At 46.3% G+C, this 70,576-nt stretch overlaps 2 protein-coding genes and 1 long non-coding RNA gene across 3 annotated transcripts; all 3 read left to right on the top strand.

Moving 5' to 3' along the window:
* The first annotated feature begins 42,337 nt into the window (after positions 1-42,337).
* On the top strand, positions 42,338-53,474 carry LOC136300765 (transmembrane protein 45B-like). Its single transcript, XM_066203382.1, has 6 exons — positions 42,338-42,426; positions 48,518-48,719; positions 49,216-49,428; positions 50,464-50,648; positions 51,605-51,750; positions 52,408-53,474. The coding sequence occupies exons 2-6, from the start codon at positions 48,536-48,538 to the stop codon at positions 52,523-52,525; spliced, it is 846 nt and encodes a 281-aa protein (XP_066059479.1). The 5' UTR covers positions 42,338-42,426; positions 48,518-48,535; the 3' UTR covers positions 52,526-53,474.
* A 3,675-nt stretch (positions 53,475-57,149) lies between these two features.
* On the top strand, positions 57,150-64,044 carry LOC136300818 (transmembrane protein 45B-like). Its single transcript, XM_066203464.1, has 6 exons — positions 57,150-57,173; positions 61,397-61,592; positions 61,858-62,070; positions 62,709-62,893; positions 63,513-63,658; positions 63,915-64,044. Exons 1-6 carry the CDS (start codon positions 57,150-57,152, stop codon positions 64,042-64,044), a joined length of 894 nt encoding a protein of 297 aa, XP_066059561.1.
* A 1,931-nt stretch (positions 64,045-65,975) lies between these two features.
* On the top strand, positions 65,976-68,686 carry LOC136300879 (uncharacterized). The gene is made up of 3 exons (XR_010723755.1): positions 65,976-66,036; positions 66,694-66,737; positions 68,606-68,686. It is a non-coding gene; the product is annotated as an uncharacterized lncRNA (long non-coding RNA).
* The last annotated feature ends 1,890 nt before the right edge of the window (positions 68,687-70,576 follow it).

Here is a 70,576-nt window from a genome sequence, read left to right as displayed (position 1 = left end):
AGTCTTAACTGGTGAAGCCTGGCCTTGGCAGAAGAAGCTGTTCCCATCTATTATCTTTTGAGGCAGACAAAGGGTGAAAGAAAAAGGGAAGAGAAGATAGAAACCACATATAAACATTAATTAATGTTTTCCAGGCTTCTTCTGCTTGGTCATGTTAAACCTTTAATCTCTGGGATTTATATAGTACTGTGGCTTTTTATTCATCTCCAGATAATGAGTGTGTAAAGGGAGTGCTGGGGAAATCCTTTGCATCCAGCTCCTCCAGCATGACAGCCTCCATCCCACTGGAATGCCAGTGCCCCAGAGTCCCTCCACTTAAGCTCACCTTCCCTGTGCTTTAACCCCTTTCCTTTCCCATTTGCAGCAGGTTAAGGGAGTGTCCACAGTCCATCACATCACCTCTGTGAAAAGGTACTAATTTTGGGGAATGTATGATATCCCCTTCATCCACACATAGAAAATCAGGGAATCATTAAGGTTGGAAAAGCTCACAGAGACCAACCATCCTGACATTCTTCTGAAATCAGTAACACTCCAGAGGCAGCACAGCTTACCCTATGTAAGTAGCACAGGAGCCCCAGATGTGTCCCTGCCATGTGGGTGAAGCACTCAGTGGCTGCTGGCAGGGAGAGCTGGAATGGATTTCTTCTCCAGCTATTACTGCTGCTCCTTGGCAAAGGGAAATGCTCCCTCACTTGAACCCTTGAGGTTAAGCCACATCATTCCTGAGTGTCATCCAGCGCTTAAAGGTGCTGTCAAGAAGATGACACAAGAATTTGTTAAGAAACTAATGTTTCCCCTCATCCCCTGCTGTCCCTCAGGGCTCATAGGCACCGGGCTCAGGAAGTGGTAATGAGAGGGGAAGAATTAAAACACATTCCAGCTGCCCCAGAGCCAGCACTGGGGAGTGGCTCATGCCTCTACCTGGGCTGTGCCCTCCATGGGGCAGAGGGTGAAGGCAAAAGCTCTGGGCACTTTTCCAGACCATATCTATGTTTTTAACCCCAAATATTGTAATTTATGGGACCCTAACAATCTCTAATGTTTATTCCTTAACTCTGTTTTGCAGATGAGTGGCTCAGACTTGACCACACAGTGTTTCCCAACCTGACTCACTGTTGCAAGTGACAGATAATATCAAGATAATAACAGTTTTAAGAGATAGAAAGTAGCACATTTCCATGGATAATTCTAAGAGCTGAGCATGCAAGAAGTGTTCATCCCACCAACAAGTAGGAGAGACCCCAGGGAGGACACTCAGCCTGAAAGGGTCTCCTCTTTCAGAAGCTCTGCTCTTTTTTTTCATGTGCAGAGCAAGCCATTCATTTTCTCCAGCAAATAATGTTAGTTTGGGGTTAAGATTTATGGCACGGCTGTTAGTGTCTTGATGGTAGATATGCAAGGCTATTTAGCTGTTGTCAAAGGTGGAAATTCATAAAGATGATGGAAGAGTTTCTCCCCAGACAGCACAAAAGGTCATTTGTTTTTTTTTTACTGAAGATCTTGTCGAGCTGGGATGCTGTCAATTTTTCTCCCCTCCCCTTTTCCTTGGCACACGTGGTGTACATGACTCTTCTTCTCTGGTTTTATGGGTTAACAAGGGGGCAGGAAAAGTGCTTCTCAATTATTTTCTCTCCCTCCCTATTTGTATTTCTCCCCTGACATCTCTCACTCAAGGTCAAAGCCTCCAGCCTGAGCACCTTTGCACCACTTTGCTCCCAGCTCGTTCCCAGGCTCCTTCCCATTCATCTGCTTCACCCCACTCTGAAATTTTTAGGTGGTTTTTGCCCCATTGCTTGCTTAGTCCACTGGCTCCCCTCAAAAATAGACATAGTATTACCGTTGGGAAAAAATCCTAAAGTGGGTATTTCAGTACAAGAGAACAGCAGTACTAATAAAAGGAACATTAATACTAGTAGTAATGATAATAATGATAATAAAGGAACTTCACAGGAAATTGGGTGTCTTGGCTGAGTTTTTCCCACCATCTGTGGTCTCAGGTGGAGTCTCGACAGGCAGTGCCACATCCTGCCTGTCCAGAACTCCCCACTCACAGAGCCTGTCCCCAGATGCTTGGGAGCAGTTATAAACGTGGGAATGAGCAATAAACAGAGGCGACCCAGAGAAGCAAAATAAAGGAAGGAAAAGCCCTGATCATAATTTTTGTTTTGGAAAAAGCTATTTAAAAGCACTCACTGAAGAGCAAGAAAGCCAGATGGAGCTGATGCTCAGCAGCTCCTGGCATGGTGACAGGGGCGGACACGGCCTCAGGACTTCAGCAAGGACCCTGCATGTCAGGTGGAATTTTTCTGCTCATATCTTTCATCAATGAGGATTCACACAGGCTTCCCAAAAAAATGATCTCCTGAAAGATAGGTGGCCTCTAGGAAAGGGGCTTAGCCCCATGCCTCTACCAGACCCTGCATCCACTTTCAGGAAAAGTGAGACTCACAGCAGCAGAATCAAAAAATCAGAAGTTCCCCCCTTTCCAACCTTCTTCTGCTTCAGCAGAAGAGAAGTAGAGGGATGGCACAGCCAACTCTGGATGCTGGTGATGCCCCTCTGCCAAAACCTGACCCCCCAAACACTTCCAGCTCTGAAGCACTGTCTGCTCTCTTTTCACAGGGGCTCCTTTTGGCTTTCGTGTTCATTTAATCCAATAAATAATAGGAATTGCTTCATGACTAGGCAAAAGAGAGCGTATTAGGGGGTTTTTAACCTTTTCCCACAGCCATTGGGTATATATTGGCTTGTTTGGGCAGAAACCTCAGCAGTCTGGGAGGGCTGGAAAATGGGGCCATGACAAGAGTGTGCTCTGGCACAGAACAGTTGGCGTTGGGCATTTGATCACACCATCCCAAAACCCCTGGGCAAGGCAAGCTGGGAACAGTGGACGGATTCTTCTTGCACAGTTTCCTGGAAATTGCAGCCAGAATGTGCCATGGAAGATGGGGGAGGCTGGAGAAGACATGCAGCAACCCAACATACAGAAACCTCAAGTAAGACCTTTTTAAGCAGAATTATTTCAGGTTCTGGCCCCATTGCTTCAAGTCTCATGTTAGAATGATCTTTAAAGGAAAATGGAAGAATTATGCACTTAGTGAGGAGAAAAAAAAAAGGATCGATGGGTAAAACCTCATTTTTGCTTCAGATCCATGAACAACTGATTTGACCTCCCATGGAACATATTCCACAGGCTTTTCTGTGCAGTGTCTGTGCCAGAAGACGCCATAATGGCAATAACATAGGATCAGGAGTGATGGACCATTGCAAGTTTCTTATCCTAGGGAACTCATGGTCTCAGTGGATAAAGCAGGAGGAGAGAAGGAAGCATGGAAAAATGACTCCTGCAAAGCCATGTTCCCAAAGAAGGCTCCAAGACATGACCACCCCCAGGTTTGATCAGGTGCCTGGAGCATGGGATCAGGAGGAGAGGACACAGCTCTTTGCTGTGTGGGCGGTCACCACATGGACAAGGAATAAGGTGAATACAGCATCAGCTGCCCACACCATGTCCTTGATCACAGCTCTCTCACCAGGGAGAAGGGATGGGAAGAAGCTCTTGAAGGACCTCTCCTTTGCCTCACCACTTCCCTCTCTAGTGTGATGGACATTCATTTCCTTACCAAACTTTTGGGACAACCATGTCTTTCTGTCTCTTTCCCCAAACCCACACACCAAACCTCTGTTCTCCAGAGGCCAGGTGAGAGCCAGGAAGAGCTTCCCAGAGGCATGGAAACCTTGAGTGGAGCTCTAGCCCTGCCCGCTCCTGAATGCTTTCTGATAACAGTGTTTTAATAAAAGATTTGTCACTCAAATATTATCATCAAAGAAAAAAAGGAATAAAAAGTAATTAGAACCTGAGCCCAAAGGCTCAGGTGTTTTTGTTTTTTGTTTTTGTAAAAAAACCCCCAAACCTACAACCCAACAACAACACAGGGATTGAGAGACCCTAAGCTTGAAGCTGAGCTTCAGAATCCCTCTGGGAATTATTTTTTTGTTCAAAATCCAGAGGGGTCCATGATTCATAGCCTGATCCTGCTCTATAACAGCAGCTGGTAAGAGGTTGATACAGGTGTTAAATTCTTTCTCTGTCCTCTGCCATCAGGTTTGAGCTGGAAATGGAGCAGTGGGAGGAGCGCCAGGAATGAGTAAAGCATCCCCAGTTGGAGTTGATCATATCCCAGAGCTCCCGTTCCCACTCGGGCAGTGGTCCCATGACACAAGGCCTCTGCCAGCTCTGGGATTCTTTTTGTTGTATGTTGAGAATAGCTGTTTATCCAGAAATCCTTGGCTCTAAGAGTAATGGGATCTCCTGAGAGTCTTGTTTCCTGGGAGAAGTGAAGAAGCAAATAAATCAGAACGTTTCTACCTCTTGCAGTAGGTGGGAAAATCTGGAAAAGGTGCCATCTATGAATAAAGAACTTTGGAGACAACCTTTCTGTGTTGAAGTTCTGTTCGCTTTAAAGCTGATCTCATTCTCTGTAGCAATGAGTCACAGGGGGTTGAATTTGTGTGGGTGGCAATTTTTAAATTTCCTCTAACTCCTTACAGTGGGGTTTGGTAAGTGGGTTCTTGGTGCTTTCTCCTCTCCTCCCACACCAGGACAGCATTGCTCCCAGAGGTGGTGGAGTGAATCATTTCTCCTTTTAATGCCACTTCTGCATCTTCATAGCCCATCCCCACTTAATTATTGCTTAAAACCCATTTGGCAGATCCCTTCAAAAGTGATTTCTTGCAAAGTGTTTTCCAGTAGGAGAGGAGTTTGCAGGCTGGGGGGCGTAGGGGGATTCTTTCTCACCTTCCCTCTTGGCCAGGAGCATCTCCTCCATCCAGTGCATGCAGTTAATTCAATGGCAAGAGAAGGAAAATTCTGTTGGGGTAATTAATCAAAACTCAGAGCTCATGTGGGCTCTGTATCTGCCCCCACTGCACCCTGGGCAGTTCCACTGTCAGTTCATAATGTGCCTCATCCTGTTAAATACCAACTTGGGTGGAGCTTCCCTTTTCACCCCTTTGATTGTTCATCTGGAATCCCAGAGGACTGGAAATGAAATACATTGGCTTAAAGTGATGTTCCCCAGATCATCAACCGGATCCTGGGAGGATCCCCCAGGGCAGTTTTCCACCAGGTGGGAAGAGGGATGTGCCTCTTTGCTGTGCTGACCCCTGTGAAGGCAAGCACATGCTTGAATCATGCACTTACCTTTATTTGTGTGATTTAGTGCAATAAATCATGCTTGTCTTTCCCAGGCTCCCCCATGCAATCCTGACACTTTTCCATCCCATTTTAAAGCCTGGAGCTGAGCTCCCATCAGCCTGCACTATCTGGGGACTCATTTTACCTGTTGATAGACATCTGCATTGGCAGCACTCACCCCTGGCAGGTGAAGGTTCCACCTTCTGCCTCACTGAAAGTTGCAAAAGGGAAAGGACTTCTCCTCTGAGAAAAAAAATAGACTCTACTCAGCTTCTTGGAAAGTAATTTCCATTGACAAATAGAAACATTAAAGCAGGTAATTTATTCCTTGAAGAAATCAATGTATTGGGTAAAATTTCCACTGTTTTTGGGAAGGTGTTTATGGTTAAAATGTTTGGGCTTTATCCTTCCAGTCCGTTTTCTGCGAAAGGTAATTCAAATTAATCACTTCCATCTCATCCTCACAGATGTTATTTATGTTTCTGTCTGGCCCAGCTTGGTGGAAAACCACTATTTTAGGTGCTGTCTGGCAAACCAGCCAACAACGTGCCTGGAAATCCCCAAAAGTCATGAAATTCCATCCTTCCCGGACACAGAAGTTGTCTGGTTTTGGTTATTTATCAGATTAGCTATTCTGGAATAATCACTTTGGTAGCAACATTTGCATTCTAAAAGAAGTGTCTTTTTCTCCTTTATCTTACCACAACCTGAGAGCCAATTTCTCCATACCAGCATTGGGAAACTCCTCAACAAGGTCATTACACACCATCATGCAGAGTAAACATTTCCTTCTGGGGCTGGATCTTAACGCTCCAAGATTTCCAGGTCTTTGACAGCTCACAGCACCTTCAGTGACATGATTAAGTCTTATTTACTCTCCCTCATAGAGAGGGGGAAAGTGGTGCAGCAGCCCAGCAGTTTGCTACAAGAGGATCCAAAAGCATAGAATCATGGAATTATTTAGTTGGGAAAATCCCTGGGATCATCAAGCTCAACCAGCACTTCCAATTCCCCAGCACTGCCAATCCCACGACTAAATGATGCTCCCCAAGTGTTGCATCCACACAATTTAAATTCACTCCAAAGATGGTGAGTCCACCACTGTCCTGGGCAGCTGTGCCAGGGCTGGACAGCCCTTCTGGGGAAGAAATGTTTCCTAACATGTTACCTGAACCTCTCCTGGCACAACTTGAGGCCATTTCCTCTTGTCCTAAACCATCACGTTTGGTTTGTGTGACAGCCATGCCACTCCATCTGTTCCTGCAGATGTGTCCATGGACTGTTCAGCGTCTCAGGGTGGGGGGCTGAGTGAAGAGCAATGATTTCCCCACCCCTCTGACTTCCTCTGTGCTGTGCCAGGTGATGTTTTGCCCTGTGCCACGTGTAAATAGAGGCACAAAACAGATGGAGGAGGTTGCCTGTTCTGACTGAGCACAGAACTCTGTTGTGGCGCCTGTTGCTATAAACACGCTGGCGATTTGCACAAGTATGTGACATTGTAAAAGTTCCTGAAAGATTTTATCTGCTTGGTTTTGGCTTAAAGCCCTTTATTCACGTAGAAACGCCAGGTAGAAAGACAATACGTGTGTATCCATGTGTATATTTCAACTTCCTAAAGGCCATCAAATTGGAAAGGGAGTGGGTTTGCTTTACTCAAGAGTTGAAGACAAGGTAACCCAGGAAAAGCGTTTCTTCTTAAAAAGACACAAATTATAAAAGCTGTTTCTCCCTGTACAGTCTGAGCGATCTGTAACAATCTCTGGTACCTCTGAGTTATTTTGACTTTAAAATATTAGTTCATAACAAATCTTGAGTTGTCAGAATTAAAGGATTGTACAAAATAGCTTCAAGGTTACATAAACAGAGTAGCTGGGAAACTATTAGGTAACATGTATTCATCTGGACAGCAAAAAATGTTTATTTTTTAAAGAAATTTTCCACCTGAATACTGACCCTCTTTGTTTTAGGAAATGTTGATTAAATGGGATTGAAGTACCCTGTGTCGGGAAGAGGAGGGCAAATGGCAGCGGAGAGAAGAGAGGAGCTGGGGCAGCAATTGCCAAAGGTGTGTTCAAGGAGGTTTTTAATGAGAAGGAACTGGGGATGGGTGGGAGCTGGGAAGGACAAGGGATATAAATCAGGATGTGCTTGGACTAGGGGTAAATAATTGGGAAAAATCAAGCAGAGAAGGTAAGTCAGAGCCGCTGAAGGTAAAGGGAAGGTGAGGAGCTGGAAAGACAACCTAAAAGGAAAATCCAGGACAGATATGGGTCAAAAGAATGGAACATGAGAATAAATATGAGGGGGACTGGGAATGAGTTCTGGACTTCGTGTTGGAGGGGGGAATGGATTAGTTCACAGGGGTCCTTTGGAGACAGTGGGTGGAGGATTGACAAGGAAGAGAAGATTTATCTGCTGTGGTAAGGGGAGCCCATTCCTTCTGTCCTGGCTGGATTTAGGACCCAACACCTGTCTAAAAGAGAAGGATACAGGGTGTCCCTGCAGTTGGGTGTAGAGAGTTATGATACTGGTTGTGTCTGACAAGTACTCAGGGCTCCCAGGGAAGGAAAGTGGTGGGTGAAAACCAGAAGGAGTAAATTGTTATTTGCAATATCAGATGGAGGAGGCTACACTGGAAGGAGTAGTTGGAGTTTGGGGTGAGAGAGCTCTGCACTTAAAATTGCTGTGCTGGAAGGAGGGGGCTGGACTGGAGGTGGAAATAGGAGCAGGAGAGAATGTGAGTGTGAGAACACAGAGCCTGTGGTGGGGACAAGGGAAAGGGGAAGGAGAGGGACAAGGAGGAGGACTGTGGTGGGACAAAGCTGGTAAGAGGACACCTGGCAAAATACTCCATCCTTCGAGGCTCTCTGCAGTAACCTTCTCTTCCTGGAACAGGAAATCTTACTGAACCAGGGCATACGCCAGAGCGAGCTGCTCCTCTCCCTAAATGTAAATGTTATCCTGCTAAAGTGACTGGGATCAACAACAGGAGGTGCCTCTCACAGTGCCCCTTCTGAGCCAAGGCTCCAGCTGCTTTCTTTCTTCATTATTTTTCAGGACACTTTTTTTCCCCAGATGCAAATCTGCATCCATTAAATCAATGCCAGCACAGCTTCCTACATGCTTAGAGGAGTTGTGTATTCACACTGACCCTAATTCAGCAAAACACTTAAGCACATGTCTGACTTTGAGCAACTGAACAGGCCTACTGTGTAATTAAAGCTAAACATAACTTGCTGTCTCGTTTATTGAGGGCCTACTCAACTAATTAGTTAAACCTTCCATGAAAAGTCACCAAGATCCTTAATGAAGCAATGTTCCACAAACAGCTGCTCTGGGACTCTGCCCAGGTCACATTATCTTGTTTGCAGTTTAGATGCCTGAAATACTTTCTTGTTTTTCTTGTGTGTGGAGTTTAGTGTTCATGAGATACCCTCTCTCCTTCCCCAGCAAGGTACACTAAAGCCACCAAATATTAATTGATTTAAATCCACAAGGTACCTACCTGGTAGATGCGGTAAATCGCAGTTGTCAGGTAATTAAACACAATCCGCAAATCTCATTGGAGCATGTGAACCAAGCATTCAGTGTCAATGCTTTTTAATTAACGTTGTAAAACAGTCTTTTGGGCTTACATCAAGTGTACGGGGTGGGTAACATATCAAATTATGGCTAATAAAGCATGAGCAGGAGGAATGGCACTAAGAACCAGTAGCCTCCGTGATCTGAAATACCCCAGTTGCACCCTAACATGTGGCCCTGCCTTGGAAGGCAGAATGCAATGTTATTGCAGGGGGATTAAGCGTGAGCATTAGACTCTCATTGCTCTTGTAATGCTGGATTAATTAACCAGAAAGCAGAATTATCTGTCCTCGGATCCATCACCTGCTAAAATGTACCAGCAGGTCATGAAAGATTATTTTGGGGGAGAGGGAGAAAGGGAAGGAGGGAGGGCAGGAGAGAGAGAGGGAGAGAGGAAAGGAGGGAAAGGGATGCTGACTCTGTCTTTCCTCACAGTGTTGAGGTCTATGTTGGTGGTGGGTTCCCCAGTCCTAGCAGTGGCAGGAGGGACAGCCTGAAAGAAAAAATAGGTGATTTATAGCAAGTAAGGAAGGGGGAAACTTTGAAAGCAAGATGAAGAGGTGGGGTGTTGGTGAGTGAGAGACTTCATGTGACCCCAGAAATCTGACCATGACTTGAACTCATCCTACAGCATGGGTAGCACATGAGGGGGGATTCTGCCCATCTCCTCTGGGGAGACCCAATCCTGCGGAGATGAATGCAGCTCTGCAACCCCAAACAGCAGGGGGATGTGGAGCTGCTGGAGCAAGGATTGTCCAGCCTGGAGAAAAGAAAGCTCCACGGAAAACTTAGAGCCCCTTCCAGGGCCTGAAGGGGATCCAAGAGAGATGGAGACAGACTTTGGACAAGTGCCTGGAGGGACGGAACAAGGGGGAATGGCTTCACACTGACAGAGGGAAGGGTTAGATGGGATGTAGGGGAGAAATTCTTCCCTGTGAGGGTGCTGAGGCCCTGGCAAAGGGTGCCCAGAGAAGCTGTGGCTGCCCCATCCCTGGCAGCGTCCAACGCCAGGCTGGACGGGGCTTGGAGCAACCTGGGATAGTGCAAGGTGTCCCTGCCCATGGCAGGGGGATGGAACTGAATAAGATTTAAGATCCCTTTCAGCACAAACTATTCCAGTATTTTGAGTGTGATACTGTGTTCAGGAGACAAACTTTGATGCTTTTGAAAATCCTGTGCTAATTTTCCTGCCAGCCTCAGATGGGCCAGTGGCTCGGAACAATGTTCCTCCAGAAGGATGGGGTCACCAACCTGGTTCAGTGGCACTGGAGATACTCCAGGGCCCTGATGGGTGCCCTGGATGCCGAGGGTGAAAGTCAAATGGTGAGTGGTACATCCCAAATCCTGCAAACCCCTTTGTGATGTCCTCCCCAGGTTACAGTAAATCCCCCGCTGTGCACAGGGACTTTGGGGTGGATTAATGAGTGGAAAATCTTCCCTTAGTGGGTGTTTGCTGCAGCAAACAGCCTGTGACCATTTATGGTCTAGACATCCCACTTGGTACAGGAATGCTGGGAGTCTAGGATAATTGAATTTTGTTTAGCATTTGAGAATTAGTGAGCAATCAAGATGAAAAAAAATTGTAATATCGTTTTTTAAAATAAAATGAATGCTCAGTGTTAACAGCCCTGATTTTTCACCAAAATCTTCCTTTTCCAGTCAGAAATCCTTGTTGAAAAGTCAGTGTTTTGCTTATAAAGCCATTAGATATAACTTTGTTAAAAGCCACTGATGTAGAAAAAGCGTCAACTGTTGAGAAAGATCAATCTGAGCCCTTCAAAATGCTTAACTTTCATGTTATGATCTTCTTCTTTTTCCCCACAAAAGGAAATAACTTCATCTCTAAGCCAATTACTCATTTTCTTCTGTCCACCTCCAAACTCTCCCATGCTTGAAAAACCTGTTCTCTTCCCACATTTAATTCCATCAGGCCAGAATTTCCCAAAATAATGAGTATTTCTAGGGGCTGTTAAGCTGGTCTTCTACTTAAATTTACATCTAATTGATTTCCTCATCTCTTCTATCTTCTTCTCACTCAGCCATTTAGTTATTAAAAGTATCCAGATAGTCTTTATAACCCCTTACATACAAATGATCTGTAATTTATTAAGGATTAAGGTTTACCTAAACCCCACTACTTTAGTCATATATCCATTACATCACTCTGAATTTGTCTTAGAAGAGCTTTTTGGCTTGCTGAGCTCCCCGTGGGAGGAAGCTTAAGTTCAGACCAAATTTATCGTGTCCTAAATGCCTGGTGGGAAGGAACCAATGTCGTCACTCAAGATTTCCTGCAGATCCCTGTGATTTAACAGGGCTTAAAGTCCACCATTAAAAATTCCCAGGAATTTGTTGCGCAAGTGAAATCCTGACCCAATGATGTTTGTAGGTAAATTTCGGTCGGTGGCTCAGGAATGGGTTTTGAGGTAATGCAGGTCCTTTGGAGTCGGGAGGGATGTGATGCTGTTCCAAATTAGAGTGGACTGTTTTGGAAGTGACATGTCCAGGAATCCTGGCTCTGGAACTCTCCTCTTCCCTGCCTTGCAGACCTTTGGCCCTCCTGCCCTGCTCCTCACTCCTTTTCCTCTTCTCTTTTTAAATAGCAGCTCTGGGTCGTTGGTTTTCACCCTCATTCCTCAGAGCTGCTCGACCAGTCCTTCTACCTGGGAGGCAAGTGGGAACAAAAAGGCTTTGTGGTTTCCAGAGAACAGTCAAAGCCCCATGGCATAAGTATTATTTGCCTGGAAGGGAAAAGGACTCTAGAAAAAAAGGCAAATAAATATTTTCTCCTTCCTCTCTTACACCTTTGTTTTGTTCCTTAATGAGTTTGTTGTACAAGCCTGGTGCTCACTTACTGCTTTTCTTGCCAACGGGTCTTGAACCATTTTCGTCTTCCCTTGACTTTTTTGTTTGCTTATTCTTTCAGTGTCCTTGGGTGAGGAAAAGGTGAACAATTCTCTGGCTTTTGAAATGTTTCTGCAGGCCAGGTTGGACAGGTCTTGGAGCAACCTGGTCTAATAGAAGGTGTTCCTGCCCATGGCAGGGGGTGGAAGTGGATGGGCTTTAAGGCCCCTTTCAAGCCTAACAACTCTCAGGGATGCCTGGGGAGGCATCCAAGAGCCTCCATGTTGGAAGAGCTTTTCTCTCAGGTTCACTGCTCACCTTTATGATACTGCAGCTTGGTGTTGTAATTAGGAGCTGTTGATTGAGACACATCCTAATATTGGGGAAAAGACAATTCAGGGCTTGGAGAAATAAGTTTCAGGTTGTTTCCTGCATTTCCACTGTTCCTTGTTCTGTTCCGGGCACATTTTCTAATTTTTTTTTTTTCCATGGGCACAAAAGACTGGAAAATAATTGTGAGCAACAGCTGCTTTTCTCCTTTCATTTCTCTCTCCTTCTTGCACAAGGCTGTCTGCTCGTCTGCACTCCTCCTCTGAAGAGGAATTTGCTTTGTCTTGTGTTGTCTCAGTGCTTGGCACAGAGGGTCTCTAAGGCTTTACGGGTTCCACAAGAATACCATAACTCATCATGCTACTAATGCTCATGTAGCTACAAGAACTGGGGTATGAGGAGAACCCCTTTCTGCCACGAGTTGAGCAATGTCATCACAAGTTATGGCAGCACCACTGCAGAAATGTAGGTGATTCTGCAGCAGAAATGTCATGCTGGAACCTCTACTCTCATTTGAATTCTTCTCCATTTTCCTGCTCTTTTCCCATCTTTTTGTCTTGTTTGCTCCACATCCCCTGCCAGCAAAGCAAAAAAATATATCAGCCTTGGTGGCATTTCCTCTCTCCTCAAGAAGGGATGTTAAACCTCCTGCAACCTGCCAGTTCAACTCAAAGGCAGAAGGACTTGGGATGTTGCATTTAAACTGCCAGAGGACAGAGTTAGGTGGGATATAGGGGAGAAATTCTTCCCTGTGTGGGTGGGGAGGCCCTGACACAGGGCCAAAGAAGCTGTGGCTGCCCCATCCCTGGAAGTGTCCAAGGCCATGCTGGACAGGGCCTGGAGCAACCTGGGATAGTGCAAGGTGTCCCTGCCCAGGGGAAGGGATGAAGCTGGATGGGCCTTAATGTCTCTTCCAACCCAAACCATTCTATGATGCTATGTCACCACTTCTTAAAAGGGGTGAAATGCTCAATTACAGGTCAACACTGATCTCCTGTGCAAATCCTCAGGGTGGGTTCAATATCATGACAGACATTTTTTTGTCCCGTGAGTCAAAGCAGCAATTTGGGGTGCTGGAGGTTGGGCACGACTCGTCCCTTGTGTGTGTTACGTGTCACCTGCGCTTTCCAACTTCCATCTGCCATAGGGCCGGACTAAATACCTCAAAGAGCTTAATTGTACTTCCACAGCACTAAATAATTCACACCCCAGGGCTTCATTGTTCCTGTGCACCAATTTCCCTGTTGCACTCCAGGGCTTCCTGTGGATTTTGTGGGCATTGTTCATGGAAATGGAGGAGTGGGGACAGGCAGGGTAAGAGGGAGTGACTTTCCCCCTTTCCCTTCCCACTTTCCAAGTCTTTCTCTCTCCAGGCACACATGTTGGGGCAGTTCACAGTGATCTAGGTGAGGAGCTGGCAGAATAGAAGCCCAAATCTAAATTACTTTCCTCCTTGCCCGTTTGCACAGGATCCTTATCTCCCTCCATGTAACTCTCTGTATTTAATTATATGTAGCGATAATACTTCACACACTAAGTGTATTATTAAGCAATTCCTAAGATAAGTAGCTTTCTGGATCCCAAATTATGATTAGATATTAGCAATCAAGCTGTCTTCCACTCTTCCTCCTGGGGCTGACCTGCCAAAGACAGGCTTGTTTGGGTAGGTGAGACATGAGACCCATGTGAGAAGGAGAAATTTAGATAAGAGACTGTTCATGGGTAAAAGGTTTAGTTGGCCACACAGGGCTCCATGAAGCTTGTTCAGACATGGATTTGGGTGTTGCTTTGCTATTCCAGGCTGGCCAGGTGCAGCCAACTGTCCTCCACAAGTGTTACACCTCCTAATCCATTGTTTGAGTTGTGGTGGCTGCAAAGCTCTTGCAGCTCTTAGGTTTTGTGGTTTCCCTTTGCCATGGCAGGCAGGATGGGAGAGATTTCCTCCGGCAGCCAGGTTGTGGTGTTGGGTTTGTTGCAGCTTCACAGTCTGAAATTGAGGATCAGTAGAAATTAGTTTCTTCCATTTTTTTTGCATAGTTTATGTTCCCTGGTCTTCTGACCATGTCTGTTGAGCTCCTCTGCTCCCTCCCAGTACACAGAATCCTAGAACAAGCTGGGTTGGAAGTGACCCTAAAGACCACCCAGTTCCAACTCCCCTGTCATGGGCAGGGACTCCTTTCTCTAGAGCAGGTTGCTCCAAGCCTTGTCTTACCAGTGCTGGGAAGAGGAACTGAAGGTTTTACAACTTGGTAAAGGCTTTGGCAGCACAGAATGCTTTAGATTTGGTAGGTTTGGTGGGTTTTGTTTGGTTGTTTTGGTTTGGTTTGGTTGTGGTTCTTTTTTTTTGGGGGTGGGGGGGTGGGGGGGTGGTGCTTCTCCTTTCTTCCCTACTTTATCCCTCCCAAATACATCAGGGGAGTGATGAGGGCCAGCAGAGTGTGATCAGGCTGGCAGAGGAGCTCCCTGATATCCAGCAATGGGGTGTGACCAGGCTCCGTAGCCAGGACATCTCTTATGGCAGTCTTCCCTCTTTTGCCAACAGCATTTCTGGTGCCATTTGAGTAATGCGCCACCTTGAGTCTGTGCAGTTCCCTCATCCAAGTGATCCCCCACCCTGCATGCAGGCATGGGATCACTGTGCTGCAATGGCCAAGGGATTATGGAGACTGCTTCCAATTCTGTGAAGGAAAATGCTGTTTGTAAGTGTAATTGAAAGGGTGGCTTTAGAGTTGATGTCTCTAAGCTCATGTTTTAGATGTATCGTGTTTCACCTCTCTCAAAGCATTTAAGAGCTTACCAGAAAAACAAACGTCATTGCTCAATCTGTGAAGTGTCTATAATGCAATTTGCTGTGTCAGTTCTTTCCCTCCAAGATACAGTGGAAACAGATTTATTTTGCTTTCCAAGCCCTCCAGAGGTTACAGGTGCCCCCACCTTCAGTGTTAATGCATATATGTGTGTATTTGTGTATGTGTGTAAGGTACACATGTCCACATACCTGCCAACAGCACATTCACCAACTCTCCAGTTTTTCCTTGTGAGAAACAACACTCACTTTTAAAACTTCAAAGTTTTATTTAACCTATCAAAATACACCAAAAGACTGAATAAGGAGAAAGAACAGCACGGGGAGCATGAAACTAAACCGTCATGTGCTTGCCCACAACACGGCTGCTCCGCCTTTCGCACCTTTGGTGTTGCATCAGGTGACCCTGGCCCCTCCCAAAGTCTGTCAATCAACTCTTCTTCGCTGTCCATTGGTGGAGACTGCTTCCTTGCAACTTGATTGGAGGTCGGGTGTTGCCATGCCACGCCCCCGGTCACACGCCTTCCCTCCTCCCAACTGCCCCGTGCAAGGGCACAGGCACAGCCCTCCTTCCACAAGTCCTGGCTATCACGGCCATCCCTTGGCAACCATACAGGGGGGATGGGGGCTGTGGAGAGAACAGAGGACATCTGAACAACAAATCACAATAACAGAGCTATACATCAGTAAAACTTCTCTTAACATACACATAATATTCATCCCTTAATTGCGAGAGCCAATCATCCCATTACTCATCTATAACATTCCTGGTGAAGCAAATATTTAGTCTTGGCTGCTTGTAGGAAATCTTAAATCTTAACTTGTGCCCCTGTTATTTGCACAAGGACAGAGTGGCTCAGTGCAGCTGAACAGTTTGTAGAGCAAGCATATCCCCCCATCTTAATATTCAGTCATGATTAGCTCACTCCTGATATTTGCACTTGAATGTGTGGGAGCAGCTTAGATAACCCCCAGCATCTAGAGCTCTCTGCCCTCTATTGAAGCATGGTCACATCTGACTGTAAAAAAAAGGTAAGAGATACTGAAAAAGGGTGGGTCTAAGTTAGATATGGAGAAAAAAATTATTCCCTGTGAGAGGGGTGAGGCCCTGGCACAGAGAAGCTATGGCTGCCCCATCCCTGGAAGTGTCCAAGACCATGGTGGGCTTGGAGCAACCTGGTCTAGTGGAAGGCGTCTCTGCCCATGACAGGGGGTGGGACTGGATGAGCTTTAAGATCTCTTCCAGCCCATACCACTCTGGGATTCTGTTTACTGAGGCTGTCCAAATTTTAGGGACCTATGTAAATCACTCGCAATGCCTGCAGCTTGCAAGTATTAAACAGGGACAAAAGGTCCAAACCCCTAAAATTTGATGGTGAATTTGCTGCTTGAAAATGACTTACAGATTTGGAAGTGACGATATCTCTGGCAAAGACCAGTAGTGTCCCTGGTAAGGCATTTCTTACTCTTTTGAGGATTAATTTTGAAGTGGGAGAGCCCTGGTCTGGGCATGTGGTTATCCCACAGTCAAGACCAGGTCCTGCCATGCACCTGAGCTCTGTGCACCCAGGATTCTGTGCCCCAGCACTACTGTCTCTGCCCTGTATCTTCGCACAGCTCTATCATTACCTCCCTTAATGAAGGAGCAGTTTGCTGGCAAGCAGATCAACAGGTTTCACACCCCACTTCCCTTTGGGAGGATAAAATTTGTGAAACAACAGGGAAGGTGAGAAGATAGAGCTCAAAGAACTGTGCTAATGCTCCCTGGAGTGCCAACCATAATACACTTTCTACCTTAATACCTTGCATTTTGTGAGCGCGTTTCACTGTGCCTCTCACAGCATTCTGCAAACGTTAATTAATTACAGTCTCATTACATCTCTGTTAGATCCATTTATTTATAGATGAAGAACTTTCCATTCCCAAGCACTCTGAAATCTGTTAATCACCTGAAGGCAAACAGCAGGCCTGGAGAGACGAGTTTTGCCGTGAAAATGCTGGGAATAAACACAAAGATGTTTTTGTGAGCAAGGCTGTGGGTTAGGAACTCAGTTGGAATTTGATTCCTGCTTCTGCAAACCATGTCACTTGAATACTGCCGTGGTGTAAATGTACATGCTATTTTGGAGAGGATGATGGTGCTCTGTCCCATCCCTTGTCAAAAGTGCTGTGATGTGCTCTCCTAATGTGCTGTGGCACGAATTAAAAGAGATTCATTTAAACCACAGCTGGGACAGTAACTTCCCAGACCACTGGTTCATGCCTGGCATGATAGTCTGTGTGAAAACATCCTTTTAGTCTCCATCTCTTGTTTTGCTCTTTGCACTGAAAAGTCTTTGGGATGAGAAGAGACCATTCCTCATTCTGTGCTTGCACAACATGGAAAATAGTTTTGAGTTTGTTTCTCCATAGCACCATTTGCTGCTTCAATCTTCCAGCTTTGAGCACTGAAGGTGGGGAATGAGAAGGTTGGAGAAGTTTTGGTTGATGGTGAGCAGTAAGGCAGGCAAAGGTAACCAGCAGGATTATCTGGGTTGACTTTATGTCATCTCCTTGCCACATGAGTTTTAATTCCCATTTCAGAAGGGTTTGTTGAGCTGCACAGCACAGCTGCATCTGCAAAGTACCCCCCAACTGTCAGACTGGGCATCAATACTGAATTTAGGAGCAGGTTTAGCACCCTTGGCTTTCCCACAGTACTCAGGTTGTGCTGGAAGTTAGCTGACCCGGTATTACCCTGATCCCCTCACTGCTGCAGAGGTCGGATCATTACATGGACATAGTTCTCCAGGCTCTGGAGAAGTCCCGGGAGAGAAAGCGAGCTGGGAGATGCTGGGATAAAGCCAGCAGTACACCTGGGAGCAGGTTTCCAGCCAGGCAGGATGGTACCCAGGGTTGTCCCAAGGACTGGGCAGAGCTGAGGGTCTGGCCATGCCCTCACTGTTCTCACTTCCAGCCTGGTTCTCCTCCAGCACCAACAGGCCTCAATGCAGACACCCTGAGAGGCACCACAGAGGAGCAATTAGATCCTGTGAAATTTTCCACCATTAGGAACAATGGCTGGCTTAATTCTCATCTGATTGAATAATGATATTCTAACAAGTGACTTTTTTCCTTTTAAATTCTCTCATTTGGAAGGAATTGCTTGTCGTAAATTACACTTATAAAAATTAGGCGGCCGTCTTGTATTGTTTACAACAAGCACTTCAGGGTTATGGATGTTACTCATTGATTTATAATGTTTAATTCTTCTCCCTTTCTTTCCCCCTCCTTTGCGCTGTTCATAAATCAAGCAGCCCTGTCAAACCTGTGTCAACATTTCACTCAGCCTACAAGTTGGAGGCATGTTGGGACAGTGGATCTTACAGAGAAGGTTGACTCTTCTCATTCACTGTCTCTCCCATTTTGATGAAACAATAAAAAGGTGAGGCTGGCACTTGTCAGTTATTTCTGAGTCACTTTTCATTAGGCCTTTTTCAAACACTCCAGAGAACAATGTTGGAGGCAAACGATCCAAACAACTCATGTTCCCGCTTGTGCACTTGTGGGTTAGGGCAGCAGCTGCCGTGGAATTATACTGGGAGGCTCAACAGGTGTCTGATGGTCCTGGACCAGATCCTGATGATGTCAGGCAGCCTTATCCTGGCAGTCTCCCCTTCTCCACCAACCTGGAGTCATCATTTCAAAAGCCTGGGGAGGTGATTGGGTTTTTTTTTTTTAAAGGGTTCTCCAAGAACTGATGGGACTTCCAGGAGGGTCCAAAGCTGGGTAGAGTTCCTGGGGATTTGTAGGTGATCCAGAGCTGGTGCCTGGGTAAACTCCGAGAGAAGGAGAATTTAAGGAGTTTTAGTGACCAACACAGAATCCTAGATTGCAGTAAGTGGGAAGGGACCTCAAAGAACATCTAATTCTAGCCCCAGCACAGTGGTTCCAACATGAGGGTTTCAACACTGTGCAAGTGGTCTGTGGTGGAAGGGACTGACATTTGAGGGAAATTAATGAGAATTAGGGACTGAAGGTCTTCTGAGAGCCCCTGGCAGCAACTTGCTTAGTCATAGGATAAATTAGCTCCTTTAGAAAACTGGGAAGAAAATGTTCCTTTCCCCAAACATGCTCCTAAGAAACAGCAGAAGTCTGGCAAAGAATATCCAGAGATGTGGGTGTGTTGTAAAATTCCCCGCATCAGGTCAAAACTGAGCATTTTCAGCTCTTTCCTCAGGTCAAATATCAGGGACCTGCCGCACCCTCAACACTGAACTGTCATTGTGAAAATTCCCAGTGTCTGACCTCCAAAAGTCAAAAGGGTGGTAGTGACGCTCCACAAGGTCCGTCCTACAGGATGAACATGGAAGTTTCTACTGGGATTGAATGTAAAATGAACAACTACATGAGCAGGGATGGTTGTCCCCCATTTCTGCCGCCCATATGCTCTGTACTCACATCATCATCATCTGTGCTTTGGGAGGAGCAAGGCATTACATCAAGCCCAACGTGCCTGCTGAATGCTGGTGTATGTGTGTGTGTGGACATCTGGGATAATTCCTGCCCACACCATGCCTACACCAGGTGATTTTACCAGCCGGCCCCTTTGCTAAGCAGTAGGACTCACCCAGTTGTAATAACAAAAGTAAATAAAGACATTTCAATGATCCAATGGTGGTAATTAACAATGCTGAAATACAGATGTCTCCCCAAAGAGCTCACGAGGTGACAGATTGCATAAACTGCCCCATTATGTGGATATGAGTTGATTATTAAAAGAAAACATTTAGCTAATGCAGAACAGGATATTCATCTGCTATTACATAATGGTAATAAGCAACTGGATCCAGGCAGAAATAGTCTTCCAGCCCTTACCAAATGCCGAGTGAAGTGCATTTATGGCATCCACTGTGAAACAGTCCTCCTTGTTTTTCCAAGAAGAGGAGAGATCTTTCAAGAGATAATAAATAAAATAGACTCTAGTTGCTTTAACATGAAGCAAGATGAGTCCTCAGGATTAGTTTGGATTAGTCTATTGCCAGTGGCATGGAGCTTTGGCACTTGGCCATTTATTCACCTAGAAGACGTACAGCTAATTGGAAAAGCACCTGTGAGGAGATGTAGCTCACCACCTGCACTTTGCTGAAATAAAATAAGCCTACATAATTGACTACATTACCTATTAATGTTATGAAATCACCCCGAGGCATTTTCAATATTATTATTATTATTATTATCACCTCTCCCCACTCGTTTTCCTGAAGCTTTTATGAATCAAACTTTGGTCTCTTGCTCTTTTCTTGGAAGCCCCAGGATTGTGCCCCAGGACTGTGTATCAAGACCAGGACTGTTCTGACTGACATGCTTCTCCCTGCATGGGAATCCTAGGAAATTAATCCTTCTTGATAGGGAGATGAATAGTCTGACATTTAATTCCTTTTTCTCATGGAATACAGCTTCTTCCCAGTCTCTACCTTTTACGCCCAAAAAAAAGTTTGGTGTGAGTCTTTTGACTGCCCTGCTGGTTGTTGGGATAACCCAGAGCCTCATGATGTTAAAATATCATTTTGTTGGCTTTTTTGTTGACCCTGTCCAACAGCAGAGGGTGGACTTTGTCCAGACACAATTGGCAAAAGCTGTTGGGAGCTTGGTGTGGTTGGCTAGCTGGGGGGTGGGCAGGTTCTCTGCCTTACAGTGAGCACTCTGGAAAACAGATTGGTCACATGTAGGAGTTGCTGGTGCTATAAACTGCAAAATCTGAACGTAACAGTGGGTGACAGGAAGCAGTCACAGGGACTCCCATACTTAGGACAGCCCTGCTTCTGTCAGTGCATTAAAAAAAAAAAAACACAAAGGAAAAATCTCTGTTGCTGCGTAACTGCAGGGGAAGAGAAGACAGCTGGGAAGACTCATGGAGAAGAGCCATCAGAAGTTCCTCCTGCCACCTCCTGGCAACTTTGCCACAAAGCTGAACCAGGCTCAGGCTCAAATCAAATCATCTCAGTGTGTCTGCAAAAAAAAAACCAAAAAAACCCCCCAAACCAAACCAAACAAACAAAAACCAAAACAAACAAACAAACAAACAAAACCACAAAAAAACCCCACCACTCAAAACAGATGAAGAGTTTCAGGGCATTTCCTTGGCTTTTGCGTATCTTGATTGGAGAGGAAGGAAACCTGAAGTTCCTGGGGTCAGAGACACCATGCCAAAATGTAGGCCTGGTTTCCAAAAATTCAGAAGCCATGTTTGTTCCCAAGTTAGCCAAAATGTATAGCTTTGTTCCCTCTTGAAACCTTCATCTTCATGGGCTTCAACTTGACTGAGCAAACCCAGCTGTTCTTTGTCATTTCACATCAGAGGGAGGAAAGTGCCTAATTATCATCCCTGGTTGTTAATTACTGCAGCTCTGTATTGATAATTACTGATGTTACTGCACAAATTATTGTGTTACTTTTGGCCAAAAATAATCAGTGTCAGTGGGAGGATTGGTTTAAGCCCTTTTAGGCGGTGATAGAAAGACAGAGAAGTCTCCTGCTCATGGCATGGAGCATATAGGCAGGCCTGAGGATGGTGAGTTTGGCATGTGAGAGAGGATGCAGACTGGAATTTTGGGCTGAAAACACAGCAAACAGGTCTCTGCAGACACCTGAGCTCTCTGAAGCACTGAACTTGTTGAAGCGGCTACAGTGGGTGCCTGGAGAATGAAATCTGATTTTTTTTTCTCTCTTGCAATAGGAAAAAAAAAAAAAAAAGGTTTTCTGCAAATAAATTATTGATCCGTGAACAGGTCAGGCCTGGCTGTGGAACCCAGTTGATATACTCTTGACCCATTGGAAGGGATCAAAGTCCCACCTGTTGACTCACTGGTTGGACCAAGACGAGACCTTAGCGCAGGTCTTTGAAGCTCAGAGAAGACCTCCAGTGGGAAGAGCCTCCAAATCCACTAGGCACCTGAATAACAGGGTTATTGCCACATAGCCTGAGAAGTCCTAATGCATGAGGGGTCCTCTGAGATGAATGCTGCTTGGGTGTGCTTGCTGGGGGTCTGTAGGGGATTGCTGTTCACCTCAGTCTTGTGCCCAGCTCTGGCTTGGCTCTGCTGCTTACTCTCCTCTGGACAGGGCCATTCCTGGCAAATGCTTGGAGGTGCCCCTCTCCCCAGGCATGTGTACACATGGCAAACTGGACCTGGATTAAAACATGTGCTGCTTCTCATGTCCCTCTGAGTTTGCATTTTGTGGATTGGACCTAGATACAGTACACAAGGACACCAACAGGATCCCCAGGGGATCTGCCTTGCACAGCTAATCTTATCCCAGATACGTGGGCAGGACTCAGAATCACAGAACGGTTTGGGTTGGAAGGACCTTAAAGCCCATCCAGTTCCAACCTCTGCCCTGGGCAGGAACACCTTCCACTATCCCAGTCCAATTCCCATCCAACCTGGCTTTGGACACTTCCAAGGATGGGGCAGCCACAGCTTCCCTGGGCAACCTGTGAACCCGAATCACAGCACGAGGTGCTCAGCATAGGTCTGTGGAAGGCACCAGTGGCATCTCAAGGTACATACAGGCAGGAAATCAGAGGTGATTAAGCTTTAGCAGTGCTGAATTACCAGGGTTCAGTTTCAAGAAGACTGCAGGGAGATCTTAGAGCCCTTTCCAGTACCTGAAGGGGATCAAAAACAGATGGAGAGAGTATTGAGATAAGGGCCTGGAGTGCCAGGACAAAGGGGAATGGCTTCTCACTGCCAGAGGGCAGAGATAGATGGGATACTGGGCAGGAATTCCTCCCTGTGAGGGTGGTGAGGCCCTGGCACAGGGTGCCCAGAGAAGCTGTGGCTGCTCCATCCCTGGAAGTGTCTAAGGCCAGGTTGGATGGGTCTGGGAGTAACCTGGTCTAGTGGAAGGAGTCCCTGACCATGACAGTGAGCTGAAACAAGACAATCTTTAAGGTTCCTTCCAACCCAAAACATTCTGGGATTCCAGGATTACCAGCAGGAAGGTGGCTGCAGCACATCCATTTCATCCAATGTTTGCATTCCATCTCTGGGACAGTGAGGTGTGCATGGCCAGTGTCCACCTTGCAGCTGACCTGTTAAGTTGCCGTGGCTTTTCTCCATCTCTGATACTTGGATCTCACCCACATCTTGGGGCAGGCAGATCCACAGTTACCAGGAACTGACTTAGACATGCACAGAAGTTCAGCACTTCATACCAGGGGGACTAGAACCAAGCACCATGGGCTAAATATTCCATAACTCAGCCATTATTGTGCTAGGATTTTTCTTCCTGAGGCTCCTAAGTATTTTTGCTCTCATTATTTTAATTGACCTCTGAAAAAAAGAACAGTCTCAGGAGCTCAAATTACTGAAGTTATTACCTTGTTATGTGCAATGAGTGATTATTTTATATGTAGAGAGATATACGTATGTATAAACTCTTTTTTTTTTTCTGCAAAGGGAGCAGTTCAATAAATAATTAATGTTTCCCAATCCTGTAGCTGTTTTTCTTGCTGTAAAAATTAATTGGTTTTCCATCATCTGTTTCCCTCTGACCTGAAGGTATCTGGCACAGCAGCAATGCCCCTGCTTAAACATGCTCCTTGTAATCTTTGTCATGCCCATAGTGCAGAATCTGGGGGATAAACAAACTAATCAGAGATATTAGAGGCACCTCCAGGAAGATTTAGTCATTGTAACACTTTGCGCTTATGCAGCATCCATCTGTCTGGGAATAATTAGGCCTCTCAACCCCTGATGAGGTAAATGCTGTGCTCACTGCTGTGGCGGCTGGTAAACAGAGTCACAGAGAGGTTACATGGTTTGCCCCAGACCACACAGAAAAGCAAAATGGTTCTGAGGTAGAAAATGCTTTTGAGCCACCAGTTTACAAAAAGTAACTGAAATACGGAGGTGGATGAGGTGAAATGATTAAGAGATCCCAGGCAAGCCTGCAATGAATTAAGGACTAGCTGTCTTGGCTGGTCCTGCCATGACCTGGCCCACTGCCTCCTCTCCTTCAGTGGGAAACAGCCAGGAGGATAGGTAGGCTCTGGGGGAGTGCACGCCCTGACCCCCCTCCCAGGGGTTATCAGGGTCAGCATGCTCATGACACACAACAAATCCCCCTCACAACCCCTTGCTTGAACCTGGGGCCTATTTGAGCTTCACATTTGGAGGCCATTCCTGCTGAATTCTCTTAGCTCCAGTCCTGCACCACAGCAACTCGTGCCAGACACAGCAGCAGGAGGAGCTCTGTCATGAAGGTGGCATTTACTTATCAATAAGCACATTTCATTTAATTTTTTAAAGAAAAAGGTATTTGGGGAGGAAAAAGTTCTCTCTGCCTATCAGATTTTTTTCAATGCTTCAGGCTGCTCTGGTCCCAGCCTGCTCCCCAAAGCATCTCTGGTCCCTGTTCTTCCTTTGTAAACACTGTCATCCTTCTGATCTTCTGTATCCTTCAACCCTTTTTTTGACCCAAACTTTGCAGGCTGGTGAGGGAAATGGGAAGCCCTTAAGGTCTCTCAGTGTTGTCTCTGACAGCCCTCAGGTGTTTGCTGCAGGGTGATTTTTCTCCCAACTTACTTTTCCTCTCGGCCGTGGGCAGATGCTGAGCACCCCCTTCACCAGGTGGCATCATAAATCATACCCAAGCACTCCTGCCCCTCTCCCAACAGCAATGCTTTGCCTGAAGCCTTTTCCTTCCCCTGAAGCATCCCCTGGATGCATGTCCTGAGAAGGAGGAGGAGGGCAGCTTGCTATGAGATATTGTTCTCATTTAACAGGGAAAACCGTGGAACAGCAGGGAGAAACTAAGTGCTGGAAAGCTGGGAAATAAGACATTTGCACCTAATAATCCATGTCCTGGCTGCTTTCCATCAGCTGCAGAGTGTTAGTCTTGGGGTCCAGTGTCTCTGATGTCATAGCCATCTCCATCTCCTGTGTCTTTAAGTGGTGGCTGAAACTGCCATCATTACTGTTGCTTTATCCGTGTCATGGAACTTAAAAATAGGATGAAAGGTGCTATTTCAGGCTCCCGTGGTCTTGCATTAGCTGGTGCTGTCACTCCCATTTCTTATGGGAGACCGGAGGGCTGAGCTTGCTGCAGTGCCTGGGCTGAGGAAAGCAGCTCACTGTGCTTTGCCAGGGGCTTCACTGGTTATTTGCGCATGGATTGAGCCCGAAAGAGTTAATTGATGGGGAAACAAGAGCCAGTTCAGCCTAGGGGAGCCAGCAAGAACAAGCATTTTCCTAATATGAACCTTTGTTTAATTACATCTGATGAAGATTTCAGTGGGAGCCATTGCATTTTCTGGAGCAAATTCCTTCCCTTTGGTTTGTAATCTGCTCACATCCCTACCAGCCAATCTTGTACACACAGCCCCATGGGCTGTAAAATCAAATGGAAAATGTGGGCTCACACGGTACAGCTCAAGTCTGAGCTGAAAGGGCAATACAAGGAGGGTAGGGAGATTACAAGGTACAAAGATTCGTGCTCCAAGTTGTCTCTTTATGTGTCCAGAGTGAACCATCACAGATGTCTGGAGATCAGGTCCAAAGCCCAGCACCCCTGAGACCCACAAATTCACTCAGATGGTCCCAGCGTCCCCCAGCCCCACAGGAATCACAGAGTGGCCCAGTGTGGGCACTAGGCACTGAAGATGCTTTGTGTCACCTCACACAGCAAACTTTCATCAACCTCATCCCTAAAGCAGACCTTCAGCCTGAAACATCTCTGCAAAGCTGAATCAGGAGAGGCTGAGACTGATTCAGAGCACAGATACGGTGGCAGAAACACAAACTGGTTTGGGTTGGAAGGGACCTTAAAGATTGTCTTGTTTCAGCTCACTGTCATGGTCAGGGACTCCTTCCACTAGACCAGGTTGCTCCCAGACCCATCCAACCTGGCCTTAGACACTTCCAGGGATGGAGCAGCCACAGCTTCTCTGGGCACCCTGTGCCAGGGCCTCACCACCCTCACAGGGAGGAATTCCTGCCCAGTATCCCATCTATCTCTGCCCTCTGGCAGTGAGAAGCCATTCCCCTTTGTCCTGGCACTCCAGGCCCTTGTCTCAAGACCCTCTCCATCTGTTTTTGATCCCCTTCAGGTACTGGAAAGGGCTCTAAGATCTCCCAGGAGCCTTCACCTTTCCAGGTGAACACACCCAGCTCTCCCAGCCTGGTTCCAGAGCAGAGGGATTCCAGCCCTTGGAGTATCTCTGTGGCCTCCTCTGGACCTTTCCATGCTGGGACCCCAGAGCTGTAGGCAGCTCTGTACGTGGGATTTCATCAGGGCAGAGTAGGGGGAGAGTCTCTGTCACACAGGATAAATGCCAGCACAGCCCTCATCCTGGGGCAGGAATGTTCGGGAGATGGATGCCCTTTTCCAGGGCAAAGAGGGCAAGAGCAGTAACAGTACTGGGCACCTGGGATGGGCCACTGCCCTCCTACAAACAGGGCACTCAGACAACAGAGAAGCACATTTGGGCCAGTAGGTTGTAAATAATGGAGTTGCTTGGACCACCAGTTTATAGGTATTTCTTGGCCAGCACAAGTCAGACAAGCTGGAAGTTTTTAACTCAAAAATACACAGATTATTTTTCCCTAAGTACATCGACCCTCCCCAAATCACAGATGACTTTGCAATCCAGTGAGCAGGAAGTGGATAATATGGTCACTCTGGTTTTACAGCCAGAAGCTGTACTAAGTTGAGTGACACAGAGTCCCCAGGCAGGTGCAAAGGAAAGCCACTTTATTGCAAAAACCAGGCCTTTGTAAGCAGTTATCCCATTATCAGTTACATTCCATTTAAGTATAACAAATATAATTCATCCAACCACCATAAACCATGTGAGCACATAATGGTTATATAACTTGTTTTTCTACCTCCAATTCAGTTGAGTCACTTTCCCATAGTCCTTTTCTGCTTAGCCAAAGTAGCAGGCCTGAGCCATGATTTTACAAGGGTAACAAACCCCTTATTTTATAATGTTTTACCTATACGCAGCAAGAAGCAAATGTAATTGGCATCAAGACCAGATTCTTGCTAAGCCCAGACCAGCAAGGAAAAATACTAATTCCTACATTAAGCCGAACGCTTTGAATAAATCTATAGTAGCACATTTGAAGAGAACATTTTTCTGGAAACTGGCAGATATACCTTGTGCTACATGAACTCTTGATTACTGAATTACTTTGTCTCTTACCACTTGCATCTTACTGCTACTTCTGCTTCAGTTTTTTGTCCTCAAGGGACTCGTATCATGAACCTGCATGTCATGAAGCATGAAGACAGCAGCATTTGCTAGTAGGCGTTGAGATCACAGCATCATTCCCCGTGGCAAAACACATCTAGGAATCTTCACCCAGACACAGAATTCATAGGATCATCTCAGATATATTTATATGTTAAAGCAGCAGAAATGACGTATGCTCACCTAAATAACTGTATTCTCTCATTACTCATACTTTGCTTTGGATTTTTTCACCTTTTATTGCTGTTTTACAATAGTGGCAGAGTAGTAGCAGTAAATCTATTGCGCCTCTTTCTAATTACATCTCGATTTAATTATTGCTTTTCTCCATCCTAATGAGGTCTTCAGGTTGTGACAGTTGAAGATGAAGTGGCTGAAGAGGTGTTATCTGCTCTTTACCTGAACAAGAGCCATCCAAGCCAGAGACCAGAGAGGGCCCTTGACAGGAGCAGCCTCGCTCTCTCTGCCTTGCACACACAAAACAATCCACATTGTGAAATGCCTGTTGGAAAGGCAGATAAAGAATTTAAACAGCCACAGGGCACCCAGGTTGGTGGATGGGTTCCAGAAACATTAGGTCATAGATTAATTTTTTTTTTTCCCCTCTCTCCCAAAATACACTCCAGCACTTTTCCAGCAATTATCAAAAGTCACTTTTTATAGCAAGGGTGTCCTCTACAGCACAGTCCTCCAGATTCTCCTCCATTTGCTTTGTTCTCATCAGATTTCAAAGCTTTTCTTTATTTTTCTTTAAGGTGGAATGGTTCTAGAGGTAGGGTCACTTATTTCCCTCCAGACCCCCCCAAGCCTAAGCCCAAACCAACACCCCTAAGTATGTTTCTACCAGAACAAATTATCCTTTCTGGAAGTGAGGCAGGTACCTTGCTGTGCTTGCTTGGCTCTTGCTTTGGCCTCTGCCACTTGGGACTTGCCTTCTGTTGACATCCCAAAGTCTAAATAGCAAGTGGGGAAGAACTTGCTCCATTTAGCTAATTATTCCCTTGGAAAAGCCCAGACCTGATTAACAGTTATTGCAACAAAACTGGAATTCACCCATGGTGCGTTACCACACTGAGCAAAATATGAGCAAAATTGGTTGCAAATGCAGGGCAATGAAATTCCTTTCAGCCCAAATGGTGTTGGTAAAGTGCTGCCTGAACCAGGAGTTATGCTGAGCTTTATAATGCGCCTCCAGTCCGGAAAGTGGGAGAAGTGAAGTGGTTTGAAAAGGATTATGGGAATCAGTGGCAGAATTCAGGGGAAATCCACCAGTAGTAGAGTTGACAATGATCTCAGAGTTTTCTTTGGGTAGCACTGCAGAGGCAACAATCTTCTTCTGGTAAGTAGGAGTAACAGTCTCATTTGTGGCTGCTCATAACTCGTTCTGTCCCTAATGGCACGGTGACATCATTCAGCTCTAGTAAGGAATCACATTCACAGACCAAATACATCACTGGGTGTTCTGTTTCAGAACTTCTTCTAAAGTGCAGTGAAGATTTGGGGTCAGTGGCAACATAACCATCCTAGTTCTTATTTCTCAGCAATGTTCCTGCTGTGTTTTCCTACTTTAATGACAGATCAAAGGAAAGAGGAGGGCTGCTCTTATAATATCTGCCATTGACTTTAGCAGTGCAAGATCTGCAGACCAGTTAAGAACATGCCTAGCTATAAATATCCACTTCAGTCCCAGAATTGACAGTGTTGTGGCCAAATGATTTCTTGCCAATTTATGAAGCAGAGATGAAGAGCAGCCTTGAAACACTACCTAATCTGACACTTTCGTCTATCCTATTCTTAAAAACCCATCAATTGTTCAAATTCCGTATTTCCAAATCTCTTCTGTTTCTTCATTATACTTCGATGTTTCTCAAAGTTTCAGTCTGAACCCCTTTGCTCTATTTTCACTTTATTTCTTACTCAACTTATTGAGAGTCAATAGAGATTATTTCACTACCTCACTGAAATATTTTTGCACGGCTTTAGTTAGCCCTCCCTCTCCAGCCCCTCTTTTCTCAGCTGAGCAACACCATCTTACTCATTCTTCAGATGTCATGTTTTCTGACTGCTCATCAATACTCTGTTGCACAAAACACACAGATGATTGTCCTCAATCCACACACTGAAATTCATTTAAACTTAAGTAGATAATTGAGGCTTGTTGGATCAATATCAGGCAATGATCTAATATATTGACTAGAGATCTCTATCTGGGGAGTAATGGGTTAGTCATCAATACATGCAGGAATGACAGGGCAGCTGTGGCCATATCCAACCTGGGCCTACACCATCTTATGGAGATCATCCACATCCATGATTTGGGTTCCCTCAGAGTCCACAAGGACTTGTCCATGGATGGGAGTAAACAAAAACCTAGTAGCCATCAAATAAAAGACTCCTGATGTCAAAGATGATCAGGGCAGTTTGAATTACCTCCTGTCCATCTGCTGGCTACAAAGAGGGCCCAAGTCCTGAGGTTAAGCAGGGTAGCATGAACCTGGTGAGAACCATGGGATTTGGGAGTGCTTTCACACCTAGGAAAAATCTTCCCCAAAAGTCCCTGCTCCTTTTATTCTTAGTCTGGGCTGAGGAAAGTTCATTAAAAACCTTTCCAAAAAAGTTGTATTGCATGCTTAAAACATCAAATCCAGGAGCTCAAAAGCCACAGGGTATCTTCTGCCACCTTAAGTAGTTGGTGAGACATGGGAATCTGAACACAACCCAAATATCCTGAGATATACATGATCTGGATTTAAGAGAAGAAAAAAAATGTATTAGCACACAAAATATTAAGTCATTCATACTTTCTGCAATTAATTTATCTGTCATCAATAGACTCATAAACTATTTGACTTTATGACAGCTTGGAAAGAGAAGATGCCAACTTTTCCTGCAGGTGTGCATCTGTTTGGGAAGACACCAGCAATTGTACGTGCAGGAAGAGAGGATGATAGGAGAGAGACAGGGGGGTTGTGAAATAAGATGAGAGTGAAAGGCTTGGCAAAAATGTCGGCTTGCTGCATTTGTCCTCCTTGGAGATGGGAAGAAACGGTTTACAAAGCCGTGGCTTTGAGCTGTGTTACCAAAAGTCAGTTGAGACCCCCTTACTGTGCATTTTTATTGATCTGGCTTCAGGAAATGAAAACATAGCCCATAGCACTATAGAAATGGTTCAGCACGTTTCCTATATTCAAGGTCATACTTCAAATATTTATTGAGGGACAGACACCAGGTGCTCGCACACTGCTACGATGGTAAATCTGACTAACTTCATAGGATGTGAAACCTTTCTGGATTTTGCATAATTGCTCTTCAGAGCTTTTCCCTTGGCAGCTGTGGGGGTATCTCCATGCTGGCCCTGTTTAATGGGCATGAACTACAAGGCTTTGGGGCTTGGGAGATTGGGAAAATTGTACAAGTCAAGGCAGATTTGATGGGTCCTTTTAAAAGTCAAGATTTTTTTTTTTTTTCCAAGGGCTGGGTGAGAAGGGTGTTATAAAAACATTAGATAGTATTGTGACTGAACTCCCTGTCTCCTGCTAGGCTGAAAATATGCAACAATCCCAGAGTATCAGCTGTTTTAGCTGATTTCCAGGGTTTTCATTGAGCCAGGGCAGTATGGCTCCGAGGGGATGGGAGATGAACGTGGTCAATGGCCTCGGTGTTTCCAAGTACCTCCAGGTGAAACCCCTCCATGGCAGCAGCTACTACAATGTGAGTCAGCTACAGGCTGACTTTCCTGCAAGAGCTGAGAAAAAAAACTGGTAGGCAGGAAGTTTTGTCCCTTTCCAGGGTGAAAACTCCTCAGACAGGTGGTAGAGGAGACCTCTGGAGCTGGAAATGAAACCTGTGCCTCCTCCTTCCCCTGCTTATGCTTGACTTGAATTTGTGTTTTCCAGATCTCAGTAAGCTAAAAGTATCTGTAAAGGTAATTCAGTGGATTTGTGGGGTATCTTGAGGCAAAAGTTTCTTGACCTCCTTTTCTCCTTTTATTGAAGTTAATTAACTTTATTAATAAGAAAGGTTCTGGTCCCCACACTGGGTTCATGTACTTCCCTCATTTCCTGGAGGCAAATTGTGGGGTTGTGGCATTTTTTTCTTCTCTGGCAATTTTGGTGGCATAAAGTTCCAGATAAACACACCTGCTGAATTTTTTCATACTTTTTTTTCTTTTTTTTTTTTTCTTTCTTTCTTTTTTTTTTTTTTTTTACAAAACTGCTGTTTGGATGAAGCCGACGCTCAAAAGACTGAAACAGTTCTGCTTTCAAATGGTGAAAAGCCGTTCTTTGCTCACTTGGTGCAAAAGGGGGAAAAAGCAAAGCTATTACAGCCACAGAAAGGAATAACTGGGGTGGAAGTGTGGAAAAGTCCACGTTTGAAAGCACTGCCAAGAAGAAAAGTGGATAATGAGTCTCAAGGGCCAAGGAAAATCTAGTAGTGAGTAGTGTCCTGGCTGTCTTTCGGCAGAAGGTGAAGGGGGAAGGTAAGAAGGGACACTGCTGGGGTTTGGGTACCAGAATGGGTAGGCAGGAAAAATCCACACTGAGAAACAAAGAAATTAAAATTTGGGCTTATGAATAAATAAGGATGCTTCATTTCTACAGAAGTTCAAGCAAAGCTAAGAGTCCTTTAAAGTGAAACTTTCAAATTATTTCACTCTGGGTGGTCTTTTGACAAGGGCCTGGATTGACAGGACAAGGGGGAATGGTTTTAAAGCAAAGAGTTTAAGTTTAGGTTGAATATGAGAAAGAAATCCTTCCCTGTGAGGGTGCTGAGGTCCTGGCATAGGTTGCTCAGAGAAGCTGTGGCTGCCCCATCCCTGGAAGTATCTAAGGCCAGGCTGGACAGGGCTTGGAGCAACGTGGGCTAGTGGAAGGTAACCCCGCACATGGTCCCTTCCAACCCAAACCATTCCACGAACCTTTCCCATTTGTATCAGCATAGAAATCTGCAGGGAACCACTGCTTCCTTCAGTCCCCTCAGCTCTAGAAGCACATCCCACCCTCATAAAGTAATTCAATAAAAACATGGAGAAAGGGGGAAAAGTGAGGAGCCAACACAAGGAATTTCACTCCACAAAAAGGGAAAGATCCTGAACATGCCACTGGCATGTTGCTGCAGACAGCTTAAGCCGAGAGAAAATTCTTTGGCAGTGACATCAATTCAGCAGTAAGTAATGCATTTTCTAGGGCTGAGATTCAATTTAAGGTCTCTCCAGTGAATGGAATTATTGAATAGTACTTGAAAAAAAGAATCTAACAAATGAGACTTATCATTTAGCTGTTGTCAGCCCATAATTTAAAAGTGGAAGGTTTTACCCTCTTTTTCCACTTGAACTGTGGTTTATGTACTGAAATCTGCTAGAACTGCCTTGAACTTGGCTTTCTCTATCACCCCCATCCACCAAACACAGATGATGACAAGAATGGTTTTAGTGCTGGGTGACTCATCCAGGGCTCTGAGGATCTTTAGCCCGTCCACACTCACCTCTTCTACATACAAGCTGCGACCCAGCAGAAACTGCAGATTCACTGAACACCAAGAAAAGGGACAATTTTGGGCTGTGCATCTTTGAGAAATATGGCACAGAACAATTGTGGGTTTTTTGGTTTTTTTTTTTCTGCTAAACTGTGCAGTTTTCAGCAGTCAGTGTTTTACAACCTCCCTAAACTGAAATCTGCCTGCAGAGCTCTGGGTTTAATAACCCACAGCAAATCTCTCCTCCAGAATTTGTCAGTTTTCCCTCTACAATAAAAAAAAATTAGAAATTGCTGTAATTTTACAGGGAGCTTTCACTGTCTATGGATAAAAACTAGCCTGAATAATGCTCTGGCGAAAAGGCAGTAAAAAGTGGTTTCGTACCAGCGAGGCAAGGGCTTCAAAGTTTATTTTCTTGCTGAGTGACTGGATAGGCAAAGCCAATCCCCAAAGGTTTCCTTGCTGGTAATGCAGCTCTGAGGATTGCCAAGTACATACCCAACAGAGGGGTACTTTCCTAAAAATAGTGATTAATGCATTAACTCTATCCCCCTGTCTTGGTCCAAATGAGTCTGGAGTGGTGGGGAAAGATGAGGGGATGCCACTGAGCATTTCTCATAGTTCTGTCCTCTTGTCTCCTGCAGATGAGGGTTTGGAGGGAACCTGCTGTGACCTGTTGACACCATCATATCCTCATCGTTAAATATGCTGTGGTTTAGGCAAAGGGGGGAAATGGGGAGAACCTCAGATTTGGGTTGTTTTGGGGTGATGTATATGATTTTGGCATTGAGTTTGGAGAGTGTGCTGTGCCATGTGAGTGACCAGAGTCAGCCTCTGGCTGGGAAATGGGGTTTCATCTCATTGCTGTTTGAAAATGAGTTCTTTAACCAAAACTGGTTGTCTTGACTGCAGCAAAGGGGGAGAGAGAGAGGTTAAGCCAGCAGCACATCCTGCTGTCTAGCCCTGGTGAGATCATCCCTGGTGATGCTCGGTGGGTTTCACTCCTCTGGGTGTCCGCTGGTAGATTGAGATGGGTTTGTAGTGGATTCAGATGCTTTGAGGTGGTCTGCAGGTGTTTTGAGAGTGGGCACAAGGTGTGCTGGAGGCTTTCCCTGGGCAATTCCCAATTCTACAGTGACACCTCTGTGTCACTTGACCTCTGAGCAATGTGAGACCTGGGTACTGAAGGCTTCTGACCTTGCAAACTGTGCCTGAAAAATCCATAATCTTGGTCCAAGTCAGAGCCAGAAGTCTTTCAGACAGGTTTAGGAGGGCCTGGTTCAGAGCCAATGCAGCCTCTGCCTTTGGAGAGGGTAATGTGAGGTACAGTTGGAATGATCTCTCCCAGACATGATCCTTCAGGTTGAGGTTGGAGCACTCTGTCAGACGGGACACAGAGGCAGTTTCCATAGCTGAGCTGCAACCCATTCCCAACCTGTCTTATCTTCATCTCTTACTGTATCTATTCACATGCAATCAAAAGCAGAGGGGTTAGGGATTAAACCTGCTCTGATTTACCCTGGGGGAAGCAACAGCTGGGTGTAGAGTGTTTGTTTTGAGTGTTTGTGCCATGGCAGAGAAAGAGGAGGCTTCAATGTGAAGTGGCTTCGAGGTAAAGCACAACCCAGCTTCATGTTGGTGCTCAGCTTTGCTGGAGGAGTTGTCTCTAATCCTTCCTCGCTCTGCTGGTGGCTGCTATGAACACTGTAAGTGGAAATTCTGGGCAAAAATTATAATGCTACTGCCAGGATTAGATCAAAATAAAATAGGAAAACTCCATTTAGGAATCAACTCCCACTTGTTAATTCATCTCGTTGCCATGGGCCACATTTTTCATGCCTAGTGCTTCAACAACTTAAATGTTCTGGTTTGTGGAACAGTTTGGATAAAAAGGGGGAAGGATGAGGGAAGAAATTTGCTTAAAAAGTAAGTCAAAGGCTCCAACATGTGTTCTTGGCTGGTTAAATTCAAGATGAGGATTTTAGGCTTCCCGTGGGACCTCCCTTTCACAGCTCCCCCCTAATCCTCTGGAAATCGCCTGTTACCTACAGCTGTTGGCTCACCAGATGAACTATTTGTTCAATTATTCTTGGTCGTGCTGACCCAGGCTGCCTCAAAGCTGCTGGCTCCAACCCTCGGCCCACTTCAATCGCGTCCAGAGGAGCCCCAGCCCGTTTGAAGCGCTCCGCCCGGCTCCCGCCCCCGCGGACCTTTCCATCTCGCCCCGACATCCCCGAGAGCGGCCGGCGATGCTCCCGCGGCCGCAGGGGCGGGACGGGACGGCAGCTCCGGTGTCGGAGCGAGAAAATCGTTATAAATGAAAGAAAGAAGATTAGCAGAGGCTGTTGCGACAAACGCTGCCGAAATGGTTTCTGAAGCGCCGGCCGTCCCTTCTAACAGGCGCAATCGGCTGCAGCTGCTGCCCCTGTGGCGATGGGGAGAGACGCGGGTCCCGCTGGGATCCAGGAATGAAAGCCTAAAACCTGGCAACCCTCAGCTCAGGGGGATGAGATGACGGACCGGGGACCTTCACCAGTCCATACAAATAGACTGGTAATTAGCGCAGGTTTTTTTTCCCACTTTTGTCTGCCCCCTCTGTCTCCATCTCCCAGACAGAAGTGTTCAAACCCACCTAACAAATGGATCACAGCTGCTGAAAGATGGCTCTTGCATGGCTCTGGGAATCCTCAGAGTTCACATTGCAGGGGATCTGGGTCTTCGGTCTGTCTGAGATGTCATGAAGTTCCCAAGTGGTTTGTCCTGGCTTCAGGAAAACCCCCATTTCAGTTTACCAAACTTCTGCCTATTTAACCAAATGGTTAGGACAGCACATCACAGTTATCCAGAAATTCTGGGTGTACAGGACACGCAGGAAAAGCCTTGATGGTCTTTAGATGAGACCTGAAATAGCTGATTATTCATGAAAGGATGGGAGACACATCTGCCCATGCATGGAGTATTTGGAGTCACAAGAAGCATATGGAGATGAGGAGCTGTTCTACATTAGGCTGTTCAACTCCTGGGGTGGTTGATTTGGAGGGTAAATTCACCATGATGGCCAAGGCAGTGGTGCCACATAGTAAATAGGAAGGTCACTGGGATGGATATGCTGCTGACAATCTCTGGAAAGCTAAATGTGGGAAGTATCCAGGCAATGAGCTTTAATGGCATTCCGAGAAATTAGGGAAAATAGGGAGCTGTGTGATAGATCTGGAAGAGTTGCCCCAGCTGAGCATCCCCTTTCCAGCAGGCTGATGCCTCATCTCTGGAAGCACCCAAGTTTGGATGTGGCCTTGAGCGACCTGGTCTAGCGGAAGGTGTCTCTGTCCAGGGCAGGGGAGAGGAATTAGATGATCTTTAAGGCCCTTTCCAAACCATTCTGTGGTTCTGTGATTGAGCTCTCAGTGACCATGCTTACCCTGGGAGGACAGTCCTGCTCACAAGTAGGCAGAGCAGCAGAGCAAGAAGAGGCCAAGATGACAACAGAATCCTTGTCTTCTCAGCCGTCCAGCCCTTTGCTAACCAGAGGGAATGGCAGGTTGGGCCCTGATAATACTCTAATCATCAGCTCTTACATTAGAGGCAGCATCAAAGTTTTCTTTCTTTTCCTGGAGCTATGGGGAACGTGGATGGCCTGGATGGCCAAGGCATGGCCAAAGCTTGGTTATCCCGTGGGACTGTGAGTTGTTAGTGTTTCTCTCTTCTTCCAGACTCTGAGCTTTGCCCCGGTGAGCAGAGGTGTCACCTGTGTCACTGTCAGAAGTGGTACAGGGCAAGGAGAAATGTTTTGATGAGATGTGCTTCTCTTTGGGTTCATAAAATCCTAAAAGGAATGGGTTGGGTTGGAAGAGACCTTAGAGATCACCTTGTTCCAACTGCCTGCCACGGGCAGGGACACCTTCCACCATCCCAGGTTGCTCCAAGCCCTGTCCAACCTGGCCTTGAACACTTCCAGGGACAGAGCAGCCACAGCTTCTCTGGGCACCCTGCACCAGGGCCTCACCACCCTCACAGGGAAGAATTTCTTCCTAAGAGCCAATCTACCCTTCTCTCTTTCAGTTTGAAGCCCATCTGTCTCTGTTTCCCCCATTTGGGACTTGCAGCACCGGAGCAGAGGCACTGCGGCCCTCCCTGCTTTGCTTTCTCCCCCTCCCCGCCCCAGTTTCTGAAGTCGAAAGTCAAACCTCACCACGTCTGCATCCCCCTCCCAACCTCCCTCTTACCTCCCCCCCCCCCACCTCCCACCCCTTTTCCCTCCAGCACCTCCAGGTCTCTTCCAGCTGCTCCCGACATCTCCCGAGTCGCAGCAATTGCTCTTGAAACATGTCCAAACACCATTATCCCGTCCCGGGCCAGCCTGGCTCCTTTCCCCGGCCCGGTGGGCTAAGACAGGCCGGCCTGACACATCCCGCCTGGCACTTTGAAGTCCCCGCCCGCGCTCTGCGGGGACAGCTGGGGCGTGCCACAATCCCCTCGGCCCTTCGGGCTAAGCCGGGCGTTTTAAAATAGTCCCCCCCTCCCCTGCCCGGCGGAGACAACTGCACAATTATTTCAGACGCTGTTTATGGACCCGCGGCGTAACCGGAACCCGCGCGGGAGGAATGGAGGTGAAGGGGGAGAAGGCGGCAGCCCTAAGTGTGTTTCACCCTAATTAGCAACCCCCTTGTTTCTCACCGGGTGCTGAAAAACCCATCGATGCGCGTAAAATCTGCAGCAGCAAAGAGATCCGTGGTGAAAACTGGCGTTTTGTCACAATCCTTGTTTTTTGAAGGATGGTTTGAACCCTTTACATTTGTTTCAGGGCTCCGCGAAAGGCAGTTCTACCTTCTTTCTGGAAAAGAGGTGCTGCCAGGTGGGTTGGGAATTGCCTTGGGTAATTCCTGTCCTTGTGCCGCAGTTTTCCACCGGGAAAACAGAGGTGTGATGTCTGGTGTAACCCCGGGAAAGTGGGGGAAGGGCCTGGGACAGAGCTCGTCTTGAAAGCAGTGCGGCAGTCCAGCTGCTGGCCAAGTGCCTTTGGAGAGGGAGGAATGTGACAAAGGGACACAAGGAGCTTCTCACACCTGGAGCTGGGCTCCCAACCAACGCCAAAATGGGGTTGCATCGCCCCCTGCCCAGGGCCTTCACCCTCACACCCCGGAGCATCCGTTCGCGAGAAAATGGGAGCCTTTCCGTGAGCCCTCAGCACCACCTAGTGTTCCCAAATATTCCCGGGGTTCCGTTCTGCACACCCAGGACATGTGTGCTCACCATGCAATAGCTGGTCCCCGAGGGACAGCATCCCACAACCCTACATCCAAAAGGAACCCCTCCAACCCCCAAGTCCCACCTCTCTTCAGCCGTTCAACACCACAAATCCCCAGTGCAAGCTCTCACGTGTGAAGGCTGATCCCAAAAACTTCAGCACCTGCTTCCCAAAGCATCCTCCTCTATGGGGATGAGTTTACAGGGAAGGCTTGGATTGCTCTGACATCCAGAGTTGCTTCTGCAGAGAGTGTGGGGGATGCTGGTTTGCAGCACATCAGAGCTGTGTTTCCATTGCTTAAAGACCAGTAAGTGCCAGGTTTTGAACTTGCTCTTCTTCCTTGACCGTAGGTATGGTTTTTCGTGGTACTTTTCTATGGTAATTCAACTTTTGGGGTTGAAAATTGAATGAAAGGTAGCAAAAATTATAAATGTTTGCTTGGGAAAATTAGTTGGAGCAGGCCTGCTGGAGACGAGGATGAGAGGAGGAAAGATTGTAAAGATGATGACTACAAGGAAGAAAAACAATTAAATATCAGTATGGATGACACTTCCCAATTCTAATTTCAAAAGCAAAGGGCTGAGTGTTAACATGTCAAGGCGATGAACTGATTTTCTCTCTTTTCAGATGAAACTACCCACCATATCTGAACCTTTGGTCTCTCACAGCTTCATGTCCCCGATAGTCTCACTGTCACTCAGAGACATTTCTTCCAGCTCTTGAAGATTAATTAATTCCTCCCCCCAAATTCCGCTGCCGTTATTAGCTGATCTGGGTAGGGGTAGCAAGGCTGGGGAGATGATATTCCTCCCTCTGCCACTGAGATGTGCCCTTGCTCCATCATTGCTGAATGGCAGCTGGATGGAGGGGGAAATCCCCAAATCAAACCTCCCAGGATGCAAGAGATTTAATTTTGCCTGTCTCCCAGGGACAATGTTGACAGCACAGCGCTGAGGACTTCCCAGTTCCCCTGCACTTCTCCCAGATGAGTTACTCTCCATCTGAGGTGTTTTAGGGGAGCACTTCCGTGCCTTCCCACTTTCTTTTTTTAACTGCTCATCAGCTGTGAGTTATTTTTTATCCTGTTAAAATTTCCCACAGAGTTTGGCCACTTCGTGCTTCCTTTTAGGTGCTGTTGTTTTCATCTTTAACCTTCACCGCCTCTCCCTGAACTTTCCTCTCCCATGCCTGTCTTCTCATGCTCTGCCTTCTCTTTCTCTTCCTCTTCTTTTGTCTGGCTACAAAAATTTCCTTTTCTGTCTCTTAATAATGCTTTTGCCATGTCCAAGCATGCTACAGTTCTGGCATCCAGCTGGGACTGATGCAGCTGAATCACTGCTTTTATTTAATTCTTGCCTGTTCTTACCCAGCTGGGGTCTCGGATCTTTCCACAGGGGGTGTAACAGAAACACTTCTGGGGGTTGTTTTTACTCATGTCACTTTTCCTTGCCCAATTCTACCCCAAAGCAGTCCCTTTTCCTCCTGGCTGTGCACGGATGCTGTTTGCTCTCCACAGCTGCTGATGTGCCATGCTGGATTTATTCATCTCCTCCTTTTGCCATCTGGCAAATTCGTTTCTCAGCCGGAACAGGCCATTTACGAGAACTGGGTCACATTTTGGGCAGAGCCTGGTGGGTCACTTTGTCATCTCCCCAGGGCACTTTGCACTCCCCATCTTTCTGTATGTGGGGACTGAAGTGGCCCACGGAGAGGAATAAATTTAGGTGATGGTACTGTGGAGCAGCTGCAGGCCTCTGCCCCTTTCCGTGTTCCTAGGTACTTCAGCATCACTGGGAATCTGGGTTGCACACAATGGGTGAGCACTCGTGTGGCAAACAATACTGAGATGGGAGGATGCTGGGAGGGATCATTCCCTGGGTACCAGGAAAGCTTAGGGAGGTGCCACCAGGAGGTGGCTCACTTAGAAATGGGAGCATCTACGTATAAAACCTTTTGCCTGCATTAAACAGTCAGGTTTTGTGGGTACAGGAGGAGGGGGAAGAAAATGAGACATCATAATTTTGACTGGAAAATACATCGGTATTCCAGCAAGGGACCAGACAAGTATCTGTGTCTGGCCAGTGTGCCAGCTTGCTTTCCTGTCTCTTAAAATTGCAGGCAGCCTGTGCAACTCCTCTCCCCGGATATGTGGCCACGTGGGAAATTACTCCTTCACCCATCCCCTCTGCCAGCGCAGGAAAATGAGGGAACAAATTTCCTGGCACTGACACTCCATCATTTCCCCCGTTTCTCTGAGCTGTTTGTTCTGAGCTCTCTCTGAGCATCACTCCCACAGCACGCTCCATCCTGCATCCCAAGCTGCATCCGTGGAGACTGCAGCTATTGTCTAATCCGACAGCATACTGAGATGATTCCCAGAGAAGCAAACTCCTGTTCTCTTGGTCATTCCTAGCTTTGCATGTTGATATGAAGAGACTGCCAGGGTGTTATTTGCTGCTAGATCTCCTATGGGTATATCTAGGAGCTGCAGCTCTGCGTGAGATAAGCAGGGAGAAAATAGAGGAGGTGGAAAATTAGAGATTGGCAGGACACAAAAGAGCTTTTTTGAGGCCTCAAAATTTCCTAGAATAAGAATTCTGAAATTTGTTTCAGGACTCATTTCATGGAAAGGCAATAAGATTTAGAAAAGTTGCTGATCAGGACCGTTTTTTTAGGCTGGATGTGCTGTGCTGGCCAGAATTCCCACCTCCACTGGTAGCCCAGTGCCTGCAGATGGAGAGAGCCTGAACTGGACACAGGTTTGAAGAATTTACAGCCTTCACATGTTGTTTCAAGGCTGTCTAAGGAACTGTGAAGATTTTAAGAGTGGCTGAGGTCTAGGAAGTTATGGCCATAAGTTGGAGAGGATGTCAGGTTTTGATGTGTCTTATCAGGAAATTATTCTTCAGGACCACTTGGAAATGAGACCTTCTGCTGGGGTTCTGCATAACCCCAGATCAGGGATGGTCTTTACTACAGTAAATACACATACAGAAGTTATTTATTTCCTTAGAGTAAGATCCACCCTCTACACACCCCGTGATTTTGTTCTGCAAATATTTGAAGGCGCAAATTTCCTGGTAGCCAAGAAACACCAACATAACTCGGCAGAGCTTTGGGTGGGAACAAGCTCCCATTTCAGAGTCAGGTTTAACTTAAGGTTTCGTTTTTAGCTAAACTTAGCCTTTCTTATGTAACAGCTACGTCAACTTCCATCACTTATGACCAAGACTTTTCCATTGCATTTTTTTGGGTCTCATATGCATTTTTGGATATCCCTTGGGTTTTGTTTCATGAACTTGCAGCAACTCTCAAGCTAAATAATTCTACATTTTTCCCACGCCCTCCATCTCAACAGTTGTTTTCTTTCCATTTATTACTCAGCCTCAGTTTTGGGGGTTAGTTTTCTGGGGGTAAATCCTTCTATGTGCCTGGAGCACAGTGAGTACAAACCCCCTGATTAATTCTGATTTATTCCAGGGTTTGTGGGACACAGAACATCATCAGGCTCCTGGGACATTTGTGAAACAATTTAATGAAGAAACAAGAAATACCTGGAGCTTGGCTTTTATCTGGAAAATTTGTTTTATCCCATCTGAAAAACACAGAGGGTTTGGCATCCACCACCACCACTGATAAAGGAGAGGATGACTGTGGGATGCCTCTTCTCTTCTAGCAGCACTCACCTCTCCGGGAAGTGAGAAAGGATGGATTAATTGATAATTATTTCTTATTTAAGAATGCATCTGTTTAAACAACATGGTGGGATCAGGAGAGGGAATAGACTTGATGTCAATAAATAGAAATAGTAATATAATAATAAATGAAAAAGACGGGGTTGGCAGACAGCTCTTCTAAACCTCAAGTCATTTATAAATCAAGGTGGATATATTTAAAACATTAAAACCCAGCTTTCTTACTACAAATTCCCTGTAGCAGGTGTAGTTGTTCTCAGTGCTGTAAGTAGCTGCACTGCTCCCTAAAAGTGAGTAAAACCCAGGGCTGGAGCACAGAAGGCACTGTCAGAGTTTCCTTTACAAATAGTCATAATAACACTTCCCTCCCTCCCAAGGGTGTCATGAAGGTTAATTATTTAACATTTGTAAAGCACTTGCAGCACTGGAGATGAAAGTGGGAAGTATTATTAAGGATAAACTCACTTTTATAGGAGGCCTGGTCAAAAAATTGCATTTGGAGTTGAAATATGGGCTATGAGTGGGGATCCTAGGAGAAGCATCCATCAAACCTGGGAAATATGGAAAATAGAAAATGAAGTCCTTTGAAGGAGCTAATCCAGTTAATAATTAATGCACTGTTTTGGGGATGAGGGGTGCAGGTACCTGGGATTGGGGGGGTAATGCCCCACACAGCTCCCCTGTATGCCACCCTGCATGAGGTGGGTAATGGGGTCTCTGATGAAAGGAAATCTAATCATTGTACAAAATCTGAGAAAATTAAGATCTGGAGGGAAAAAGCCTTGAGACAGCCAGAATTCAGCAAATCATGGACTACTTTTGTGAGAGGAAACTGCAAATTGAAGCACCTGGTGTGCCCAGGAGTGGGGGATTTCTGTGTCCAGGATCACCTTTCCCTCCCAGCTGGAGTTTGGGAGGCAGGGAGGAGGCAGGTGAGGCGTGTGCCACAGGCAGGGGAGGAGCACAGATCACCTGGGAGCAGGTGCAGCACCAGGATCACCAGGACAGGTAAGGCTCTGCTGGCAAGGGCTGGCACAGGGAGGGGGGGAGCCACCCCACACCATGGGATGGGAACGCACCCCCTGCCTGCCCTTTATGGACCCCTCAATTCGGCATCCAAACTCCACAGGGAGAGAAGAGAGGTGTCAGGGTGGGTGAACCACCTCTTCCCTTAGGAAAGCACCTTTGGGAGAGATTAAAGTGTCCTCAGCCCACCGAGGTGTCCCCCTGCTCTGAGGTCCCCGTGGAGGGGCTCATAGGCTGCTGTCCCTGCTGGGCTGGGAGGCAATGGGACAGTCCAGCAAGCCCACAGCAACGTTTTCCAAGGAGGAAGTTGAAAAATAAACATATGTGGGGCCCTAAAGCAGGCAGAGGTGAGAGCGGGGAAGCCTGGAGGCAGCAGGGCCCCAAAACCCTCTTGCCGCTCTGCAAGGAGCCCTTGCTGGCTCCCTCCTCCACTCCCAGCCAAATTAAATGCAAACCCTCTGTCTCACAGCCAAACCAAAATTTCTGCTGTGTGCACTGAACCAGCAACTCCCTCCCCACCTTTCTCTACCACAGAAATGCCTAGAAAAGTCACATCTAATGCCTAAAACCTCACAGATTAGATTCGTAGAGTCCCAGAAAGGCTTGGGTTGGAAGGGACTTTAAAGTTCATCTTGTGCCACCTCCCTTGCTGTGGGCAGGGCCACCTTTGCTGCAGGGGAAGGTTTTTTCCCTTCTTTCTTCCATTCTTCCTACCAGGTTATCATTAAAACCTACCAACCCCTCACCTTGGCAGTGCAGGGTGCAATGGCCAAGGCTCCAGGTGCTTGTGGAGGGGGATGTTGGGGACCACAGCTCTGCGATACCCAGGGACAAGCTGTGGTACTCAGGAGGCTTAGGGTTACGTGTTTTATCGATATTTTGGGTATGTATTGCAATGGAAATGATTTTAATCCTTTGTCTTCAATAGTTTTCCTTGAGGGATATTAAAGACACACAGTGCTTAACCTGTGTCACATTCTGGGGCCATTGAGACAATTTGAAGACAAGCATTCATTTCCTCTTTGGAAAATACCCAGAGAACTTGTGGAATCCAGTGAAGTTGTGGCCTGGAAGAGTTCAAGGCCAGGTTGGATGGGTCTTGGAGGAACCTGGTCTAGTGGAAGGTGTCCCTGCCCATGGCAGGGGGTGGAACGATACTATCCTGAAATTCCCTCCAGCCCAAACTGTTCTGTGATTCTAGGATTCTATAAATACTGATTTTTGTGGCATTTTTGGTGGTGATAATACTGGGTTTGAATTTATTTTGGGTTGGTACCTGTGAGGGGTTGTTGGAGTCAGGGCTGCCCCATAACATATCATGGAGCAAGGGAGGCAGTTCAGGGCACAGATGGCACTCACCTCTTTAGAAAGCACTTTAATCTCTTTACCATTACGTAGAGGCAAAGAAAAATGGCTTTTGAGATGGTAAAGTGCATTTCCCCAAACAAATAATTTTTAAAGTCAGACCTCACTGTCTTAAAACCACAAATAAACAAATGCAGGTCACAAGAGAAAGAATGAAGAAGTGCCCGTTCTGACCCCCTGTAATTAGCCTTTGGCTAATTAATTTTATTTCTCAGCTTTCTTTGCTGGGATGTAGCTTCTTGCTGCTTCCCCGATGGCAGGGCTCAGGGCAAGGATAGGGATGGAGAATCCAAATCAGGGGCTTGTAAAACAGGAGACAAACGGAGACAGCATAAGGAAGAAGAAGCAGAGAGCTGTATAATGCCTCCATCACTAGTTTTTATATCTCTCTCCCTCAGTGTCTCTTTCCAGGTGGATCCATTGTGTCTATTAAATAGACCTCTACTCCAGCATCCTGAATTTAAAGCTTTCATCCCTGTTTGAACTTCCGTGTTGAATTTTATCATTTCAGGAGGATGGATTATTTCAGTTTGTGTTCTCTGGCTGCAGATCCTGCAGTACCTGATGGTCCTTCACATACTTCCTGGCAATTGAACCTAATAGTTTCCAATGATGACATTTTTTTAACCTAAGTCCAAACCCCTTAAAGATTCTTTAGAGGCAGAAATGTTGCTTTCCTGCTTTTGAGGCTGCAGCTGAGCTCACCAGTATGAGGAAGATGATTGCTCAGTGTCACTGTTAACACTCCCTGGTGCGGACAGAGACAGAAGGAAAAGAGAACTCGACAATAATGGGATGTAATGGTTCAGAGTGTGGTTTTAGCCTGACATTAATGCGTTAGGGATCCAGCTCCTGTGGGAGCTAATGGAAGTGCTGCTATGATTATAAGTGTCTCTGCAGACGAATAAGACAATGCTGGTAATGAGTGAGACAGCACAGGGTACGGGAGGGCTTATCACTGTCAGTGATGCCTCTCCAGATAGCTTTCGGGTGTCTCCTGCCATCTCTCTGTGCTCCCCTGTGTCTGGACTACTGCCATCCCCATCAGGTGCTGGATTTGGGCTGTGGGGTTGTGTTGTATTCAGGGAGACACACAGAGGACATGCAGGATAGGGAAGGGGATGACTGAGGATGTTTTTTGGAGCACAGCAGCTCAGCTGCTGTGAGTCTGTAGGTTGGGGTTAGATGTGCTCCTGCAGCTGCAGATTCAACAGAGGAGCCCCTCCGGAAGGCTGGAAATAGCTTCATTATCTGCAGATACACATCTCAGTGGCATTCCCCACCTCAGCCTGGGCGGGTTTTTTTGCAAGTCAACGCATTTCTCCTCTTCCCTGGGTCAGTCTTTCCCTGGGGACCATCCCTGTCACCCACAGGTGCTCTGAGAGACAAGCACAGGTCCTACGGTGAGCAAACCAGCTCCGGTGTGTCTGAACTACCTGATTCACACAGGTTGAAGGGCAAAGTTTATTGTAGGGGTGGTGGCTGTCAGCTCTTCCCACTGGTGAACTTCAGACTGTAATTTCCTAGCTGAGGAAAAAGGAAGTGATGCCCTGACTGAGACACTATCAATGGACTTAAAAAAAAACCAACTCAAAAAAACTCAAAACAAACAAACAAACAAAATTGCATTTGGAGTTAAAATATGGGCTATGAGTGGGGATCCTAGGAGAAGCATCCATCAAACCTGGATGGGAAAACCCTCAGGAAACCAAATAAGACATTTGGAAAGGTAGAATGGCCTAGGTTTTGGCTAAAAAGAGAGTTTGTGACTTCCAGGGTAGTGTGAGAAGGAGGTGAAAGCCTAATCAGGCTCTCAGTCTCCTTACCCTTACCATCATCCAGATGCCTCCCCAGGTGGTTGGGTGCATTAGCTATAAACCAAGAAAAAACAAGCTCCTGTGGGAGGTGATAAGAGCAGATGAAGCAGTAAATCATTAAGCAGACACAGCCTAGGGCACCATAATAAACAGGGCAGAGAACACGAATGACAAGCCAGCAGGGACAAGGGGGTGTTGCCAAACATGGCTGGGTAATGAGGGAAGGGACAAAGTTTAGCAGGGATGTCCTGGGATGGTGGCTGTGGCCACCAACACCAGCACCCACTGGACTTTCAGCTTGTTCTTTTCCCTGCTGGTTGTAAGCATGTCTCACTTTGGAGCTACAGGGATAAAAAAGAGCTGTTTGCCTTAGGGCACAAACATAACTGTGGTTGGTTTTTTTCCCTTGTGCTTACCCATTGCATGTTTTCAGAGGAGGAAGAGAAGCAGGAGAAATAGTTTTGCTGGTCACATGTCCCAGCTGAGCCACGTGCTCCCTGATATCAGGCCAGCAACCCCAAAAGAGTCCCCATCACCCCCTGAGCTCAGCCCCGATCACATAAGCACTGTAAGGTGGCTGTGCATATCCTATTTAGCTGAACTTTTATTTGTGATTGATCATTTTATCCTTTAGGTCATCCCAGTTTGACTGCGTCGATCTCAGGTGGAAAATCATCAGGCCCCACTTTGTATCAGCGTTTAATATGTAACTGCAAGAGCTACATCAGTTATATGATGTTGTGGTCATGTTATAATTATAGCATTAATACAGCATGATATGCCTGCAATCCTTCTTGTTGTGGTGTTCTGGGATGGGTTTGGTTCTGCTTCCGGTTCTTACCCTGATATTTTACAATTCCTCCTCGTACCTAAGCTAAATTTCCCCTCTTTCAGTTTAAAGCCATTTCCCCCACTTCATGTCTATGATGAGATTCTCTACTCACCCAGAAAATACTGACTTTTCAGCCCTCTCCATGGCTTGGGAATGCTGCTCCCTTAATCACAGGGCAACAGGTGGATGCTCCCATTTCCCAATTGCCCCTTTCAAAGGACTACAAAGATGATTGTATTAACCCACTGGACTGTGCCAGCCCTGCTGGTAAACAGCATCTTGCTTTGATTTTCTGTTTAATAACCCAATGCACCCATTGTCAAGAGATCTTCCCTTTTAAGTAATGAAATAAGGCAGAACCCTGCAGTGTTAATAGTGACCTGCAAAGCTGCCAGCTCACACCATGACCTTTCCATGTACAGCTTTTCCACTCTTGGATTAAATCCCCCCTAAATGTTTGGTGAAAACAGGATGGAAACCAGCCTGATGGCACTTCAGGGACACTGGCCCCATGTGCTCCCATGTGTGGCTGCATGTTACTGGGGTGATGTTTGCACATGGAGCCAATGTTTGCTTAGCTTGAGCTGTTGGATTAGCTGTTTGGTTAAACCAGCTCAGATCAGGCAATTTGGTTGCAGGGATTTAGGAGATTAGTTTTGACCCACTGGATTTTCCTGCTCAGGGACAGACTCTGCTGGGAGATGGTATCTGCACCAGCCATGGACGTCAAAGGGTGAAACAAGGTGTCTCTGGGACAAACCAACCTGAAATCAGATAGTAATAAAGCCAAAGAAACAACTCCTTTCTCCAAGCCTGATAGCAACAACTCATGATTAACCCACCACAAAAATTATCCCTTGTGCAACAGCAGAATAAGAACATTTTTGGTTTATATTTTCAGCAAGTGGGGATTGAAGCCCAAAATGCTGCTGGGGAAGGCAGTTTCTGGAAAATCAGGATGTCTGCGATGGGGTGGTCAGATCCAGCTCCATGCAACTCCTGCTATGTGGAGGGACAGCATCCACACCACAAGGGAGATGGTTTCTGCCCAGTGTCATGTGTGGATTGGCACAGAGAAGTTACTGAACAGAGAAGGAAGTCCTGGGCACCAGCAGAACAGCCTTCGTTATCAATTATAACATTCCAAATTGCCCAGCCTGACACCACCTCACACCAAGGCAGCCCTCAAACATATGTCTGAGCCCACATGAAAGAGATGATCAGTTCTCAACCTAATTAAGCAAACAGCAAACAGGAGCTGGCTGGGTTTAATTGCTGTAATCCTCCCAGGAAATGGGTTTCCCAGCATCCTGCAAACCATACATGTGTGCACCCCAGCGCAGAGGCTCCAGCGGCTTGGTGCAAGTCCTGGTTTTGGGATGTTCAGGAGAGGGAAGGAGTGTGAGCAGGTCAGGATGCAGGGAACAACTTGATTTGTTTGCCCAAACCCACAATATTTTGTTTCAAGCAGCTTTTGGGATATTTTTGAAGGCATATTTTTAACAAAATATGTTTTGGTTTGTGGAATAGCTGCAGGCTATTTTTCACCTCTTCTATGGCGTGAAATAATTCCAGAGATTCTAAAAAAAATTTGGACTTTGCACATCACTTCTGTAGCTGTTCATGCAGCTAAAGAAACACTCTGTTTGCCCCTAGATGTTCCTGTTTTCCCTGGGCATTATCACTCCTACCTGGTCCCGAAAATCCCACCCTGCCCTGGTCCACAGCAGATCCTTATTCTCATACTTGCAGAAGAGCAAGAAAAGCAAGACCTATTGCTGAGAGGGATCCTTGGAATTAAAGGTTCAGGCTGGGACGTGTCAGATATTGCAGCAGATTTGGGGCCTTTTTGAAACAACTATGGCTTTTTTGAGATTTCCTAATCTTGGGGCAAGGACCTCAGAGAAGTCCCAGGGGTTCCTAGTGCCCCTTCCTATTCCCATGTGCTTGGTCAAGCCTACTCCAGTCCTCCCTGAAAGGGAAATCCTATTTTTTCCCAGTGTTATGCCAAATAACTTGTTTAAATTGAATAATGACATTGTTTTTCTTTGCCTTGTAGGCAGAGGAGGTTGACAGGATGGCGAATTTTAAGGGTCATGCGCTTCCAGGCAGCTTCTTCCTGCTATTTGGGCTCTGGTGGTCTGTGAAATACCCACTGCAGTATCTCAGCCAGAAAGTAAATAAGAAATCTCACAGGACTTACTGTTTCCAGCGTGTGGATGCCATTGAAGGGGGAATCAAAATCCTCTTTTCTCTAATAGGTAAGGGTTATATTTCACTTGCTATGCCAGTATTCACCTAGCCTGTAGTGATGACTGTACAGGAACCCTGACTCCAGAGAAACTGGTCTAGATGTGGAAGGATCAGAGAATCTTTAAGGCTGGAAAAGACCTCTTAGATCGTTGTCCAATCACTAACCACTGCCAGGTCCACCATTAAACCATGAACCTGAGCACCACATCTACATGTTTTTGTACACTTCCAAGTATGGTGATTCTAGCACTCCCCTGGGAAGCCTGGATGCATCCTTGATGTCTATCTTGACTTGATCTCTGGTATAGCTTGATGTGGAAAAGCAAGTCTCATACCCCTTCCCAAAGCTGAGCTGCTGTTAAACACAGGCCTGATTTTTCCATCCACTCTTTTCTTCATAATGCAAACTCACCAGCTCCTGCTTCAGAACCCCCACCAGCAAGGAGTAGTCTCAACCATTGCAAATAAACCTCCAGAAACTCCATGCTCTTGGATGTCCTGCAGGGATGCTGGCGGAGCAGTTCGTCCCCGATGGTCCCCACTTGCACCTGTACAGCGGGGAGAAGCACAACTGGGTGAAGCTGATGAACTGGCAGCACACCACTATGTACCTCTTCTATGGCCTCTCTGGGCTGGTAGATGTCCTCACCTACATCTCCCAGGTGGTGCCGCAGGGTCTGGATCGCCTTATGTTGGCCGTGGCCGTGTTCGTTGAAGGTTGGTAGAAGGTGGTACTTAATTTGAGGAAGGATATTGGGCACCAAGTCAAAGAAGGACTAAAATTTGCCTGATGGAGGTATGGCTCCAGATGCCTCTGGAGATTGGACACATTGTAGGGGATATACTATGGCAGGGTGGGATGGAATGAGATGGCAAATGCAGTCACAGATAGGTTCTGCTTTGGGATTTCTGGGGCTACTGCAGTGCAGAGCAGCAGAATGAGGTTCCTTGTTACACCAAATGGCTGGTGGACTCCGCATTCCTCTGCCATCCACAGGCTGTTCTCCCGCCCCATATTTCCCCTGAGAGCCATTAATTCCACTGCAGGCATCATTAGCCTCATCTGCTTGCATGGCACGTGGCAATTTGAAGTGATTAATTTCAGCTTCAGCACAGCACAAATATCATTCTGTCCTCAGACTGCCTTGCAAGTCACCAGCCGGGATTCCAGACCCATCTTGGATTATAGAATCTTAAAAAGACTTGGCTTGGGAGGAAGCTTAACGATCATCCAGTTCCAACACTGTGCCATGGGAAAAGAAGGTCTTTTTTATATAGAACCCTCCTTAATGAAGGCACAGGTCCTGTTACTTCTCCTCTCCCAAAACCAGAAGTTTCTGAGGCAGCAGCAGGGGCAGCTCCACATGCACAGTTTGGCATGTAAGATCACGAAATCAATCATTTACAGCTGCCAAAAGATGGTGAAGTTTAGCAACAAGAAAGAAGGACACAGCAGGAGCCTGGCTGGAAGGGAAGGATCATCTGAAGAGGTGATGGCACAGATGTGGGAAGAAAACTACCCTGTCCTTGATCAGGATCTGTATTGCTCAGATCCTCCTGCCCCAAGGTTGGGCATCTCATCCTTCCAGCATGCTGGGATGCCAGGAGGCTTAGGGACATGGTGCTATGGTGGAGTCCCTACTTTCTATGATGGCCTGTCTCAATTTGCCATCCAGGGAGGTGATTTACTCAACTCGGTGGCCATGGCTGTTGTTGTTAATGCTGCTCTAAGCAGGGTTCATGTTTTGGCAGGTTGTCTCTTCTATTACCACGTCCTTCACCGCCCCATGTTGGATCAGCACATCCACTCCCTGCTGCTCATCACCATCTTCGCTGGGGCTGGCAGCATCTTGCTGGAGGTTTTCCTGCGTGACAACATTGTCCTGGAGATGTTCCGAGCCAGCATCACCATTGTCCAGGGAACATGGTTCTGGCAGGTCCGTTCTGCCTTCCCAGAGCAACGGAGCAAAGAGAAAAGAGGGGAACGAGTTGTACATCACACATCAATCGCACATCTCCCAAGGATTATTTCGCCAGGCTCACTTCATAAATAGCTCATAACCCAGAATGAAAATTTACTTATCACAGGTCATCTCTGATGGCTGCTCCTGCTGCAAGAGCTGCTTGTTTTGGCTTATTGCTTCTCCAGGGGGAAGACTGAAAGCAAGTGAGCAACATTTCGCAGTACCTAACAACCAAGTACTAATTGCTTAATGTGTCTAATGCTCCCTGCAGCCCTCCCTCTGGTTTAGTGGAAAGATACAAACCCCACCAGCAATAAAACAGCTGAGTTAAAATACAGCCAGCTGCTTGCTTTGGTAGGAGTTGGAAAAGCAAAGTAATCAGTTGGAGATAATTGCTGTCAAAACTCAGCTTTCAAAAAAAACCCCAAAAACCCCAAAGAAACAAAACCAAACCAACCAACCAAAAAGAAACAAAAAACCAACCAAAATAACCACCTCAAAACCAAACAACTTTCCCTTCTCTTTTTCCAGGCTGCACTAGCCCAAACCAGCCTTTATTCAGAGGTCAAAACTATGCTGAGCTTATAAAATACTAAATCTGGGATTTTTAAAGGATGGCTTGGAGTTTGGAATGCTGAGGGACAATTGTGTCTGGATATTGAACAGAAAAAGAGAAATATTGGGCACAGATTGGCTTTGTGTGGCCTCTCATTGCAAGGATGGACTTCACTCTCTCAGCAAAAACCTCTGTCCTGGTCAGGGCTCAAGTTCCTCAGTCACCGCTGAGGTGGTGGTGAATAAAGGTATCTCTGTGAGGGTGATGAGGCTCTGGCACAGGTTGTTTAAGGTCCCTTCCAACCCAAAGCATTCTTGGATTCTATAATTTTTTTCCCAGCATAATTGTTCCACCAACTTCTTATTCCACCCAGATCGGTGTTGTGCTGTTCCAGCCGTGGGGAGGTCCAGTGTGGGATGAGAATGACCACAGCAACATCATGTTCCTCACAATGTGTTTTTTCTGGCACTGGGCAGCTGCTGTGGCCATCCTGTGTGTGAACTACACCCTCGCTTACTGGTATGGCTGAGACGGGGGCTGGGACAGGAACTGGGGCAGGTCTGGGGTAGGCAGGCAGGGTGGGATGCGTGTAGTGAGACAGATGTAACTCAGCCCTTCCTGCAGTACAAAATCACGGCTGAATAAGCAATCCAAGACAGGTTTTAGGGCAGTTGAGTGCACAGAATGCAAAACAGTGTCAATGAAGAACACGGGCGTTCAATGGGGAGAAGTCAAACAACTGAGTCCTAGAGGTGCTCCTGGAAGTCACACTGATTATTTTCCTCTGTACTGAGTGCTGAAGTCAAACTTTAATTTGATAGAGACATCAAAGCATTACCAGGATCTCCTGACACTTCATCTCCTGCCTTGCAAGGACTTCAAAGTGGTTGAAGGTCACTGAATTCTTAGAGGTACAAAAACTAAAACATTGCCTGCCCCCGGTTTGGCTTTTCCAAGGGGATGGGAAGATTATCCCACTTTAAGGGATGCTCTGAGGGATGCTATATGAGCTACAGAACAGATAGTTCAGTCCATGCCATCAAATAGACTTTTTACAGAACAAAAACCACTCAATTCCCCATCAATAGCATTTTAGGACCTCTAGAATGAGGGTTCTGCTGAGTGGCATTGGGTTGGGGATTTTTCTAATAATCATTTATTTCTTCTGTGCTACAGCTGTCTCCAGAGGTTCTGGAGAGGGAGTGGAGAGCCCTACATCAACCTGGGGGTCTGGCAGCAGAAGTGTGACAGCAGCTCCCAAGCTGCCTTCTTGAACGGCTCCGATGAAGAGTGAAGAGGGTGTAAACTCCTGTTCCAAATACATGAAACGTCCTTTTCCCAAAAGAAACAAATCTAACGAAGTATTTTTTGTTTTGGAAGAGTGAGAGGTGCCCCCATGGTGCTGCTAGGAGGAAGGCTGAGCACACAGAGGTGGCTGCCCTCCATCCGAACCTGAATATCTCAGGCTCAGACACAGGCACAGCTTGAAGTGATTTTTAGCAACAAAACAAAGCATGGAAATTTAACATGACAAGATTTCTTCATTCTATGGGCTCCCCCATGTGTTCCCATAGGGATGGAGGGCATCCTTTGGCCAGCTGACTTTTCCAAGAGCCTAGAGGCTTTGACCTGCCATGATTGAAGTCAGGGAAATCGCCAGGCTGAGGTCATGTGCCTCTATAGCAAGGCATCACCCCAAGGAATACAAGTAAAAGAGTGTTCAGTGTGGGATTATGGTGATTTTTGCAGCACCAGGGCTTGATTGCACACAATACAAATGTTGTTACTGAAGCTTTGAACTAAAGATGGGTTTTGTTAATCGTTTTCATGTTCACTTAAAGGCTAAGAGAGTAAATAAATGTGAAATAAAACTCCTCACTGAGCTGATATCCTTCAATTTAAGACTGATGAATTATAGAGTGTGCAATGATAGCTTAGAAAAATCCGTCCCTCAGACCTGCAAAGCCTGAAGGACTGCAAAATACACGACTATGCAGCAGGGATTCATGAAATGTCCCAGTTTTCTATTGAAAATAAACCCCCTCAGCTTGGAAAGCAAGATGAAACAGGCACATGGTTTGTTTTTAGGCTGCCTTTACTGGCTAATTTCTTGCAAAAAGTGATTGGAAATGTCACCTCCTAGACACAAGGAAAACATGCTAGTACTGCGGGGTTTTTTAAAAATATATATCTATATACATCTATATATATAAATAAATAAAATAACCACCAGCATAAGGTAAATTGCCATTGTTCATGTCTCAAACCCCAGGGCTGGAAGGATGCTCTGCACTGAGATCTCCCTGCTGTGTAGTGGGGGATGGATGGCAGCAGATTTTTGTGCTCATGTTCATGACTGCACAGAAAATCAGCTCCTGGCAGGTCCAAGGGAAGGCAAAGTTCATCCTTTAACCCTTTTTCCCTTGTGCAAAGAGCCTGTCACAGACTGCAGCCTGGACTTTATTACTTATTAACAGTGCTATAAAGAATAGCTTTCCTTGAGTGCCAGTTTTCCTGTATATACACTGCTAAGCTGGTTTATTTTGCGGGGCTGGATCCTGGGAGGTGCAAACAGACTGGGCATGATGACAGTGAAGCAGCAGAGCTGCATCTCTGTAAATCCATCTCATAACGTCATGACTGGGTCTCATGATTGTAACCACTGAACATGAGGAGCATTTTGTAGGTATCTTCTTTTCTGCCAAGGCATGATAGTTTTTCCAAACATCACAAATTCATCTGGCTGCTATGAGACACAGCCCATTCTGCAGGTGCCACCTGCTAATGGCAGAGACCCCACTCCATGAGGAAGGGGACAAACCAAGTTAACAGGAATGCTGCAGGACAGGGATGGGTTCACTGAAGAGCAAAAAAGCCTTGTATGATGCTCTGAATTATTTCTGGTCTTTTGTGAATTATTTTCTTTTTGGAAACAGCTCAAGCATCGCTATTCCCATTAAACAGCCAGGGGAGGGCAGCAGCTGCAGTTGGACTAGGAACGGATCCAAGCTGGATGCAGTCATCTTCCTCCTTCCCACCCCCGAAAGCCAGAGTTTTTTTCCATTCCAGGGCACACAAGTGAAAGCTGACTTTGGTTTCTAAAAGCACTCCTTGCTTCTGGAAGTGAGATAGGGTTTATTTGATTCTTCACAGCTCTTAATCAAGTTGCTGTCTCCTTCCCCCCCCCCCCCCCCCCCCTTTCTTTGGCCCCTGTCACTGTGTGGCAACAAAAGGCCTTTTCCCTCCACAGCACCCGGTGTCTGGAATGGTTTCTGTTTGCCTCATTAACTCCCTGCTTCCACAAACATCCCAGGACTGTCAGCAAAGCACTCACTAATTTGTTTTGCAGCTCCAGAGCACATTCTTTTCCAAGGTATGAAGGTCAGCAAAGGAGGAGAGATCCAGCCTGTGATTAAGGAAGGAAATACATTTTGGGTTCATTTCTGCATGAGAAATAATGACTTTTATTTCAATTAAAAACAGTCTGTAAATAGTTTAGGTACCCAAACAAGGTATGAAGGTGTCTGGATCGGTGGTACAGAGATGGTTTATTATATAGACATGCAACCATATGCCATCCTCACATTATTTTCTTGAGAGGTGGATATTTTAGGACAGTCCTAGATGGAGACTTGCTTTTAACACAACATTAATATCAAACAGTTGTTCTGGATCATGTTTTTCAGCATATAATGTTTGGACTTGATGATCTTGGAGGTTTTCTCCAACCAAAACCATTCTATAAATGGAATTAAAAGTGTCTCTGTACTGGATCCTTTGGCCAAGCAGCTGGAATGGGCTGGGGTTGGGTTTGTATCCATATCCACACTGATTTTAAAAAGACCAGGATGCCCGAGGTGGTGTCTCAAGGATGTTTGTTTCTTGTGTAACTGTAGCCCGATGTTTGATTTTGTCACTCAGGTGTCCTGCTCATCGACGGCCGGAAGAAGCTGTTGATCCTACCCTTCTCTTTACAAAGGAGCCCCAAAGCAGACAGAGGTCCTGTCAGCTGCTTTTCCTGCAGCTGGAAGGACAAACACTTCATCAGGAGCCAGCACAGCCCATCCACAAGCCACTCATTCCTGGGGCAGAGATAGGATCTCCTGCTGCCACCCCGCACAGCCACTTTTACATGAGGCTGAAAGGAAGGTGTAGCAGCAGAACAAGCCCTGCCTCCGCTTTTACCACCTGCTTTACCTCCTGTTGCCTGTTTATGAAAGCTGGTGTTAGCATTCATCATCATCATCATCATCATCATCATCATCCTAATAATAATACTTTGCACTTCCCAAACAACCATCCATCTGCAGCACTCGAGCTGCTGGCAAACCTTTAATTAGATTGTGCCTCCCACCACCCCCAGGAAAGAGACAAACATTATCACATTTTTTCATTAGCAATGAGGCTGTTGATGAACTTTCAGGGAAAAGATGTTGCAGTTACGGCTGAGAGAAAAAGAAGAAATTTAAAAAACCCCAAAAATATAAAATCAAATTCATTTCAGGGTTTAGCTCGAGGAGCTGGAGGGGGTCAGACACAGCTCTGCCACCCTCAGTCTTTTCCTAGGAGTAAGAAGGTGTATATTCCCTAAGGAACTGATATGGAATCACATCTATTTGTGCCCACAGTGATTTTAGCAAGCACAGAGCGTCAGTGACCTTCTATGGGATTTGGGGGGTTTGCTATCTTTTCTCCCAGTCACGTGCCAGAGTTAAATCCTCATTTTTCTCATGAAGATGGTTTAAAAGAAATGTCCTTTTCTCAAAAGCACTGAAAACTTCTTTCACTGAAAACTTGCTTTTTCAAGGCACTGAAAACTTCTTTCACTGTCTGTAACTTAACTTCTTCTTTTCATAGAAGCTTTCTCTCTGGCCTTTACTCTTTACTGGCCCTTTATGGGAAAAGGCACATGGATCCTCTGTGTAGATACTTTCCATCTGGGCCTTGTTTCCTCCTTGTTTTCTCCAAGGGCTTGCCTCTTTTTGCCCTTTGAGGTAGTGGTTTGTAGAGGTGGGCGGTTGCAGAAAGGAAAACTGAGCTGAAAGAGGTCCCCTTCAGCAGATGGTGCTGCTGCTTTTTTTTTCCCCCAGCGAACAAGGTATGGTTTTTGTCCTGCATTATTTTCAGGCATAGGTCTGTAAGGAAGAACTCCTATGAGGGTATATTTCTCCCTACGCTTGGATTTAATGTTGCAACATGTTCCTAAGCTTGGGTGAAACTGCATTTGTGGAATTTGCTACTGTGGGCTTCCCAGGACCCTTTTGCAGGTGTACTCATCCCTGTTCCACTCGTCCTGCTTCTCAGGCACCGTTGGAACTCAGCAGTGATAGGTGTACGACACAGCCTCTTCTTTTCCTTCCTTCCTTCCTTCCTTCCTTCCTTCCTTCCTTCCTTCCTTCCTTCCTTCCTTCCTTCCTTCCTTCCTTCCTTCCTTCCTTCCTTCCTTCCTTCCTTCCTTCCTTCCTTCCTTCCTTCCTTCCTTCCTTCCTTCCTTCCTTCCTTCCTTCCTTCCTTCCTTCCTTCCTTCCTTCCTTCCTTCCTTCCTTCCTTCCTCCCTCCCTCCCTCCCTCCCTCCCTCCCTCCCTCCTACTTGATATGAAGATAATGGGAATAAAAGGCCCCTCACTATGGCTTGGTGGCTTTTCTGTCTCTGCTGGCACCCTGGGGAGGCTGCTTTGCTTCTGTGCTACTCCAGCCTTTGGTTTCTGTGCAGTGGTGGCTCACATGTGTGGCTCTGGGCAGGGCTGGTCCTGCAGGCTTGCTTGGGGTGGGCTTGGCAACACAAGTAAGAGAAATACACAACTTCCTAGGAGAACTGCTGATTTGGGAATGTGGCTGCACCAGGATCAGGGGCTTGGGTAGTGCTCTGGCGTGATGCTGAATGTTTCTTCACCATCACCTCGATGCTGTGGAAGGACATGGGAACACTCAGGTGGCCTGAGGTGTTTATTTGGGTGAAGCGCTTGTACTGCTCATCTCTGCAGCCATCAGTGAGATGGGCAGCAGCTTCAAGGTCGCTTGTGTCTGTTGTTGCTTGGTGAAGGGCAGTGTTGTGTATTAGAGAGGAAAAAAGGAGTGGAAACAGGGTGCTGTGTCCTGTCTGCCCATCTTTTGGGGGAGAGAGGGCCATGGCCCCACACTTCTCAGCTGCTGTGGGCTGGAGGGTGAAGCTCTCAAAGGCTCTGCTCTGGTTTGCAAGTTCCTGGCCCAAAATCTCCTGTCCTCAGGCAGATTTTATAAGATTGGACTCCCTAAATGTGTTATCGTGTCCCTGGCAACCCAGTTCACAGACAGCCAGCAGTGCCCTGTCAGACCTCACTGCCACCTTATCTCTTCTTGGCCCTTTCCCCAGTCATCCCCAACCCCATCCTAACAATTGAATACACACGGTTGCCATTGGAACAGGAATTGGCTGCTTATCCTGATTTTTGTGGCAAACTTCAGGAGAGTTGTTGGCTGTTTTTTTAATAGCAGACTGGAGGTGGCCCAGGTTGTGAAAGGTGGTTGACTCAGGGTGCTTTGAACTGACCCATGGGATGTGTGACTTGAAACATCCTGTCTGAGGGGCACCTCCCTGTGGTGGCTTCTCCCTTTATCTGCCTCTTCTGAGTAATAACCTCCTTGCTGACACATCTGGAGAGGGATAAGGACAGGCAGGAGTCGCAGGTAAACTCTTCCATGCATACATTGCGTGGAGCTGTATGGAGCAGCTGTGCCATGGGATGGAAGTGGGTTGGAAAGAAGGGAAGTGGGGAGAACATCTGTGAGAGACAAAGGTTCAGTGTGATGACAGCTGTGGGTGAGGCTGGTGGAAGTGGTGCTGATAGTGCCATAAATCTCTGGTTTTAGCCCCTTTTTAGAGGGGCTACTGTGTTTTGGAGCTGCATCATAGCAGAGGATGGGAGTCGTTCAGCCTGAAGAGGCGAAGGCTCTCGGGAGCCCTTAGAGCCCCTTCAGGTGCCTAGAGGGACCCCAAGAGAGCTGGAGAGGGACTCCTGGAGTGTCAGGACAAGGGGAATGGCTTCCTACTGCCCGAGGGCAGGTTTAGATGGGCTGTTAGGAGGAAATCCTTCCCTGGCACAGGGTGCCCAGAGAAGCTGTGGCTCCCCCATGCCTGGGAGTCTCCAAGGATGGAGAAGGATTCACAAAGAGAAAACCCTCCCAAATGACTGTGGGCAGGTGCTGAGCTTGCCCTCTGCACACAAACTGGCTGTCCTGGAATGCTGATAGGTGCTTGTAGGGAATGCTGGTGTATCCAAAGAGACTGGAGCAGGTGGGGTCAGACTCATGGAGGGTGATGGATCTGGAGCTGCAATGGCTCCAGAGAGAGCCTGGAAGTTGGGCAGGAATGCTGTCCTTCCCAAGCCGGGCCTGAGGAGGCTGCGAGCAGTGAGGCACGGCTCTGGAAGGACAGCAGGCAGCTCACAGATGGTGATTAAGCAGGAGCGTCACAGCCTGGAAGCTGTGGAGGGAGAACGGCAGCTCAGGTAATAACTTCTGTCTGCAACCATATTTCAAGTGCTCTGACAGAGAGACCAGCTCCCAGGAGGAATAAATAACCTGGTGTCTCTGCTCTTCCCTGGCTGCCACTTACTTGGACCTAAATGAGCTTTTATGTGAGCATGGCCTCCAAAGCTGGAGTGGGGATAGTCAGGGCTGTCGGGGTTGGGCTTGTTGGGCTGGTCAAGGGGCTCTGTGAATGTGGGGGGTTTATTTTTCTGTACTTCAAATATGTGAGTTGTGCAAGTGTACTGTTGCCTGGAAACGTCTGCTTTTGCTGCAGAATAGTGGCTGTTTTATAAAAGGTGGTGGGAATTTTTTTTTTGTCTTTTTGTTGTTGTTGTTTTCTGTGGGGTTTTTGTTGTTTTGGTTTGGTTTTTTGTTGGTTTGTTTTTTGTTGTTGTTGGTTTTTTTTGTGATTGAGCGAGCAGGTTACATGCAAACTTCTGCTTATCTGATGGTGGTTTGGGACATCTCTGCTACAAGGGGGATGCCCCAGAACATGGCTGGATTCTTGGAAGTGTTCCAAGGCCAGGTTGGATGAGTTTGGACCAAGCTGGTCCAGTGTAACTTGTCCCTGCCCATGGCAGGGAGTTGGAATGAGATGAACTCTAAGGTCCCTTTCAGCCCAAACCATTCTGGGATCTGTGGTGGCTGTTGAGGGGCTGTTTCCAGTTACTGGGAAGCAAAGAACACTCATGACAACTCCCCAAAGCCTTGCTGGATTGGGATGCAGAGGGATTGTGAAGCAAGAGGTTCCCTGGCACTGCAAGGAAGAACGAGGCTGCTTAGGTGGGGAGAGGGATGGCCAGGGTAGGAGATTACAGGGACAGCTCTGAAACAGCAGGTTGGATCTGCTGGTAACTCAGGCAAAGGGGGAGATGGCAGGTGGGTTTGGGGTGACAGATCCCCGGGTTAATCCTGGATGCTGGCATGGCTTGGAGCAGCCTCTGGGGCTGCAGGTGGGACACATTTGTCCTTTTTGGGTTCGGGGATGTCTCTGCTCTCTTTCTCTCCTCCACTTCATCATGTCACACTAATGTTCCAGATATGTCTCTCAATCAGGGTGCGCTCCAACTTCAGGCTGTTGCCCTTGCAGTCACAAGTAGGACAATGGTAAAATTTGGTTATATATCATGCAGTTGTGCTATGCCTAAATGTGCTCTATTGTTAGTCACTTTGGATGTAGATGTCTGTGCAGGGAAGATAAGTGTCCTGGCTGGGGTGCCCAGGGTATAATCAAGAAACATGTGGGCACTCCTGGGGCATCAGCCACCTCACCCTAATGCAGGCACCCAAAATAGAGGAGAGAGCCATCCCTGATCCCCAGCTCCTGGATGGGGCATTTCTCAGCTACCTAAAAGGCTGTTTAGTAATTTCCATCCTGAAAGGAAACCTTAGCACAGGTTTGAGCCTTTCCCAGATTGTCTGTGTCTCAGAGATGCAAAGAATGACAATGGTTTCTACATTCCAGTCCTGTGTTTGCCATACAGAGCTGAGCCAGTCTGACCCACCCCAGCTCTGCAGCCATAACCTGACCTAGAATGTCTTGCAGAGCTCTCCCTCACCTCAGGCACTTGCCACACTTGCCACACCACATCCTACCCTTGTTTTGCAGTGCCTAATTACTTTCTAGCGTGGGAGGACTCGGAGAACATGCTGGAGTTGTTCATCCAGCCTTTATGATTTGCTTTGGTATTTATAAACATAGTAAGGATGTGATCTGTGATGTAAGGGCAGGTTGGTGTGGAAGCTTTGGGATGAGTAATGCCTTCCTCTGTGCACATCCAAACTGCAGAAAAGGACTGGAAAGCCCATGGGGAGGAGGAAAGTGAGTCCTCCTTAGGTGGTAGAAGTTTACAGAGAGCAGGAGAGAGGTCTTTCTGGAGGGAACAAGATCATCCCCAGGTAAAACAATGCTAGAAACACTTCTATCATTATTTATTTCTATCTGTGCTTGCAACACTGGGATTTTTCTAAGGAATTTTGGTATGGGCTGAAATACTTCGCAGGATATAAATTTGCTGTACCTTTGCTCCTCTCCATCCTTCTTGGTTGGTACTCTGGCATTGATCTGACCTAGTCAAGGCTCTTTTTATGCTTTTAGTCTTCGAGCTCTTCCTTGAGGAAGAGGAAAATCTCTTGTGTCAAATCACCACTTGTGTGCCACACAAAGGTTGTGGGGAATATGCACGATGTTCTTTTTCCAAATGTCAATGGTTCCTGGGTTGCCTCCTCCTGCACAACCCAGAAAAGCCTTCACTGGCAGGAGTTCCTAATCCAGCACTAGATTCACACCCTGGTAAAAAAACTGCCTAGTTTGGAACAAGTTTATTGTCTAAGGAAATAATTGTCATGTTGCTCTTTATCGGTAAAAACTTTGTTGTGTTTCCTCTTCCAATAGCTGTTATGCTTTCCTGGGCACTACTGTATTATGTTCTGGCATGAAGTCCTGATGATTTTATGTTTAGCCACATAAATAAATATATGCACACATATACAGAGTGGTGCAGAATGGCACCTTCCCTGTGCTGATATCCCATGTTTGCAGCTGAGAGATGTGCACCTGCTCTGTCAGGATGTGGATCCCTGGGGATGCTGAACAGCCCAACAACTCCCTTGGGGATGCTTTAGGTTGGTCCTCAGGCACTGTTTGTCCTTGCAGGTCCAGAGAATGAGCCCGATGCCAACAAGTTTTCTGGGCAGTGCCCTCCGGGGCACTTTCTTCTTTGCCTATGGCCTGTGGTGGTCGGTGCAATACCCCCTGAAGTACCTCAGGAGGAAAGGTGACGCTGAGGGCCAGCGTCATGGGCGCGCAGAGGTCTTCGAAGGCACAGTCAAAGCTTTCTTTGCTCTAATAGGTAAGAGAGGGTGATGATGAGTCTCTGCCCCAATACCTACTAGCACAGCAGCAACTCTCTCCCACAACACTGGGCCTGTTTGTAGTGGGAAACATCTGGCATGAGAGGCCTTGGGGACATGCTTGTGGCACACCCTGGGATGAGGAGTTTGCTGTCATTCTCCTGGGCAAACACCACTATAGCTTCACACCTGCAAAGGAGCGTTCATTCAGGCTTGTCATTTCCCCATGTAGAAGGAAAAGTGACCTTTCCTCTCTTTGCCCAGGGATACTGGTGGAGCAGTTTGTCCCCACCGGTCCCCACCTGCAGCTGTACAGCTCCAAGACTCACAGTTGGACTGACCTCACCCACTGGCACTACTCCACCATCTACCTCTTCTTCCTCCTCTCTGGCATCACAGACGTGGTCTTGCACTCCCCGCTTAAGCTGCCCCCTGGCTTGGACCGGCTCTCACTGTCCCTGGCTCTGCTTGTGGAAGGTGAATTGTGCCTGGTGCTAGGGGAGGAGGGGACGTGGAATAAGGAATTGTTGCAGTGTTCATGGGTGGGATAGCTCCTGGGCAGTCTGAGGGCCACAAAGGCAGACCTGGAGGGGGTGTGGATGCACAATGGCACTGGCTATGTGACAAATGGCCCTCCCTGCTCCTCCTACATATGGATCCAGCTATAGCTGGATGCCACAGGGGATGCTTGAGGGATCTGTGCTTCTGGTGGCCAGCAGCTCTCACGCTCTGGAGTTACAAAAAGGTGTCATCCCCCCGCCTTGTTTGGATGCAGAGGGGCAGACTCTGATACAAAACTCTTCACCATCTTCTGAGCTCAAGGTGCCCATCCCTGTGCTCCTCCTGCAGCCCTGGCTGGGACACAGGGATCCCCACAGGTACAGGGGCACAGGGACCTCCACAGGTACAGGGGCTCCTCAGGAGCAGAGCAGAGCCAGTGCTGGGGCTGCCTGGTCATTGCAGAGGGAAGGTGCTGACAGCAGCTGGAGGCTCTCTGATTTTCCCCCCAAGGCAGATCATGCCAAGGCCTGGAGCATAGTAGTGAGTTTTCAGATAATTCTTTAAGAGAACAAATCCCAGAGTGTCCTTTGCTAACACAGGGTGGATCTTGGCAGGTTTGCTCTTCTGTTTCCGTGACTACAGCAATGCTGTGCTGGACCAGCACCTCCACTCCCTGCTGGCTGTGGCTATCTTTGCCGGAGCCCTCTGTGCCCTCCTAGAGGTGTTCCTCCGAGACCATATCATCCTGGAGACCTTCAGGACCAGCTCCTTCCTTCTCCAGGGCTCTTGGCTTTGGCAGGTCAGTCTGTCTCCAGCGTTCTCCTCAGATCTTTGCACCCAGGAAGGGGAGGGAAGTGGGGCTGTTCTGCCCCTTCAGGCACATCTGTTGGGGTTAAACTTGTAGGCTGTTCAAATATCTTTGTAAATAAGAAAAGGAAATGAGGCTCAGTGCCCGAGCTGCCATCGTGAAGAAGTGCATGTGTAATGTAGCAGCATAGACAGACCTGGAAATGGATGGAAAATGGAAATTGGAGCCCACAAGGGAAGGAAACCACAATCATGAACTTTTATTAATTTTATTAGGTCCATTTTCTTCCTCTGTTTGTTCCAAGTAACTGGAAACATCTGGAAATCTCTCATGTAATTGCCCAGCTTTTGGCCTAGGGGGAAATGCACAGACTGGCAATGTCACCTTTTTCCAGGATGCTGGGCTTGCACTGCAAGCCCTAAGGATTATCTGCAGGGAATCCATCTCCTCCTGACACCCTAATGTCAGTGGTTGGGGAAGCCAAGGGCAGTGCCCCGGGTGTTACTTGGGGTTATGGTGCTTCCACAGTCAGCTGCAGCAGGTGGGCTAAAATCAGGAGGAAAATGGGAAGGATGTGCTAAAGGCTGACTTCTTTTTCATCTGTGACCAGATTGGGTTTGTGCTGTCCCCTCCGTGGGGAGGACCAGGCTGGGATCAGAGCGACTCCAGCAACATCTTGTTCCTCACCATGTGCTTCTGCTGGCACTACGTGGGTGCTCTCGCCATTGTGGCCGCCAATGCTGCCACATCCCACTGGTATGAGGGGGTCCTGGCACAGTGCATGGGCTGGGGTGGCCAAGAGCAATACCCACACGCAATAGTAGGCTGGGAAATCCGTGCACCAATGTGTCCTGGGATAAGGAGTGTGGGTGCTCATACGTATCCAAGCATGGCTTGGCTGGAAAGGGTGGGCTCCGTGCTACCATGGAGCCGCCTTCCCAAGCAGGGTGGGGTGAGCCAGCGGCTCTGACTACCCACAAGTCCTTGACCATTGTCACTGTCTCTCCTACAGCTGCAATGAGTCCTGCCAGCTGAAATTTGGGGACATTGACGTGGAGTTGGACTGTGGCTTGTGCCTCCACAGAGGGAAGAAGAGCTCCAGTGGCGCCTTGCTGCCAGAGAGCAGCTCAGATGACAAATGAGGCTGTGGTGGGCATCGAAATCTCTTCCCTGATGGTTTAGAGCTTTTGAGATGAGGTTTTTAATTAGTCTTGATAAACTACAGTGGCACTTGGCAGTGGAGCATCAGAAGTAGGAGGCAGGACCCCGAGGCGAAGCATGGCAGGGGATGCAAAGACTTCTTGTGCATCCTTTTGGTAGCCACGAGTTCTAAATTCTCTCAGCTGCAGCTCAGGCTGCAGACTGCAGGACTGGTTTGCTGTTGGAGTCCAAAAGGTGTGGCAAATCTAGTCAGATTTTGTTTTTTTTAACATTCTTCCTTCTACTTCCTCAGAAGGGAGCCAAGCCAGCATTCAAAACTCGTGGTGGCTGTTGCTCACTCTGGTGTTAATGGAGAGGGTTTTGTACAAAGCTGAATGTACAGAGTATCTGTGATCACCAATAAAGTGCTTTAACACATCTCCTCCATGGATCTCTTGAACACCATGCTGCAGGCTACAGCAATGTTGGCTTCAAAAAGGTTTGGACGGTGGATGACATATCTGAGGGGTAGGACTGTGTATGATTTAGTGTGGACAAATCGGCCCAGGGAAGAATGGGTGGCCAGTGGATGGAAAGGATGGAGGGAAGCTGCTCTCCTCCTTGTTTATCATCGGAAACTTAGTTAGGCACATGAGCCAGGGGTCTGGTGTTCCTGAAAGATGGGATGTTTGCTGGGAAGAGAGCTTGGCTGAAAGAGAGACCCTTGAAGAAAAACGATGGTTTCGGCTGGCTGAGGGTGAGTATATGGATGGTCTTGGTAAGCCTCTGAGAGCCCTGCAGTGATCTCAGTTTTTCTCCAACACTTTTATTCTCCCCTTGGATCTGGTCACTTCCAAACAAAACCTTCCAGTTAGGGATGTCTGCTTTTCTGTTGGGGTCTCCTTTGGTTTGCAGCAGAACAGTGTGGGGAGATCCTTCCTGCGGGGAGATCAAGAACAAAACCGAATTTAAAAGATAGCATTAGGAGGATTAGTGCAAGAACATCACTAAATATTGTCCAAAAGTTCATCATCAGCATCTAAAATGTTTGTGCCATGCCCTTGGGTGAGGGCTGGGCTGGTTGAACAGGGGACAACAAACAGCATTGATTTTATAATCTTCCAACATCTTTACTGTATTCTCCTAAGAAATGCAAGAGCCAGTATAGTCTGAACACATCCCTGCTGTGCTGCACAGGCTGGGAGGAAAGAAAAATTCCCTTGGCTCAAACCAGTTGCAATTCCCAGCTCCATGGGAACTCCCTGGAAGAGTGAGTACTGCCTATTTAATTTTTTTTTTTATTTTTATTTATTTTTTTTTTAAATTCTTATATTTTCTCCTTTTGGAGCAGGGCTGGAAGAAGACCAATGCTTTGCGTCCAGAAAAAAAGCCTTGAGGTGCAAAGAAAACCGAGTAAGTGCAGTCTTTTGGACTCCCACGTTTGGCACCCACATGGAGAAGATGGTTAATTCGGATTCTGAAGCCGGCTGCCCTCCTGAGCAATGGTTTCTCCAGGATCTGGTTGGCTTTAAGTTGGTGGATCTCCAGTACTGGAGCAAGAGCTTGTATTGTGCTTCATGGAGGTGATGTGCTCCCATTGTTAACAATCATCCTGGGACTAGAAGGGGGGCAATTGTGTCTAGTTGTTATAGGCTGGCTGCCACTAATGGGAGGCTCAGTGCAGAGGTTACAACGTGGCGTCCTGGACTTGGATTGAAAAGAAGCAGAAAAACAATCTTTGAACAACTGATGTTATTTTTTTCCTGTTTTTTTTTTTTTTCTGCCCAAATCTTACCTTTGCAGTGCTGAATCCCTTACTAAGGGTTTTGCTGCATAAAATTTTGGTTTTGTTGGTGATATTTCTTCTTTGAATAAATACAAGAGCAACTAGTAATCATCCTGCTGTGTGTTTTAACAGGTTCAGTGGGATCACACTCCAAGCCCAAGAGGGTTTCTTTGAACAGGGCACCCAAAATTACCTGCTACCATGTTAGGTATGCGCGTATTTGAGATATGACCGATGTTCATCATGTCAATAGAGTAGAAAGAAGACATGAGGTTGTTGAGGCTGTGGCTGTGTTTGTTGAACAGTTCCCAGCTAGTTTGGGTGTGGGATTGATATTTCCTGTAACATCTCTCCCAGTGAAGCCTGAAGGGAATAAAACTCATGGAGCAGAGAGTCAGCACATGGCAGGGGGTTGGAATGAGATGATCTTTAAAATCCTTTTCAATCCAAACCAGTCTGTGATTCCATGACTAGACAAGGTGCAAGTGATCAGTAAAGTCCCCACTGTCCACCCAAAACCATTGCTGGCCCTGTGCTGTGGACACAGGCAACTCTGAAATAGGTGGGAGCTAGGCACATGTTCCACTGCAGTCCCTGCCTCTCCAAGGTGGGTTAGGATGTGTGCCTGGGTGAGTTTAATTACTGGGGACCTCATTATTTATCATACACAGACCTGATAGATGCTGTTCCTTTTGTTTTCTGACAGAACATTCAATTCCTTGTGTAACTCCTGTGGTCTGCTGCACTGTTGGTCCCCAGGGAGATGCAGAGATGCAGATGATTTTTTTTTTCCACAGCATGTGGTCTGTGATTCCCTGAAAATACCTTGACCCAAAAGTGATGGTGTGTCTCTTTGTTGTTCCAGACATTGTTAAGCTTTAAATGATGCTGCACAAGCCAGGACCTAAGGTAATTCTTACCTGCATTTTACCTTTTTTCTTGCCTATTGGCACACAGAAACACTAAGATGATGGCTTTGATGACAAATATTCTCTGCTGCACATTTAAATTTGGAGAATTGATTGAAGTATCCAGAACACAGTGCTAAAGTGTCTGGAAGGAATAGGGACCTTTGTGCTTCCAGATTAAATTCACAAGCTGTCTCACAGCAAGGGCTGGGAGAATGTCATGGTAAGTTTTCCCATTTCCACAAATCCTCTGCTGCTGGTAAATGCCAGAAACAGGCTTTTATCCTGGAGGAAATGGCCATAGAAGCCTTTGGAGGATGGCTGGGCATAATTTGGATATTCTCTTGCCTCAGAGGGAAGAGAAACTTTCTGAGACCATATGGAAAAGTGCTGCTTTACAGACCCTCAGTACTCAGACCTGTATGCAAAACCTTTTATTATTGTTGCTGAGAGATTTTCTGAAGATTCATGGTTTGAAGAGTTGAAATTAGCACTTTAAGCACCACTAAAATCTATTGTTTCAGCTTAATAATTAAACTTAGCTTCCAAACTTAATGCAATTGCTGTTCAGAGGACAATTGGATTTTCTAGGTCACTCATCTCTTCCAGAATTTACAATTTTTCATTACTTTTTCTTCTTTTTTAAAAAAATCTAAATGCATTTCTTGCCTATTAACTCAAGTGATTTAAGAAACAACAGTGAGCAGTACATGGTTATTTTCCTCTGAGGATGCACAGCCTAAATCTCATCCAAGGTTGTGGTGAGGCTGCACCTCGAATAGTGTGTTCAGGTTTGCGTCCTTCACTACAAGGAAAACATCGTGGTGCTGGAGGTTGTCCAGAGAAGGGAACAGAATTGGAAAAGTGCTGCCAAGGAGGGGGAAATTTTCCAGCTCTGGCTGGTGTAGTTTTCTTGGGAAGCTGGAGGTTCTTGGATGTGCCTGGGTGGTGATCATGAAGTGTTTGGTGGAGAGGATGCTGCTCCTGCTTTAAGGGTGCTCTGGCTTCCCACAAGAGTTACACAGTGTAATATGGGTGATAAACCAATTGTTAATTGTTAATGGATTTCTATTGTACCTCGTGAAACTTCAGACCACCAAACAGTTTGCTGAATGCGTGTGTATAATGAGATACTCAAATATAATGGATCTTAAGAGTTAGAGTGGCATTATTGAAAAATATCTTTTTCCCCTGGATGTATCATCTGTGGAGTCTCGTAGTACTCACATCACTCACCCCTTTCCTAACATGTCTATGAATTCCTGGCAGGTGTTTCTTTTCCCAGCACTGCTTTGAAAATAGATACTAGTGACTGTAGTTTGTGCAACTGTTTAAATCTGGTGAACCTTTTGTCCTCAGGACACCACAGCAAACCTGAGCTCTTCTTTGGAGTCTCCAAAGAGGAGAAGCCTCTGCAACAGCAGCCAAGCTTCTCTCTGCCTTCTTGCCTCGGTTTAAAGTTGGATATAAAGAAAGGATTTTCTAGTGCTTAATATCAGCATCCAGTACTTTCCTCTGGTTTGACTGTGTGTGCTGGGTAGAGATACCCACATACAATGGTACTGTGGTGGGGGCATGAGTTACGTGGATTTGAACCATGAGCTGCCAGCACTACTTGGAAACCTAGCTTAAGCCATCAATAGTGCTGCAAAACCTGGAAAAACTGCTCTCCAGAGCAGGTGCTGGGATGCTGAAAGAACAGCAGTAGCCTCTTGTTCACCTTCCTATACTGGTGAGTTCAGTTGCCCCTCATTTCTCAGGGTTATAATGCTGGCAAATAAAGTATGTAGTTCTTTCATTGATGTGTGAGTGTAGCAGAGAGGTGTCATTTGAATCTATCAAATAACATAGTTCTTCTTTGATTTGCAGCGTATTTGTGATTCAATCTGTTCTGCTGCCCGGATGTGCTGCCCTGCAATGTGCTACCGGTGCTCCATCAGCTGCTCCATCACCTGGTGAGTGCTGTCACTGCCATGAAAAGGTGGAAAAAAACCTCCTTTCTTTCTGGGTTTAGGTAGTTCTTTTTTCCCCCTCTGGGCTGCTGGCATCTGATGCACATGGTGCAGCTCGTTTCTTCCTTTGCTTCTTCCCCACTGGGAGACTCTATTTGCAACCCAAAGGACAAAACCCACCTAATTGTGCAATTTATCAGAAAAAAAATTCTACCTGGCCAAGCTGTGACACAGCTCAGGTGAGGGCTGGGTCTTACCTACACCTTGGGCCGCAGCAGTGTTACAGAAACAGAAATTTTTATTCTTAAATAAATGTGAAAGTGATTTAGTTTATCTTGAAATTGAAAGTATTTGTTTTAGATTGTGTAATGCTCTACACAGAGGCAGGAGTTTGAGTTTGTTTGGTTTTAAGTAGAGTTTTATGAGGTTTAAAAGAGGGAGTTTTTTAGGTTTATGAAGTTTTTGTATTGTACTGTAGTTCTGCTTTAACCTAATGTTGTATCAACCATTTTTGTTACAGAAGCCTTTGGAAGACGGGAGCAGAAAAGAGAAATTGGCCCAAAATCCTTGTCTTTCCCAGGGATCCAATGAAGAATGGAAGATGTTTAGCTGCTGGTTTTGATTGACTGAAGGAAAACTAAGTTACCATGTACATATCTGTGTACCGTTTAATTTTCTGATGTGCTATTGCAAATTCCAAGTAAAATTTGGATTTAAATGGTAAAATAAGAACTCAAGATGCACTTCCCAGCCTAACTCCTGGAGGCACAGCTGTAGAGTTTAATTAACCAATTGATTAATTATCACTTGATCACATGGATTACTTGACTGAGCTTCTGTATAAACCAGTTTTATATTTTAGACCAGCTTTAATAGCAAAGCTGGAGCCTCAGACAGCACTGGATGTGTAAACATGACTGTAAAACTGTTTTGTGGGCAAAGAAATTCCTGCTCTTCTTTGGGTAGAGAACATTTATTTTGTGTTTTGTGTTTAATTGTGAAGCTTCTTCTCTTCCAATTAAACACTCTTAAAATAATTTTTAAAAAATAAAAGTAAAAATAAAGTAACTTTTGCTTTACTTTTAATTTTTGCTTTAAGTTTTGCTTACTTTTATTTTCACTTATTATTTACTATAACTTTCACCTTTTTATTTTTAGTTATTTTTAATTCTTTTTTACTTTTAGTTATATTTATTTTCAGTTATTTATATTTCCACTTCTACTTTTTATCTTTAAAATAAAAATATATTTAAAGACAAAAACATTCAAAATCTGAACACTGCTCCCCCCAGACTTGTCCCACCACAATCAAAATCCAAACTGCTGAATAGATTCTGCACTGATGTTTACCACTGTAGAAATGAAAATTGAAGCCCCGCCCCTTCCTCCCCTAGAGTTTATACATTAAAAAAATGTGTCCCCCCCTCCCCCCCAGTAAAAGAAGTAAAACATCAACTACCTGGAAGTGTGGTTCTCTGGTGTATTAGGCAACCGAAAACATGGAATGTCAAAACTTCTTTCAAGTGAGCGAAATTCTAAGTCCTTCATCAGAAAAAAAATAACCAACAGCTTCCACACTGAAGCTCCTTTATTCAGCAAGATATTCCAAATATACCAGTGAAGTATTGTGGTGGATGGACACATCCCAGGTTATATATATATATATATATATATATGTCTTGGTTTAGAAAGACGTGTCTGCCAGGGAGGGCAGGGCCTCTCTTGGACGGGAGGAGAATGCAAACCCTCTCTCTCTGAATTATTATAATGTTAAAAATTAAGGGACTCTCAGGAAAAGATATGGGGATAGGAATAACAGTTCTTTACTAGCATGTATAACAAGGCAAACAAACATCAACTCGGATAATGAACAGAAGCAGGAACCCGG

The sequence above is a fragment of the Chamaea fasciata genome, unplaced genomic scaffold (genome assembly GCF_029207755.1).
Source record: "Chamaea fasciata isolate MVZ Bird 193981 ecotype frontalis unplaced genomic scaffold, bChaFas1.0.hap1 SCAF_24, whole genome shotgun sequence".
Classification (NCBI taxonomy): domain Eukaryota; kingdom Metazoa; phylum Chordata; class Aves; order Passeriformes; family Sylviidae; genus Chamaea; species Chamaea fasciata.
This window is presented reverse-complemented; position numbering and strand designations above follow the sequence as displayed.

Bases quoted from the DNA above. Each gene is read 5' to 3' on its own strand.
- LOC136300765 (XM_066203382.1), top strand. From the start codon at position 48,536: ATGGCGAATTTTAAGGGTCATGCGCTTCCAGGCAGCTTCTTCCTGCTA. The intron at 49,429-50,463 runs GTTGGTAGAAGG...ATGTTTTGGCAG, and splicing joins CGTGGCCGTGTTCGTTGAAG to GTTGTCTCTTCTATTACCAC. The intron at 51,751-52,407 runs GTATGGCTGAGA...TCTGTGCTACAG, and splicing joins AACTACACCCTCGCTTACTG to CTGTCTCCAGAGGTTCTGGA.
- LOC136300818 (XM_066203464.1), top strand. From the start codon at position 57,150: ATGGGAACACTCAGGTGGCCTGAG. The intron at 61,593-61,857 runs GTAAGAGAGGGT...CTCTTTGCCCAG, and splicing joins AGCTTTCTTTGCTCTAATAG to GGATACTGGTGGAGCAGTTT. The intron at 62,071-62,708 runs GTGAATTGTGCC...GGATCTTGGCAG, and splicing joins CCTGGCTCTGCTTGTGGAAG to GTTTGCTCTTCTGTTTCCGT.